Source organism: Hippopotamus amphibius, chromosome 13, assembly GCF_030028045.1.
Source record: "Hippopotamus amphibius kiboko isolate mHipAmp2 chromosome 13, mHipAmp2.hap2, whole genome shotgun sequence".
NCBI lineage: Eukaryota > Metazoa > Chordata > Mammalia > Artiodactyla > Hippopotamidae > Hippopotamus > Hippopotamus amphibius.
The window spans coordinates 58,837,186-58,909,274 of NC_080198.1; positions in this window are offsets into that span (position 1 = coordinate 58,837,186).

The following is a 72,089-nucleotide window of genomic DNA, read 5'->3' on the forward strand; positions in this document are numbered from 1 at the left end:
TAGGTGTTGAAGCTGTGTTAATGAAATTAAGTAAAGTGTAAAAATACCTATTTACTTAACAGTCATGGTTACTTTTCTTAATTGAAGTCCAGAGACCATTAATAAGTCAACTGTTAGGTTTTAGGAATGAAAATTGTCCACTCACTTTTTTTATATTAAATTTTTTAAAATGAGGCAGGGTATAATTATATTGTACTGTTTGCTACAAGACTGTCCACGAGTGATTATAATCCCCGAAATTATGACTTAATACATCTGCCAATGTGTCAAATAAAACTACAGAACCTAGAGCATACGGAAAGCTTAATGATAATTCCCTGTTAATATAAGTAACGGTAAAATCATTCTACTTAGAACCACTTTACATATGATTAAAATAACTATTTCAAAGCCATAAAGTTTAAAACTAGATTCATTTTGTTCATGCCGAAAAGGTATTCACAGTTCCTCGCATGTGACCATATCGCAGTTTCATTTGATGGAAGCTATCTTTGCATATTAACTATGTCATTTTTCCTAACAAAGCCATGAGGGGAAGAAACAAAATAAAAAAACAAAAAACAAAAAACCTCTAGGTGTGAGAATCTTGGCAATCCAGCTGTTCTCAAAGGTAAGCCTATGCATTTGTTCCAAGAGTCTTCATCAACCTTTTCCCTGTATTATTTTCCAGACATTTCATAATATGGCAGTGGTATTCTTGACTTCATTATATGAGTAAAGATGATTAAAACTTTTGTTTTATGTTTCCTAATGTTACATGAGACAACTTTTCCAAAAATTTTTTTCATTTGAAAAAATGGCAAGAGAATGAATGAAAAGGGAAAAACAGAGGTTTTGAGCAGCGAAAGTAAGAGAATGCTTAGTCTTTTACCGAATGTGACTGGATTTCTTTGTACCAGAACAGAACTATAGCTTTAATTTTTTGATGCTCATTGTTTAATTTTGCATTCAACTTTTTTGTGTGTATATAATGCATTCACATGAGTGAATCATCCGGTGAAAATTCTCACTTCTCTCCCTGTGCTCCAACAATTCCAGAATTCCCACGGACAACTGTATTTGTTTCTTACCTTCACTCCAGAGTGTGTTTAGGAAAATTCTTGTACTTTGTGAATATATACTTCCCCTCCACTCACTATATATACTCCTCTGTTTATTGCTTTCTCATTTAATATATTTTGGAGTATACTTTCATATAAGTACACAGAGAGCTTCCTCATTGATTAGAGCAGCACATTATAGCATTATAACATTATTTGTTACACTGTAAATTATTTCAACACTCTCTTACTGAAAGACATTTAGATTATTTTATTTAATTATTGTTTTTGGCTTTACAAACAATGCTGGAATTAATGACCTTAATGAGAAAAGTGTATACATAAAATATTTCTCAGTTGAGTCAAAAAGTGAATCCATTTGTAATTTTAATATTGAAATAGTCATTAGAATGAAACTAATATATCCTCCTTACAGATGCAATAGTTTGCACTCCCACAAACATTATAAAAGAATGCCCATTTCCCAGCAGCCTCATCAGCATAGAACATTGTCATTTCTTTCAGGCAAAGACGATACACTTCCAAACAAAAGTCTTGTTCCAGCTTTCCTTTGGTTAGTGTTAGCATGAACTATAGTTTTCAGTCCATTCCCTTTAAACTTATGAGTCTTTACATTTACATTTGAAGTGAGTTTTTTTATAGGTAGAATGCAGTGAATATTGTGTCAGTTGTCCATTTTCCACCATCGACAAAAGCAGAGCTATTTCAAGTGCAGAGGAATTAGTGGTGATAGATATATCAGTGAGATGCCGCTTATACTGCAGTATTTGTTATGGCTTGAAGAATAATGTATAATGTATATACTGTCATAAAGTAAGTAGAATTGTAACTTATGGTTCACCATTTCCAAAACTATTTTAATATGCTATCTTCTACCTTGCTCTAGGACATTTCAAAGCAAACTAATTCTATTATTCCTTATACCTTATTCTCCCTTATATTTATTCTCCTTTTTACATTGTGACCTATGGATGCAATGTTAAAAAGAAATTGTGGGGCTCCCTGGGACTTCCCTGGGGGTCCAGTGGTTAAGACTCTGCGCTTCCAATGCAAGGGGCACAGGTTCCATTCCTCGTTGGGGACTAAGATGCCACATGCTGAGTGACGCGAATTAAAAAAAAATTGTGGGACTCCCTGATATATTTCCAAATGCTCTCTCCCCACTTCCTAATTTTAGTCTCATTACAACAGTGGACTTGGAGATGAAATGGCAGATTTGTTACATTCAGATATTTCTGATTTTCACACATGTAATATCTTAAGTAAAGTTGGCAGAGGACATGAAGTCCAATATAAAGTGTTTATAAAAACATTTTGTTTTTCAGAAGGGTGTTCATTTTTAATTCCTAGGTTCAGGCAAGTCAGATCCACCACTGGGGTGGGAAATATTTTCAACATAATTCATGAAGTTTGCAAATTTTAAACCTCTATACGCTTTCTTTCTTGAGTTAATCAAGGGAAACTTCTTAGTTGGAAGAGTAATATTCTTATTATAAAATAGCATTTTAGAAAAAAAGGCCACTATTTGAAAATTTCAGTATTTGAGCAAAATAACAAAGACAATAAAAAATTTCAGAGACTTCCCCGGTTGCTTAGTGGGTAAGACTCCACACTCCCAATGCAGGGGTCCTGGGTTCGATCCCTGGTGATGGAACTAGATCCCACATGCATGCCACAACTAAAGATTGCACATGCCAGAACTAATACCCAGAACATCCAAAATAAATAATAAAAATAAATAAATGGATAAATAAATAAATAAATAAATTTTTTTTTAAAAAGCATTTAAGTGTTTGCACAAGTATTTAATAGCATATTTCTGTCTTCCTCAGGACCATGTTATTAACATTGAACAGCGTTTAATCTCCAGGTATTAGAGAAATTTTTTTTAGAGAAATATGCTCAATTAACCTGATTGGAAGTATCTGACATATAATCTACAATTCGTTTAAGGTGAATATTAGACTTCAGCTTACACCAAAAGTGCTATAGAATGACAGATTTTTCACAAATATTCAAAACTGACAATGTATTATTGTTGTACCAGTATTCCAAGTTTTACTATTTACACATAATATATATTCCGTATTATATATAGTATTTATTAATATATTATTATAATATATCATATACTAGTTAACTCTCATTTAAATAATTTTATATCTTAAAAAACATTATGGTTGGGCTTCCCTGGTGGCGCAGTGGTTAAGAATCTGCCTGCCAGTGCAGGGAACATGGGTTTGATCCCTGGTCCAGGAAGATCCCACATGCCGCTGAGCAACTAGGTCCATGCACCACAACTACTGAGCCGCGCTGGAAAGCCACAGCTATTGAGCCCATGAGCCTCAGCTACTGAAGCCAACATGCTTAGAGCCTGTGCTCTGCAACAAGAGAAGCCACTGCAATAAGAAGCCTGCACACTTCAATGAAGAGTAGCCTCCACTCTCCACAAGTACAGAAAGCCCGTGCAGGGAACACGGGCAACGAAGACCCAATGCAGCCAATAAATAAAAAATAAAATAAATAAATAAATTTATATAAAAAAACAGTTAAAAAACACCATGGTTCTTCTTCTTTATGACAAAGAAGTATAGGATTTAAATTATACTAAGAAAGATTACTTAGCACTTTGTCTAGAATAGCTTTGGAGATACATTTATGAATTGATTGCTTGATTTTTATAGGCTTGATTTTGATGTCCATTGTAATTCTTTAGCCATTAGCATTTTTGAACCATATACATATTAAATAATGATACATTTTTGCTCACTGGTTTATAAGAAAAAAAAGTCAAAAATCAATTAAATTGATAACTATAATATTATATTACGGCCAGCCTGTGCCTAAACATAACTAGTTTTGAGGAACTGTTACTACCTAAAGAAACCCATCTAATTTTGTACCATCTGTCAGCAATGCCCACCGCATGCCCTCATGCACACTTTTCAAAAAAATGGAGATTATTTTAGTGTGCTGTAGCAAGCACCCCATGACCCTCCAAGTTTATTCCTAAGAACTGAGAAGGAAAGCCAGCATGTTTCTCCCATGTGAGCCAATTTTTTCACTTTTATCTTATTGTTGTTTGTTCTATTTAAATATATTAATTTACTTTAAGCATCTTTAATCAAATAACTAAAATTTTGCCACATATTTCAGTTGTGGCATGTATCAAACAGACTAGTATCATTGCATCAATTCTAAAACATTTATTGAATATATTAATATAATATTTGATTAAGTTATAAAATCTATAGTAATCCCCTTGGACTTTGAGAAATGAGTGTTTTTCTTAGTCATATTTTCACAAATATTTGAGATACAGAATATAAAAAATTTACCTATGTTATTATCAGTTCATCCCCTAAACTTCAAACTTTGCACTGAGAATGTTTATTTTACTTCCCATTGTCAGAGAGGGCTCAGTAGAGAAACGGAAGAAAACAAAAAGCACAGAAAATATAAATCTTAAATAAATTAAATGTATCAATGATTAATAAAATGACTCTTTTAGTCTGAATTGTAATCTTTTACACTATAAAAATAGCATTATTTATATGTTCATTCATGACATGAGATAACCTGAAGACATATTTAATCTTAAATACATTCTGAGTCAAATTATGTAGACATTTTAATCATAATACAGGTTGAGCGCACTATAGTAAAACCTAATTTAATTTTCTTCAGTATCCACACAAAACTTGTGTTGTATCCTGACAGCAATGAGGAATGGTTAACGTGTTTTCCGCATGGAGCGACACACTACATTGGATGAGGATAAATCATCAGATTGGTCAATTACAAAGTGTGAAAAAGTCGTCCCATTATATTTATTATTGCCATCAACTTATTATTAATGTTATGGTTGTCATTACAGAGTGAACCACGACTGAATCTACTGTTAGAATAAAATAGCAGAGATAATACGGAGTGCACCAGGCTAGGAACAATTACATCAATACAGAGACTTTTAATTCTTAGAGATTTTAAGACAAAGGTCATAACGAATACATTTGGAGGGGCCAGGTTGTTAATGCAAATAAATGAAAGAGATCAGGTGAAAGAGATAAGATAGAGGTGCTAGAGAGAAATGGAAAGCACATTTATGCTCTAAAGGACCTAACTGATGCTTAGCTGCATCCCATTATTTTGACTGAACCATGTGGGCCAATTACAGCCACATCTTATGATCTTATAAGGGATGTCAGAAACTTATTTTTTAACTTTATATAACCTCATTTTAATGTCCTGAATTATTAAAATAAGCAGACACACACTATATGGACCACAAAAATGTGTATTTGAAGTCGTCTACTTTGCCAGTTTCCTTGGTGTAAAACCTCCAATATGGCCAGTTTAAGTCTATCAAAGCTTTGTCACTGAACATGAAGTTGAGAAGAGTTTCATGCGTTCATTTCTCGCTAGCCTGTGCACTGCACCTTCAGCACACTGCTCGCAGAGGCACCGATTGCTGCCTTGGCTTTAAGGAGTTATATGAACATTCACAAGGGCCAAGAAGTCTACCAAAGGGTCTATCTGTATATCGTACCTTTGGAAACATTTTAGCTTTCTCTTGACTCTCTCCAGCCTCCTTGGTCTTACAATATATGCTTTAATTCATATTTGCTTTTTGCCTTTCTGTACGTGCCAGTCCACTCCTTCCCCCTCACTCCACATTTTGTATTTATGGTGATTAGTATGGCTTTGCTTCTCTAGGCCACTTTCACCCAATACACAGTTTTCTGTGTTGGTTTCCAAGACAGTCCCTCCTCCCTTCTAGTCCCAAGAAGTGCCAGGGTCTCCTGGACTTTGCTCAGGAGAGATCAATGGAAAAGATATATGATTTTCCACTGAAAAATAGCTTTGTCATTATCACCTGGAATTAGTACAATAAGAAAGGTATGCCTTAGTGTTATGAAACTGTGAAAAGGGACAGCTAAATGTGTCTGAGTGGTGGTTGATAAAAAAAGAAGACGTTCTAGGAAGAAATTGGGTGGTTAGCACCTTCAAGAAAAATAGTAACATTAGTCCACATGATGCATCCTTAAATGCACTCTCATTGTTTATAGACAGCAGCTATAATACATCTCAAATACTAATTCCATTATCGAAAAAATTTTAACACAAACATACATGCATGTGCTCACACACACACACCCCACTTGAGAGATGTTCAACTTGTTATTCTGTCCTAACTACAATTAAAAAACTGAACATAAGGAAAAAAAAAAACAAATTGTACACTCTAAATATATGCAGTTTACTGTATAACTATATCTCAATAAAAGTTCTTAAAAAGCCTGAACAAATGAAAAATCAGCTTAACTTAGATGATCTGTCAGAGAATTGAAGTCATAAAAAAAACTACAAGCTCCTTACATGCCTGAAGAGAAACCAGAAGTCTAGAAGTTTTAATAAAATCCGTGGAAAGCAAATGACTTTTATAAAAAGAATAATAATTATAAAGAAAACTTTGAAAAACAGCATACACTATGAACAAATTTAACATATAAGGCACTGCACTGATGTGAAAAATGATAATTACAAAACAATATTAAACAAAGCATAGTATTAGAGAAATATATACAATGTATACAAATAATTAAAAGGTAAACAAATAGCCAACAGAGGAAAAACTGAGTCAAGTAAATGAATAGGACTCTTACAGAAAATGAAACCTAAATGCTCAATAAACATACAAAAATTCTAAAGTAAGAAGTGGTCAGAGAAATAATAGACTTGAAAATAATATGTATTTCCAAATAATCAAAATGAGAAAAACAAACAGTGGAAGTACTTGGTACTGATGAAAATATATAGAATCAGGAATTCTCTAACAATGATGACGCAAATTCAAATTGCATATGACACTATAAGCGTAAATCTGTCATTACTATATAGTGTTAAGGATTTCCAACATACAATCCACCAGTTTTACTTCTAAGCATAATTTTTATATTAACTCACATATGTTCAAGGTGCTAGGTTCACCGAAGTTTACTGTAACCTTGATTTTTATTATCAAAAATTAATCTGAATTAATCTGAATGCCTATCAAGAGGAGAATAAATAACTAAACTGTGATACTGTCATTTTGCCAATTTGTTATTTCTTTGCCAATAAACTCACAAGACTCTTCAGTCAAAGACCACTAGGACCTCTCCTGCAGTTACACAAGACGGGTACAGTGCTCATCGCAGCTAGGCAAATCACACTATAAGGATTGTGGGGTGTCTCGTAAGAAGGTGTGAAAAGGAAATCCTATTTAATTTGATCTTTTGAATGATTGGGGGTGGGTGAGGTTCAAGGAAACTAAGCTTTGTTCTGTAATGAAAGCTGCTAGAAAGCAGGAGAAATTCTATGATTTGCCATCTTAGTGAACCTTATCTAGAAGAAGAAATGTTAGTATGAGACTGAAAATACAGGTAAAGCAGCAGGAGCCACTCCGATTAGCTGTGATGGGGTATATTTGGTGTTTGTGTAATTTGCACAGTATGTTTGCTGCTTTTTGCTGTGTGTGGACAAACTTCATCTCCCTTCATCACAGCCACTGTCCTTAACTGATGTTGATATTCTAGGAAGTTATTAACATTTAAAAGGAGAACTCCAGGCTTAGTTCTGACTGCTAGGCCAGCTCCTGGATGTCTGCTTTTATCTTTCTCACATGAAATAAAATATGGAAGCTGAAATAAAAGAGAAGTACACACACCAGCTTCTATTGATTGTAGCCCCTCCTCCTCTTCTAATTTCAACTCCTGTCGTTTTGAAAAGTCTATGTCCAGGTACACGATCACTCTGCTATACTAATTACCTGCTCCCAATCTTCCTGGTTTCAATTAATTTCCAATAACCTTGATTTTTAGTTTCTTTTCTCTCATGCTTGACAACAAAAAAAAAGTGCTTTAACGTTTAATGATTAAATCTAAGCGAGTTAATATCTAGCACGGACTTTGGGTGGCAAGTTAGTAATAACGGGACCATTGTTTTTATTTGAAATTAATTTAAGAGACACCATAGATCTATCTTGGGCCCTTTGATTTGGTTGTATAATGAATATCTTAGCAGATGGTAAGAAATTTTGACTTAATTAAACGTATTAAGAATAATTAAATGACTTTGACTTTGAAAATGATATTGCTCTTGTCTTCAGTAACTCTCATAAAGCATATAAACTAATTGATTAATAGGGAAGGAAGCAGGCCAACTGCACATACACAATTCAACAATCTATATATAGAATCTAGAAAAATGGTACTGATGAACCTAGTGGCAGGGCAGGAATAGAGATGCAGAGGAAGAGAATGGACTTGAGGACACAGCTGGGGTAGGGGAAGCTGGGACAAAGTGAGAGAGTAGCATTGACATATATAACACTACCAAATGTAAAATAGATGGCTAGTGAGAAGCTGCTATATAGCACAGGGAGGTCAGCTCGATGCTTTGTGAGGACCCTAGAGGGATGGGATAGGGATGGTGGGAGAGAGACTTAAGAGGGAGGGGATATGGGGATATACGTATACATATAGCTGATTCACTTTATTGTGCAGCAAAAACTAACACACCATTGTAAAGCAATTATACTCCAATAAAGATGAAAAAAAATCTATGAATGTCTATGTCTGTGTCGAATTTTTACACACACACACGCACATACACACACACAGTTTTTCCAAGTTTAAGAACATTGTTAAATATATTAAATCATTACCAGTATTAGAAAATAGCAAAGGAAGCAGAGACTTAGCAATGTCTAATCTAAAATTACTTATTACTGCTCATTTTATTTATTTACCTTCTAGCATCCAATTCGTAGATGCATAAAAATGTCACCTTAAGCAGGTGAAACCTGTGTAATGCACATAGCTGTGATTTACTAACACTGATATTGTGAAAATTATTAGTATAATGTTCTTTTTATATATATTTTTTCAAATGCATGACATTCTCCTTTATCTGCTCAAAGTATCAGTCTCTTTCAGAGTAAGTGTTTGCTATAGAAGGAAAGTTCATCAGAAGATCAAGGTAAAACACAATTTCAGAATTTAAAAAATTAATGTAAATTTCCATTCAAAACAAGGTAGTTTCTTCTCAAAAGATAGTAACAATGTCTTTTTAACCCCATTGTTATATCAAATACCTGACTCACTCTTGACTTTTGGGCAACTACACATGACTTTTACAAACTTGAAATATGGCTTGCACAAATTGATATGTGCTATGAGTCCAAAATATGAAATTTGAAATATCTAATATGAAAAAGCATATAAAAAGTAAACAATTTGGACCTCATTAGTGGTTTTATGTGTCAAAATGTTAATTTGGGGGATTGGGTTATATAAAATATATTATTAAAATAAATTTTACTGATTGTCAATGTGTCTATTAAACTTAAAATTACACATATTGATTCCATTATGTATTTATTTAACAGCACTTCTGTTCAGACTACAGAGAACTTTTATAAGGAAGGTACAGCTGGAGAAAGAAAAGTGAAAGAAACTTCAGAACTTGGAGTAACTGTAAAGCGTAGAAGTCAATGGTTTTTCGTATATTCCCAGATGTGAACAAGCAGAATTACAGTCAGTTTTAGAACATTCTCACCATGTCAGAAAGAAGTCGTGTACTCTTTAGTTATCACCCTTCTGTATGTTGCTGGATTCGATTGTTAGTATTTTGTTGAGGATTTTTAAAGCTATATTGATAAAATATATTGGTCTACAGTTTTCTTGTGATGTCTTTGATTTTGATGTCAGAGTAACAATGGCCTTGTAAAATGAGTTGGGAAGTGTTCCTTCCTCTTCAACTTTTTAAAAGATTTAGAGAAGAAAAGTATGTTTTGAATGGTGGTAAAATTCACTGGTAAAGACATCTGGGCCTGGGTAGTCTGGTTCACTACTTCAATCACTTCACTTGTTCTAAATTTATTGTGTGTCTTTTTCTTCCTGAGTTGGTTTTGGTAGTTTCAAGTATTTGTCTATTTTATTTAAATTATCTAATTGTATAAAATTGTTATACAATTGTTCACTGTACGCCTTTATAATTTTTCAAAAATTTCCAAAACTTCAGTGGTAGTGCAGCTCCATCTTTTATTTCTGTTTCTAGCAACTCAAACCTTCTTTCTTTTTCTGTTGGTGAGTGTGGCAAAAATTTTGTCAATTTTGTTGATGTTTTTCAAGGAACCAACTTTTGGTTTCGTGGATTTTTCTCAATTCTTTTTCTACTCTTTATTGCATTATTTTCTACTCTAGCCTTTATTACTTCCCTCTTTATTAACTTTAGTTTAGTCCCCTCTTCTTTTTCCAGTTTCTTAAGAGGTAGGTTTAAGTCTTCCAATTTGAATGCTATTTATTTAATTAATTAATTTATTTATTTATTTATTTATTTTCTTGTGCAGCGGCTCTGCTCTGAAATTCCAGTACAGTGTTGAAAGCAGTGGTAAAAAGGCCATCTTTGTCTTGCTGCTTATTTTAGGGGGAAAATTTTCATTCTTTCATCATCAAGTGTGTTAGCTGTGGGTTTTCCCTAAGTATTCTTTATCATATTGAGGAGTTCTCTCCCATTCATAGTTTACTGGGTGTTTTTATTATGAAAGTGTCAGACTTTGTCCAACTTTTTTTCTGTGTCAATTGAGATAAAGTGTTCTTAATTTTCTCTTCATTCTATTAATGTGGTGTATTATATTGATTGATTTTCCTGTGGAGAACCAGCCGCACACTCCTGTGATAAGTTCTTGTTTATCACAGTGAATAATCCTTTAATGTGCTGTTGGATTTAGTTTGCTAGTGTTTTGCGGAAGATGTGTGTCTCTGTATTCCTATGGGATATTGGTCAATTGTTTCTGTTCTTGGGGTATCTTTGTCTGGCTTTAGTATCAGGGTAATGCAGACCTCTTAGCGAAAGGAAGTGTTCTCTCATTCTCTCCCATTCAATTTTTTGAGGCGTTTCATAAGTATTGGTGTTAATTCTTTAAATGTTTGGTAAAATTCACTCATGAAGCCATTTGGTCTTGGACTTTTTTTAAGTTTCAAGGTTATAACAGCTATTTTAAAGTCTTTTATTTCTGTTAAATATGACACCTGGTCACTTAGACAAGCAATTTGTGTTGCCTCCTTTTTTTTTTTTTTTTTCCCTCCCTGGTGTATAGGGCATAATTTCTGGTTTCTTTGCAAACCTCAAATTTTTGTTGGAAACTGGCCATTTTATGTAGTATATTGTAGCCACTCTAGGTACTGCCCCTGTCTCCGCCCCACCCTGCCCCCAAGGTTTATTATTGTTGTTTGCTTATTTATTTTTCAGTGACTGCTTAGATTGTTTTAGTAAACTCTGCTTATTCCTTCCTCACAATGCTAAACCTTTGATGTTGCTCTTCAGGGTGACATATGCCTCTAGTCTCCTGGGATGTCACTGGTATGGAGAGGGCTTTCTTTCTCTCTTTCCCTGACCACACTGTGCTGTTAAACTCCACTAAGGGTGGGCAGACTACTCAATTGTTTTCAGCTATGCCCTGGGGCATAAATTGCTCTACAAGCTAATCCAATTAAATTTTAGCTCTCTTGAAGGATTAGTTTCTGAAGTCCATGGTTGGTATCTATTCTGACTCCAGGACTGCCCCCAGCAACTGTCCCATTACCTGATTCTATCCTGCAAACTAGTCAGCTTCCCATCTGGACTGTGCCTTCATTACCTCCATGAATCTCCTCCCTTACCTTTTACCACACTCCTAAGGTTTTTCAGAGAGTCTTTATGGCTGAATTTCTCCATATTCTTTGGGAAATAAAGGCAGTTGCTTTGGGAAAAGATTAGGAGCTATCTATTTTAAGTCATGACACTTCCCCTAGGCAAATCCTGAGATAGGGCTCTGAGCTTGGGGTGGAGACTGTGGCAAGCTACTTTTCAAGCGGCATGTGCACTGATGATTAGCAGCTGAGACCTACGTGGAGGGCAGGACTATTGTCCTAAGGTCCTCTCAGTTTTCCTCTCCTGGTTTGGAACTGCCACCACCTGATCTGGGACAAGGGCAGTTGAGGCTTTGTATTGGCAGTGCCCTAAGACTTCATTCCATGAATGTTGCTATGCGTAATAAAGGAAGCCTTACCTCAACTACACTAACCTAGGAACTCAGCCTCAGCAACATGTACCTGGAGAAGGATGAGAAATGCTGAAGTCCTGCACCCCCTAGGATAAAAGCATTTGACTGGAAACTGGGGGAAAGGGAGCCCTTTGTTCTTGGCTGAAGCAGTCTGGAGTGGAGTCTCTGATGCTCTGATGTGGGAGGGTGGAGAGAAGTGGTTTCGGTTCAAATACCATAGTCTCTTGCAGTTCTTACAAATTGCTATAGATTTTATTGAATAGATGTTTCTTTCTTTGCTCTTTTTCTTTAGAATCACTTCCAGAGGCTTTAAATGGTTGTGTTTCTTTTTACTTTTTGTTGTTTTTAGACTCTATTTTTTAGAGCATTTTAAGGTCATAGCTTAAAAAGTACAGAGCAAACGTTCGCATACATGCCCTGTCCCCCCACTCACAGGCACAGCCTCCTCCTCTATCAACACCCTACATCACAGTGGTATATTTGTTGAAATCAGTGAAACTACACTGATACATTATTATCACCCAAAGTCCTTAGTTTACATTAGAGTTTGCTCTACATTCTGTAAGTTTGAACAAATGTATGATGACATGTATCCTCTAATATAATATCTCACAGAGTTGTTTCACTGCCCTGAAAATCCTCTGTGTTCTGCTAATTTGCCCCTCCCTCCCCTCTAGTCCCTGACAACCAGTGGCATAATCTTTTTCTGTCTCCATAGTTTCACTTTTTACAAATTGTCAAAGAGTTGGAAATATACAGTATGTAGTATTTATTTATTTTTTGGCCATGCTGTGAGGCATGCGGGATCTTAGTTCCCTGACCAGAGATGGAACCTGTGCCCCGTATAGTGGAAGCTCAGAGTCTTAACCACTGGACTGCCAGGGAAGTCCTAGTGTGTTGTCTCTTAAGATTGGCTTCTTTAAGTTAATAACATGCATTTTAGTTTCCTCTATGTCTTTTCATGTTTACGCCTCACTTATTTTTAACAGTGAATAATATTCCACTGTTTGGGTTTACCACAGTTATTTATACATTCACTTACCGGAGAATATGTTGACTACATCCATGTTTGCCAATTACAAATACAACTCCTAAAAACATCTATGTACTGGTTTTGTGTGAACATAATTTTTGAACTCCTTTGGGTGAATATCAAGGCATGTGATGGCTGGATCATGAGGCAAGACTATAAGTTCTGCAAGAAACTTCCAATCTGTAAGGTGGCTGTACCATTTTGCTTTCCCCCCAGCAATGAATGAGAGTTCCTGGTGCTCCACATCCTCACCAAGAGTGTCATCAGTGTTCTGGATTTCGGCCATTCTAATAGATGTGTAGTGGTACTGAAAGGGAGCAGGACCTTATGGTCCTTGCCTCACATGTCCTCTGCCTGCCTTTTGTCTGTGGAGAAACTTTAGCCAAAGAATATATTTAATCAGAGAAGCGAGAAAATGCAGAAACAAAGGAAAACAGTCAAAGGAGACCAAATAATAGTTTAGTCCCTAAACATAGTCAAGGACCTTTAATTCCTTCTCAAGGGCTATAGATAACATTCTGAGCCCTATCCTGTGAACTGTTATAGATGCACAAACCCCCACCAGGTGGAAGAAGTTAACTACATGATGGCCAGACTGTAGCCATGACAAAAGCTGCCCCAATCGTGAGAACTGGACTCAAGGAAAGGGGAACAAACCGTCTCTGGAACTGAAGATTAATTGTGCCTAAAACAATCAAGATACGCTGGTCAGACCACCAATGACCAATTTCAAGATGACTGTCAGAGCTGACTGTGCTGTTTCTGCAGGCAGCCCCCTCCCTCTGTCTGTAAAAGCTCTTGCCCACTGATTGTTGGGGGGGGGGCAGTTTGTGGGAGGAGGTCAGCCTTTGGACAGGCATCTGCACCCCCCACCAACCCAGTTGCCAGCACCCCAAATGAAGCAAACTTTCCTTTCCATCAACCTTGCCTCCTTATTGCCTTTTAGGCAGCGAGCAGCCGGACCCCACTTTTGGTTACAGTATCTCACTGTTGTTTTCATTTCCAATTATCCAATGACATATGATGTTGACCATCTTTTCATATGCTTAGAATTTTCTATATTTTATACATTCTTTGGTGAGGTGTCTGTCCAGGTCCTTTCCCAGTTTTAATCAGGTTCTTTCTTTTATCCTTTTAAGAGTTTTTTGTAAATATTGAATAACAGTCCCCTACCAGGTATGTTCTGCAATTTTTTCTCTCAGTCTGTGCCTTGCCTTATCATTCTTACTGTTATTGTTGTAACATTCTTGACAATGTTTTTCTTACAGCATAATTTTTAAGGTTGATGAAATGGTTGTTTTTAACCATTTCAAATAATTTTAAACACTTTTGATAGAGTTCCTTAGGGGCTCAGTGGAGTTACTTAGGCTGTTATGCCAGAAGTCAATCTCTGGGATATTCTATTTCATAAAATTAATAATTATGGAAATAGTGGACTATAAACTGCTTTAAAGCAAAGAAAATCTATTAGTTGCATGTATGTAAATATTTTATTACATATCCACATACTTCAAGGCTTAGGAGCTACAAAATTATCTGTAAAAAAGTCAAGATCACATCCTTCTAGACTCCAAACTCTAATTTGTGTCTGGGGGAAGCAGTGAGATACTTAAATAGAGAGGATCGAGGCTTATTTGGCATGCAAAATTAATGAGAATTAAATGTACTGAAACATCGGGCAGTTGTCTGCACACTGCCCTTCACTGTGAACTAAGAATAAAAAGAATAGGCTAGGATAGGTAATAACAAAGGCTCTAGTACTTGTAACACATGTATAAATAGTTATTCAAGACTATATTTCTTTTTCTTCAAAATGTAGAGATTCCTTGAAAAGTGGTATCTTTCTAAAACATTAAGTATACCATAATCACAACTATTTTCAAACATGTGTCTAGATATAGGTCTTCCAGTTTGTGAAGTGGTGCCCATCTGCAGCAAGAAGGGAGTGTCTAAGACCATTTCTTTAACAGTAGACATAATCTTAAGTGGTTTTTAGCCTAAAGAGAAAGATTAAAAAGCTAACTATTTCCACTTTTCTTCTCCCCAACTGTAAACTTGGCACTAGTTCCATATATAAAACATAGAGAATGACATTGAAATTATCAATTTACTAAAAAAATAAAAGCATGTTCTATTTTTTTAGTTAACAATGTCACATAGCATCTAACTAATATATTTTAATGATTTCCATCTAAAAATTATTTTCAATAGTGGTTGGAACACACCAACCTTAAAGTTTTTTTCTGTTATATTTTCATATTTGGAATGGATGTTAGATTCAATTACTTTCTTGTCAATTTTTTTGCCATTGAATACAACTACAGTGACTAATATATGGTATGTGTGCATATATTTTAATGGGTTATATTCTTACTACTATGATTTGATATTTTTAAAACTCAATTTTTTGGTATTATTGGAATTTACATGCTTTATAATGCCTAGATTATATTTAATTACATTTATTCAAATTTTCCCATGTTGTTGGTCAATTAGGAAAATTCCAATTTATTGTTATTACAAACACTGTTGCAATAAATTTCTTGTAGATCTTTTCTTTCACATAATTGTTTCCTTAGGATATATTTCTGAAGTACTATTTCTTGTTCATTTTTAAGGCTTTTGCTATTCATTACCAAATTGCCTCCCAGAAAGGTCATACCAATTTATATTCTCATATTAATACAGTGTGAAGAAGACACTTTTTATGTTTTTAATTGAGAGGATAATTGGCAAATGCTTTCTATAGTTCAAAGGAAAGAAAGTAGCCTGTAATTCTAAGTTAAAGCAAAAATATTATGAATGAAGTTATAGTTTCTATATGATTACTATAGGATTTTTTTCCCTATACACTAGGACATTGAGATTGAGTAAGCCTAAAATTCATGTAGTCCCACTTCTTCATTTTTTCGTATGAAAATGGCAAATAAAGTGACTCACTCCAGAAAAGGAAGCTTTTATAATATTCTGTAGTCTAAACTGTGGTTCAAAGGATATAACATTTCAGTTATGTCAAATGAATAAATCCTGGAGACCCGCTGCATGACATACCGCCTGTAATTAACAACACTGTATTGTACACTCTGGAATTTGATAAGAGGGTATATCTCCTTTTATGCATTGTTACCACAGAAGAAGTCAGGGGAGAGGCAGGAGAAAAATTTTAGAAGTGACAGACACATTCATTAATGTGATTGTGATGATGGTTTCATAAGTTTATGCATATGTCCAAACTCATCAAGTTTCATTAAATATGTACAGTTTTTTTGTATATCAATTTCACCTCAATAAAGATGTTAAAAATAAAATCTATAAGTAGGAAACACCAAAGTTTGTATTTCTATGTCCAATTTATTGGACAGTAGCTATATATAATCTAACCCTCTTTCCTGCTCAAGAAAGTATATGAGAATACCAATGTATGCTCAGTGAAGCTTTTATATAGACATCATTGACTCAACTGAAATTATATTTACACACACACACACAAAGGTGTTAGTGAATCTTTACACATATTGTGATCTTTTACAATCTGCTGGGCTTCTCAAGGCAGGTCAGACAAATACATTCATCATGCCAAAAGGTCATCATAGGCGTTTTCACTACTGATGACACCAAAATATTATTTCTTCAAGATTATGCTAGTTTTTTTTAATGTATTTATTTATTTTATTTTTTATTTATTGGCTGAATTGGGTCTTCATTGCTGCATGCAGGCTTTCTGTAGTTGTGGTGAGTGGGGGCTACTCTTCACTACAGTGCATGGGCATCTTATTGTGGTGGCTTCTCTTGTTGCGGAGCATGGGCTCTAGGTGCACGGGCTTCAGTAGTTGCAGGGTGTGGGCTCAATAGATGTGGCTGGAGGCTCTAGATCGCAGGCTCAGGCATGGGCTTAGTTGCTCTGCTGCATGTGGGATCTTCCTGGACCAGGGCTCAAACCCGTGTCCCCTGCATTGGCAGGCAGATTCTTAACCACTGTGCCATCAGGGAAGCCCCAAGATTATGCTAGTTTTTAGCAACCGTTGTCTTGTCATATCTGGTTCTAGTTGATCTATTTAAATTTGGTCTCATACTCAATTTAGCAATTTGCATTTCTTCATCTCATTTTTATACATATTGTATATGTATTTGCATATTAATGTAAAATCAATATTACATAAAACATGAAATTAATGTATTAGAAATATATCAATTTTATATTAAACTGATTTTACTGTGTTCAGAACACTAAGAAGTGACACATTTTACTACATAAGGGGGGTGAGGAGTCTCAGCTTTGGAACTCTATCTTTGTGACTTATAGAAAGTCAATTTTATGTCCAGTAAACTGGAATATATGTGTATGTATGTACGTATGCATGGAATTGTAAAATTCTGGTATGTATGTTTATATAAATATACATATCTCAGTTTCTGTCAAGGCTTTATGAGACAATATTTGCAAACTATTTATCACCATGTCTGGTACAAAACAAGACCTCGGTAAGCGCTAGTTATTATTTTCATGTAATATTTTCACATTCTCGGGATATTCTTTATCATAAAATCATTTATCATTAACTGAAAAACACATTTTATATAATATTTTCTGATAAAAGTGTCATGTTCCTTATCACTGTGATGAGCAACACTAGAGACATCCAGTAATTCTTATTTGTATTTGCTATTATGAATATTCAATAAAACCAAAAGAAAATTTATTTAAACAAGGCACTTTTTACCTCTTTTTCTAAATTTAAGGCAAAACCTTTCATCAAATATTGCAACCTATAGTTTAAAACTTTTTTTTTTAATAACAAAGGGAGTTAAAGGGATTCAGTATATTTGAGAAAAGAAAATAAGGGCTGAGCAACTGTGGCACAGGACGGCTCTGACGTATATATTATCTTACCTGGAATCATTTCATTATGAGGTCTGAAAAAATAGCTGTTCTTTGGGGCTGAGTGAATATAGCTCTAATTTCTGCTTCTAATTTCAGGTTCTCATATATAATTACTGTATGAGTGTAGAGTGGAGGGTTTTCTGTTACCTTGGATATGAGCTTTAATTTAAATCCTCAGATTTCCAAAATTCTAATTTAAACTACAGAGCTGCACAGCTATGATCAGATTGTTCTCTTGCAAATGGGGTTGATAATTTGCGAATCCCAAATGAAACAAATCATTTAGCAGAACTCAAAGAAGCCAGTTAGTCTATGCTTTTTTCTTTTTTTTCTTTTCTTCCTTTTACAAAATGAAAGAAAAGAAAAGCTTAAATACTATTCTGAGAACCTAATCAAGAAGACCTACAGAGTTACTCTGGAATTATATGCCCAGTGGCATATAATTTAAATCCAATCCTTTGGAGAAATATTAATAAGTTAAAGAAATGGCAAAATGAGACAGTGAAAAATTTAGTATCATGTAGCTAATTTTTCATGGTTTATATTGAAGACAAAGGACTTTCCTCTGTACATTATATCACACGAGCTAGAATCCATTGCTTCTGAAAGCAGGGAAGAATCCTCTATCACTCAGATCCAATTCTCAAGGCTACCTAAAATGTCAGGTATCAAAAATTACTAACTTTTTGCAATTATCTTCTTTCTTCCTCTATTCTGCATCTCCAGAAGAGATACGGGCCCTAAAATTGATGAGAAGAAAAATCTAACCAGATACAGAAGCAGAAAGATATTCTTCCTTTAGGATAAAAATAACCAATATCTTTGTGAGAGAAAACAAACAAAAGAAATCACTTCACAAATAGAAAGAGAGTCCAGGAGTGTGAAGGAAGGAAGATCAAAACCAAATCAGGAAGCTGTTTGCAAGTCCTTTGAAGAGAAGCTAGGGAGGGCATTCTTACTCCTTATTCTACTTTGGTAGAAGTTAGCTGCATAAAGATAGCAAGATAGACATACCACCCTAATCTTAGCCCTCCTGGTGATATAGTTTAGGACTTTATTATTCACAATAGAAAGTTGTTGCACAAAGTGAATCTTTTCTGAAGATGAATAGCTATTCTCACAAATGTTAATCTGGTCCATATGAAGTCTACTACATTTTCAATTGCTTCAGTGCCAGAAATGGTTTAAGTGGTAGCCCGAATGTTGAAAATATGAGGAAATGTATCCATTTTGGTCATCTTGAAATTATAAAACAAGCTGCATAGCTATGAGTGTAGGAAGGAGAAAAGCAAGAGTGGACGTGCTAAGTAGCACATGATGATGGCTACACATGGACAGAAGAAGGGAGGATTTGTAACCAATAAGGTTCATCTTTATTATCTTCCTGTCAATAGGCTGAAGAAATAGCTCTCAAATTACAAATATAGTAGAAAAATAGGTTACGTTTTCAGTTTGGATATTTTCCTCTAAAGCCTGTAGCTCAATGAAATGCGATCTTGTTGTTCCTTTTGGTTTAGCCGTGACTCACTTTAATTGATAAAATGGAGTTATAGGTTTAAGATGTGCTTCAGAAAGCACAAATGGAAGAAACAGAAAGTGTTATGGCTTCAGTTCTATTCTCCGTAGGAACTGGGGTGATTCTGCCAGCTTATAGTTATTTGGTTGTTCCAGGTAAACAATCAAATTAGATAGTTTGGTAAATTTGGTAACCCAAAATGATGAAGGGAAACATATATCAAGCCCAGCCAGGCAGACCTTGAGGCCCAATTAATTATATAAAAGGGTGACATCTAAGTGGAGTAAGATCTCTGAGTGAGTGAGACAAAAGCGAGAAGCATAAAATGAGGGGTATGGTGGAAAATTTTTACCAAATCTGATATATGTCAATGGAGAATTTTAAACAGGTAAATATCTCTAAAAAAAGGATTAGCAAGAGTTTATGAAAGTGATATAGATTCTGTGGTTTCTCTGCCTCTATTAATGCACACTTTCACATCCCAGTGGGGATGTTATGGGTACTTACATAGCATTTCAAACATTATCTACATCTCATAAACCTATAAACCCCACATGGTTGAGGCTACAGGAAACATGAAAGGTGTTAAAAATTCAAAAAGTTTTAGGCCCTTATATTTGCACTATTAGACATAAAGTCATATAATTCCTACAACAAGTTCTAGCAAGTGAGAAAATGAAGAAACAAGAGGAGGAGGAGAAGGAAGAGTTATTTAAAAAAAGCTCTCCCCAAAATGACATTTCATCATTATTTATTTCAGACTAAATAAGAATGAAAAAAAGTTCATATTCCAACAAAATTTATCACACTAAAATGTGATGACAAAGAAAATTAAGTTAAAAAAAAAAAAAGCATGTTTTAGTTATTTTGCCATCAAACATAAATAATGACAAAAATGTTGGCAAAACTTTTATTTTCCTTAAATGACAAGGAATAATCAATCCTCTGTTACTATAAGCAATAAATACTATATCATGTCTTTGGCTATATAGGCTCAACGTTATTTTGACAAATGAATCAATTCCCTTTTAATTAAACAAGCTCAAAAAGTCTACACAATCTAAATATAGTCAATACTTTAGATATTGAATTTTAGGGATCTTTTTCTTGTGATGAAACTGAGTTACACTGTATTGTACATATTCACATTTTATGAGAAGTGCGAAATTGGGATTGAATTTTAAATTTTAAATTTTGTATAGCATGTTGTAAATTGAATGCTAAGAATTTGAGCATCTGCTATAATCCAGACCCTATACTAAGCCTCTCATGTACTTGTTTTGTTTTAATTTGAGACATATGTTCCATTAGACTACATAAAACATTTTTGTATAACTTAAAAAATAATTATAAGTCAAAGACCTATCTGTCTCACAAATAAAACATTTCTACTCCTTATTCTAAGTCTAGAATTAATAAAATCCTAAAAGTCTTAGAAACATTATTAGTAGTTTTATACCTAAATGCACAGTTCTAAGCAGTGGTTCTTGTTTTATTGTTATCTTCAACCCCTCTTTTTGGCTTAATAATATTTTCCAAGTTTCATTTTCCTGTTCTTTTGCCATCATCTGAATACCACTTCATTGTTGCATAAAGTACATGGAACTTATCTGTTTCATTGAAAAACTGCTTTTCAGTTTCTGTTGTGCCCTCAGTCTGCAGTGACTCAGATTAACAAATCTCTTTTGAATCATGATATCTGTCTCCAGTTATTTCCTTCCATTTGTACACACACATGTTGGTGATTTCAACTTTAATAATACCCTGTCTTGACTTCATATCTTAGTTGCCTCCCATTTCTTTGCTGTTAGTCACAGTAAAAATAGCAAAATATTTCTTTATAATCCAAATGCAAATTCTTCACTTCCTAATGTATCTTTAGCTTAATCAAAATCACCTCTTATCTGCATCCTTTCCATTAGAATTGCTGTGGTCATGGAAAATCCTACCTCAAAATCTTGAAGGCATCTCCTGTTATTTTGTAAAGGCTTTTTTGTATTTCTTCCTACCTTAAATCAGCAATTTGCACCCAATTAAGTTTTGTGAATAGTATGAAGGAAGTTTTCATTAAAAAAATATGAATTTCCAATAACTAAGTTTCATTTATTGAAATGACTATTTGTCCACTCCTCACACAGGTGCAAAACATTTTTAATGAAGTAAATGTTCATAAATATTTAAGACTATTTCACACATCTCTATTTTGTACTATTTTTCTATTGATCTATATTTATATTGATATGACTCGTAATAGCTAAAGGTCTTCATGTCATGCTATCTGAAACTGTAATTCTATTTTTTTGTTATTTTTGTTTTGATAGACATATTCTTTTTGTTTTTTCATATTAATGTTAGCATAAATTTGTCAACTTTACCACAATATGCTGTTAATTTAGATTGGGATTAAATTAAATTTATAGATCAATTTATGGAAAATCTATATAAGATTTTTTTTAATTTTTTTATTTATTATTTTTCGGGGGGTACACCAAGTTCAATCACCTATTTTTATACACATATCCCCGTATTCCCTCCCTTCCTTGACTCCCCCCCCCTCAAGTCCCCCCCACCCTCCCCGCCCCAGTTCTCTAAGGCATCTTCCATCCTTGAGTTGATTATGATAGATTATGATAGAGATTTCCAATTCAGGAATATGGCAAAACATGCCAGTTATTTATACCTTTTAGAATCAATTTTTGTAATGTATTGCAATTTTATCTATGGGGATCTTACACATATTTTTAGATTTATTTATTTTGTTAGATTTCAGAATTTGATATTTTGATGCTACATAAATACAATTTATAATTGCATGTGAAAAAATCATTGTTTTTGATATCTAGAAAAATATTTTTATATTGACTTTGTATCCATTCACTCAAAATAAATTCACTAATTCCAATGCAATTAATAAATGTTTTACATCTACTTCTGTAGTGTGATTTTATTTGTTTTACGTTTAGTATACTACCAGAGAACACTACTGAATTGCAGTAATAGTGAACACAAAATGTTTTGTTTCTTACTGAACTAAAAGAGAATCACAGTCAATACTTTACTATTTATTATATTTACTGTAGGTTGTGTTTTTAATACCGTGTATAAATATCCTTACACCAGATTAATGAACTTTTAATTCTGGTTCTGCAATTTTTTAGGTATAATTGGATAATGGGTTTGATTAAATGCTTACTTCTACTCTGAGATGATCATATGATTTATATGATCTTGAGGTGATCATGATTTATATCTCACATTGTGATATGTTGGTAATATTTTATTTGTTGGTTTTTACATAGGAAACAAACTTACAATTCCTGAAATTGGCCCACCTTCACTGTCACATACTGTGACATAAAAGCCATAGTGTTTTAATAGTCTACAAGGCCCTGCAGTATCTGCAGGTTTATTAGCTGCAGGACTTTATCTTTTCCTGTCTTTTCTCTGCTTCAACATGCTTCAGGCATTGAGCTTCCCCCTCGTTCCTCAAACACAACTCAGGGCTTTGCGAAGCATTGTTCCCTTTGTCTAAAATGATCTTCCCCTAAACAGCCACAGCCTCACCTCCATCAATTCTTTTCCTAAATGACACATTCCTGGTGAAGTCTACCCTGAATATCTTAACAAAAATTATAGCTCTGACATCCACCTTTCTGCTCCCAAGCTAAATATAACCACATAATTATACATTGTTTATTGTCTGTCTCAGCAATAAAAACACCCAGATAGCAGAAATTTAATATCTTCTTTGCTCATATTAATTTATTTAATCCACAAAATCATCCCCATTTTATTTGCGGAAAACTAAGGGGAAGGGAATTTAAGCCACTTATCTATGATCACTCAGCTATCAGTTTGAGAGGCAGGATTCAAACACAGACTTTCTGTCTGTTGCCTTAATTATTATTGTATATTGCCTCTCGACTGTAAGTTCCACATGTAAGTAAGCACAACAGGGTAAGGGGACTGTGACTCATTATTTAATGGTTCATCTCCACCACTCAATCAATAATAGCTGATACACTGTGGAAACTGAGTAAATATGTGTTTATGATATTAAAGATAAGTTTATTTAAAAATTTGATAATGGATTCTTTAAACAGAGTGTTTAACATAAAATACCTAGAAGCAAGTCAAGAGATATTTTTAGAATTCACTAAGAAAAGTCTTTAAAACCGTTGAAAGGGCAGACTTGAGGGAAAGCTACAGGATGCACATGTGGTTGAAACTTTTCTATAATGATCAGTTTGAGCAGTCTGTTTCTGATCATTACATTAAAAAATGATCAATGTATAAAAAAGTTAATAATTTTTCTCATAAAGCCTGAGTTAAAAATTAACACATACTACTAAGAAAACAGTACATGAATCAAATTATAAACTATTTGAGACCTTGCAAAACCGTCAGAAAGTTGTGGAATTTTTATAGTCCTTTTCACAGCCTCTGTCATTTTTTACTCATGTCAAATTTATTGTTTAAATAATGTCAAATCTATAGATTTTGAAAACTTTGAATTAATTTTGCTTCTGATCTTTATGTATAATTAACCCATAATCAGTCTAAACATGTGTCAAATATATTTATACAAAAAGAGAATCATATTCAAAATTGAGATATAATTCTTTTGGACAAATATTTATTTTAAAGAGAGTAAAATTCAAGATTTATTGTATAATATATTGTGCAGGGAACTTGATTTTAACTCATTTCAACTTCCCTAAGCAGCACTCACCACCCACTGAAGGGAAATAACTTTTACAGTAATATCTTCCAAATTACATATTTCAAAATAACATGTTATATATTACAAGCTACAGAGAGCAGAAATAAAAGTGGATAAGACAAGAGGACAAGGGAAAAGTTCCACCCCTATCATGAAAAAAAGCCTTTGTTGTAATCTTTCTATGCATTTACAAAGGTACCCTGTCACAAGTCAGAAAGCACAAAGATTACATGAGTCAAAGGCAATTTTAATGATGAAGAAGGTGAGAAGAGAAAGATAGAGAAGGGCCTATCAGCTAGTTTGAACTGCATAACTACCAAACCACAAGCTTTCCAGGGCATGGAACAATAGACATTTATTTCGAATGTGTGTGGCCGGACAGGGGCAGAACAATTTTGCTAAACCTGTCTTAGTTCTGGGCCCTGATCTGAAGGAACAGCAGCCACCCCCAGGAAGCTTTTCTCGTGGCAACAACAAAGATGCAAGAGTGCATGAGCATGTGCTCCACTGTGCTAACAGATTTTAAACTCCTGCGTTAAAATTTTTTTTAAATCATAAATGGTATCGACTTGCCTCAAATTATTTTTCTACAAAATTAAGGTGGTTAAATGATTTTTCTGCTAATTTATTTTCTAGTTATGGTATAAACTCAAATTCAACGTAATACAGTATCCTTTATTGTATATATTGCTACTTTCCATTTGCTAATACTATGTTTATAATTTTTGTGTCATATCACATAGTAGGTAAGATAGGCTTATAGAGTTCATTTTCTCTATCACTTTTTGTGGAGTTTGATGTCAAGGTTATGCAATCTTCATATAATGCATTGGGAGTATTTGAACAGCATAGCATTCTGATCTAGCAAAGGTAAGGGCACTATAGAGAATGTGTCAAAATGACCAATCTAAAGACATTTTTTGTTTTATTTACTTTAATTTTTATAACTTTTAATGGTTTGTTTATTTATTTATTTATTGACTGCGTTGGGTCTTCATTGCTGCGTGCAGGCTTTCTCTAGTTGCGGCAAGTGGGGCCTACTCTTTGTTGCAGTGGCTTCTCCTGTTGCAGAGCATGGGCTCTAGGCTCACAGCTTCAGTAGTTATGGTTCGTGGGCTCTAGAGCACAGGTGCAGTAGTTGTGGTGCTCAGGCTTAGTTGCTCCACAGAATGTTGGATCCTCCCTGCCCAGGGATTGAATCTATGTTCTCTGCATTGGCAGGTGGCTTCTCAACCACTGTGCCACCAGGGAAGTCCCAAAGACATTTTTATTTCAAGATTTGTTACATCTTCTAATTATACCCACTGGATTTGTACGGCGTGTACTAGGATTATAAACTTAAGAACACATTTTATCTGTAAGAATAGCTTACCTTTAACAGCAAAAAAGGCAACAAGCACACATTTATAATGTGGTGAAAGCCACAAGCAAGATAGACTGATTACATCATAACCTCTTCTCTTCCACATGCCCGCAGCCCTGGTCCCTGAAATGTAAACCTAACTTTAGATTCCGCCCGTCAGCATTTCTAACTGTTATTTTCATCATGATTCCATTTGATTTTATTGGTAATATCTCTATGTTGATAATAACTGACTTTCACAACAGAATTATAATCTGTCTTCTCCTTTCCTGATTTTCTATTTTTTTTCCTTGAGATTCAGGATTTGTAATATATATAACATATATATGTATATATGTATTTTATAATATATATACATATATTAATATAATATGCATTATGTTATATATTACATATGTATGTATATATGTGTATAATATATTTGTGTGTACATACATATATGTATATATACATATATATATATACGCACATATTTTATATATACATATATATGTATATATACACACACATATATATATGAACTTTAGTAAGGAATTCCCACATGGAAACCCGAGTAAAACCTATTCTACAATGATAAAAAAACCACTAGTCACTAGTCCCTTAGTTGCCTAGGAGAGGAGTGGAGAGATTAACTACAAAGGAGCAGAAGTTAACTTTTCTGGTGATAGAAATATTCTACATCTTGACTGAGGTTGTTATTACATGGGTATAGATATTTGTCAAAACTCATCAAACTCAAGAAAATACATGCATTTTATTGTTTCTAAGTTATACTGCAATAAAGTTGATTAAAAATGGGAAAGGTTTCCTTTTTGGAGTTTACTAGCCAGTAATTTAGTAGAAGTTATATTTAACCTAGTGACAGTGTTCTTTGAGCACATTGTCACATGTATAGCATGTGACAGAAGGAATGCAAGAAGGTGACATTGGTTAGAGATGTCCTTTTTCACTCTAATTATTATTACTTCTCTACTTGGCATCGACTAATAAATTTTATTTGGCCAAATTTATACTCAGGGCATTTGATAACCATTGAATTTAACAAGATTAATTTCCACAGTGTATCATGAAACTGTTGAAAATATCACTTTATGTTGGGAAGGTGACTTGTCTTCCATACAGTGTATTAGCATAATATAAAACTTGGTCATACTGAAACAGAAAGAAGTCTATAGAAAAAATAAGCATTTTTTAAACTACAATTTTTCTCCCTTTTCTGGTCCTCAGTAGCAATTGATTAACTTGCGAAGCTAGTTACCATCCACCAGATAATACAGCAGCTTTCTATGCAGTATAGGTAATATCATTGAAGACAAACTAGTGGTTTCAAAATATATATTCAAATTAAGATATGATTAAAATATAAAGACTGTATAAGCCCTATTATCTTTGAAATGGAAAGCATCCATTAATAACTGTTGTAAAATTGACGCTTTAGAGGTTCATCAATGAATCTACCATGAAAATTACCAAGAAAGAAGGAAGGTAAGAGAGGCTAAATGTCATGGAGGTAAACAGGACTTCTCACAAAAACTGAAAATCCCACACAGAAAACTTATTCTTCATGTCTTTAGGCTGTTCTTTGAAATCAGAGGTCAGCAAACTTTTTCAGTAAAGAAACAGATAGTAAATATTTTAGGCTCTGTGGGCCATATTGTCTCTGTCATCCTACTCAATTTTACCATTGTACTGTGAAAATGGTCAAAAAAATTAATTTATTTTCAGACTTTCCTCCCAGGACTTATTTTCTATCTCCCCTGTGTGTGTTTGTTTCAGCTGTATTGATTTTCTTTTCAAACAAGAGAGCTAGAAGTAAATGAATGGGTGTGTGTATGTTCCAATGACAGTAAGAAAGGCAGGAGGCTGGCTGGGATTGACCTACAGGTTGTATTGACTGCTGTTCTAAATTATCATTGGAAAACTAATGATACATATTTCATAAGGCTGATATACTTTTTGCTTGCCTCACGCAAATTTAGGAATATTTAGAAATTATACTCGTAGCAGAACTGTTATGTCAATGATGGTATAATTGTAAAAACTATTCTATATTCCCCATAGTAAAATAAGTTCAGAAGTGAGTTAGAATATAGTAAATTATATTTTATGAAACTTGTTGGAGTGTTATAGATTACAACACTAACTGAGCAGTGTTGAGATCTTTGAGGTGGACCTCAAAATATGGTACACCTCAATTTCACCAAGTTCTTCACATTTGAGAAACAAATCACTGAAGTAAAATAGAAACCAAAATGTCAAATATATTTCTGACAGAGATCAGGTCAAAGGACAGAACTTAGTGGGACAGCCAAACTGTCCTACTAAATAAGTCTCAGAATTAAGCATATTTGCCCACCCTATAAAGTGGTACTTTATGTTATGCACCTCTGCCCCTTAGAAGAAAGCAGAGCTGCTCTATATATGAACTTCAAGAGAAAGAAGGTCTGAGTTAATAAACCCACCCAATGATCCCTCCCAAATTTGACTGTCTGATCATTTACTTCACCTCCCACGATGAGTGACTACAGTGTAAAAGAAGACTGAAGCATTTTTCCACCAACAAATAGATCATGTCTGTTACAGAATTTACATTTTGTAGAGCTATTATACCAATAAGTCTAACTTGCTTCTTCTGACAAGTAAATATTATTTTCACTATCTTAACTTCAAAGACTACTGTTTGATACTTACTTCTTTTAGTCATTTTTCAGAAATCACTAATCTTTGGTGGATTCTAAATACTTTTTTTCAATTATTGCAATCACAGTCACTAAGCACACCAGTAACACTTTACTGATTATAATACCACTGATTGTAATGGACTCATTTGAGATTTATGCAGAATAATATTTATTTCCATAAAATACTCTACTATAATGTAGAATCAGTTGAGTTCTGCTGATTTCTGCAGTTCTGGAGGGCTGCCAATACTTAGTTTGTGTGTGCATGCTTGTTTTTTTTCCTCATTGTTAATTGTGTTAAATAATATTTCCCTTTTACACATTATGAAATTTTATTGCTAAACCAGGCATATTACAACTGTCAGAGATGATGAATGAAACCTCCTAATTTTATGCTGATATGAGGATTAGACAAATAAAATAAAATTGTCCCACACTGACTAACTGTAATTTTATAAACATAATGTGTGTACATCTTATATACAAAAGTATGTCATTGCTTTTATTACATTTTCCTCCAGCTTAAAAAGAACACAAATAAAGTTGAAATACACACAATAATAAGACAGAATAAGTTTCAGAAGGAAAACGCTTAGAAGTAAATGAAAGGAGTTTTTGTTTGCATGCATGCAGGTGTGTGTATATTTTTTGCCTAAATAAATTGACTAGGCATTAGTTGGATGAAAAATGTTAAAGTGCCATGAATAACATGCCATGAAAATGAAGGGATATTTTCTTTATGAATCTCAGTGTTTATATAAAAGGACTGATTTCAAAATTTGGATAACATTTTTATCAAAAATTTGTCTCTGACTTACTTTTATCTCTAGTCAAAACCTGCTTTTTCCCCCTGAGCACACATATTTAGTAAGCAATATTTAAAATATAGATAAATGATAGATAGATGATAGATAGATAGATAGATAGATAGATAGATAGATAGATAGATAGATATAGCCCTTTTTGTATTACTAACATCTTGGAAACAGAATGGTACTTATTTCTCAGGGATATTTTAAGTTCAAGGTAGTATGACTTTAAGAAGAGTGGGGTGTTGCTTCAGGCCTCTAAAATACACCTTAGCACAGCAGAATGCTCCTTCTGTGATTTCATTTGGATTTGTGATAAGTGTTTCTTGTACTTTTTTTTGGTCCTTGCATCATTTTCTATTTTGGATAATAATTTATATGTATAGATGCATATCTCATTTTTTTGGTGCTTTACTTTGTTACACTTAGCAGATACTATGTTTTTTACAAATTAAAGGATTATGTGTAAGCCTGCATCGAGCAAGCCTATTGGTGCCATTTTTCCAACAGTATTTACTCACTTTGTGTCACATTTTGGTCATTCTCACTGTATTTCAAACTTTTTCATTATTATTGTATTTGTTATGGTGCTCTGTGATCAGTGATCTTTGATGTCACTATTGCAAAAAGATTATGCCTCACTGAAGGCTCAGATGATGGTGAGCATTTTTTAACAATAAAGTATGTTCAAATTAAGGCTTGTACATTTGTTTAGACATAATGCCATTGCACACTTAAAAGGCTAAAGTATAATGTAAAGATAACTTTTATACACACTGGGAAACCAAAATATCAGCATGACTTTCTTGGTTGCAATATTCGCTGTATTGTCTGGAACATAACCTGCAATAGGTAGTAGTTTATTCAGATTATTATTTTTTTAATAATCTGTATAAACTATTACATACTGTGTGATCAACAAAGCTGAGTACAGACATTATTTCTAAAATATTCTTCACGACCCTTCGGCATTGTACCAAACCTCATTGACAGTTTTTTCCTTCCTCTAAGATTGCTATGGTGAATTCAGAGTTCATCATTTCCTGCATGTTTATAAACTTACTTATACACAAACATAATCTACTATTGTTATGCATGTTTAAATTTTTATGTAACAGATTCTTAATGAATGTGCCATTCTAAATGCCATTTTCTTTCATTCAAAGGCACCTTTCATAAATGCCAAGTTAATAGATGCAGCACTAATTAATTGGTTTTAATTTTCTTTAATAGAATTCCACTGGTTAGATATTAAACATGTATTTATCCAACAACCATTGATGGACATTTAATCTACTTAAAATTCTGTTATAAACTATGCTACACTGAAACATAAGTGTATGAAAATTCTAGTGTTCATTTGTGACATTTTCTAGAAAATACGTATAGAAATAAAATCCCCAGGTAGAAGAGCAAGGGTCTATTTGATTGTAATTAACCTTGCCAAATATCAAATTCATCAATTTCTATTATGATATTTGCTTTTGTGATTTGTCAAATAAAAATTTTCCTACTAATATGTTACATAGCTTGTCTCCTGTTTTTTCCTCTTCTATTTAAGTTTTACCTCAATATTGATTGTTGTAACCCATTGAAATTTATTTTATTTGTGGTACATTGAATAAATATAAATTTATTTTTCTTCATGTGTCACCAATTGTCTCAGAATATCTACTGATATTTAATATTTTACATCTGTCACATAATGTTTCCACACATATGTTTTTCTGATTCTGAGCTTGTTAATCTTACTTATTTGCCTGTCTTAAGCCTGTTAATAATAGTAATAATAATAATATAATAATTTAACCTAGTACTTTTTAAAGTGTCAGATACTGCCCTAAGCATTTTCTAAACAGTCATTTAATCTTACAACCGTCCTACCAGATAAGTACTTTACTACCTCGATTTATCAGAAGAAGAACAAAGAGTTTAAATAATTTGTCTAGATCACATATACATGGTAAAGTCAGGTTTGAACCCAGACATCTGGCTTCAAAGTTTGGACTTTTAACCTTCACCTCTCCTGCCTGTCTAATATACTGCCTGTGAGAAACACTGCTGTGTGTTACCAAGGCCCATTTTCATTTTCCTCTTGTGAATACTACTAATCTCTAATTTCCTAGCCTCCCTTTTAACAAGATATGGTTGTGTGATTGTGTTCTGATCAATGGACAGTGAAAACAGTGATATGTGTGGTTCTGATTGGCTCATGAAAGCGTTCATGTACAAACTTTTGTCTTCTCCTGTTTACTAACAAGATGCAAGTAGAGGATTATGAAATCCCAAAGGGCAGAGTAACCATAAGATGCATTGTGCCTGGTCTCTGAATCACCGTGTGGAATATAGATGTTGAGCAATTGTTTTAAAGTGTTAGGTGGTCAGGAAATAATATTCTAGAGGTGTACTGTCCCATACAGTAGCTGCTAGCCACACTGGGTATTACATTTAAATTTAAACACATTACAATTTTAGTGACACAGCCACATTAGCACCAGTTCAAGTGCACAGTAGGCACGTATGGTATCATCTAGTCTTCACAATGGACAGCACATGTACAAAATATTCTCATAAACAGAAAGTTCTGTTGAAGAGTACTGTTCCAAAGTGTTAACCTACTGAGATTTTGAAGACTACTACAGCATTCAAATTACTGTACTCTGACAACAAATGTATTATAAATACTAACATTTTTTCATTAATCTTGAAATCTTATAAGTGATACTTCGTAATTTTTGCTGTTCAAAATATTCTTAGATTTTATTTTCTCACTAAATTGTGATACTAATTTAAAATCCCAAGCAATGTTTTGTGTCCTCACTAGCACTTGTTCCTGTAAGTCATTTAAATTTTAGCCATTATGGTTATGTTATCAAAATGAGGGTTTCTTTCATATCGGTTGATATCTAAGGAGGTAGATGTTTTTACATGTGTTCATAAATCATTTTGATATCCTCTTTTGTGAAGTGCCTAATCAAACCTCCCATTCAATAGTCTTCATTGTTTCTTATTAATGTGTAGCATATCTTTATGTGTCTGCTATGAATCCTTTTCTTTTCTTTTTTTGGCGGGGGGTGGGGCATGCTGTTCTGCATACAGTAGCATCTTCACAACTCTCCATTGTGCTGGTAGTTACAGCTATTTTGTACAGCAAGTTCCGATTCCACTAAGGAAACTTCAGTGGGTAATGTTCTATAAATTAACTATATTTTCTGAACTCAACACATGTTATCTTTGTCAGTGGAAAAATATATATATATATATATATAAGTATATAACTGTATTATGCAATGCTTTATGAATTAAACCAAAAATGGTATTAGGTGATTATACATAAAGTTCCTTTCTATATTGCTAATTTTAAATGGCAAATGACTTCTTAATTTAAAAATAGTTTTCCAACTTTAGAAATCCATAGATATATCAGAGAGAATGAGTAAATAATTGATTATAAAACTTTGGAATTCTAGGGTTGAAGACACCACCTTCTGTCTTATATCCACTAGAAAAATTGTAACGATTCTCTTTATTCAACAGCAACATACTTCTACTACTGAGAATTGCCCTAATTGTTTCTTCAATAATTGAGAACATTACAATCACATAGAATTGTATTATCCTTACTTAACCAGGCTATCACCACGTTGGATAAGCTTAAGATAGTATCACAACTCTTTGGGAGGAGTCAAACTCTGATGTTACAAAATTTATTTCCCTGAGAACTCTAATGCAGGAAAAATGTATTTTAAATAATGTTTCCAAAATAATATGCACTACTATTTCTTTTTTACTTGAATTTATTTTGAGGGAACTAAGATCTGATAGATGAATCTGAGAGCTTCAGCCCTGCTAAGCAGTAATAACAGCAGTAGTAGTAATTGTAACATGAAATTTATTGACTTCTTCATGACCTGCCTTGTGATTTCCACATTACTTACACCCTTATAGGAATGCAGAAATAAAGACAAATTATTTTAGAACACAGTAGGGACTTTCCATATTTTATAAAGAGGATGTCCTTGACCTACATTGTCTAATGTAATAACTATTGATACCTGTGGCTATTGAAGATTGAAATATGACTAATCTGAATTGAAATCTTAAACTTCACATATTTTGAAATTAAATAATATATTTCTATATAGTCACCTTTTAACAAAATAAATCTCCAGGTAATTTAGAAATATTTTGAACTAAGTGACACTGAACAACAAAGTAACCAAATCTGTGGGACTTAGTTAAAACAGTACTTATAGAGACATGTATAGCTTTAAAGGTTTTTATTAGAAAAGAATATCTAAAGTCAATCACCTACCTTAGTAAACTAGGAAAGAAAGTACACACTAACCTCAAAGTCAGCAGAAAACAAAATGTTCTATTGCCTACCACTTACACTGAGGCAACCCACCTGTATTCTAGTTTGATACATCCTTTAAACTATTACACATTTCACAACAGATCTTATTTATATGTGACTAGAATACACAACAGCAGAAAAATGTCCAAGACATTTATTTTTCTTTTACTACCCTTTCAACAACAATAATTCTGCTGGGAATAAGCATTTAGACTTTTATGACACTGAAGTTGTTCAGTTTGGGAAACTTACACTAGCATGGAGAGAGCTAATTTGAACATACAAACAGACACTTTTAATACACAGAAAAGTGAACAAATAGTGGTTACATGAAGAAAGAAAATCTGGAAAATAATATCCCAAAAGAGTGTAAATACAGAGGTTTCACTAATGTATAGCCCCCCAAAATTATTAGATACCATCATGTGTCTCATTACCATGAGTCAAAATGTAAGAGATGAAAATTAAAATTAGAATAGTATTTTTCAATTAAAATGTCCTATTTAGTAGTATTGAAGTGACCTATGATGAAATCTGAAGTCTTCACTTCCCACTAACCTACTATCTTGTTCAAGGTAGAAACACACAGAATTTGCATTTAGTAAAAAAAAAAAAATTCTGCACATTAATAAACTCTGGAGTCACAATATACATAGGAAAAAAATACTTCTTTTGGAAAAGCACAATTTGAGCCAAACTGAGCAGAGCAGGCACTGCAAAATCTGTTTATCTGATACATTCAAATGAAGGAACCCTAGAGATAGGAAGTTTTATTTAGAAATGGACTTTCTGCTAGCAGTTGGGAGTAAATAGAATAGGAGATGTATACAAAATAAAGACAGTGAGGATGAGGGGGAGAGATTCCAGAAAGGTTTAGAACATAGAGGCAATAAGACTTAGAGATTAATGTCACGTTAAGGATGAGTGATAAGAAAGAATGTTTAAACCATTCAGCAAGAGACACAAAGTAAAGAACAAGGGTTAGGGAAGAAGATGATGATTTCTTCCCTATGATTCTGGAGTGAAACCAAGAAGGGCTGTGTTGGAATTAATAGCAATTGTTTGTTCCATTTGAAGAATTTAATTAAACATAAATCAAGCCTCTTTTTATCTTACTAATACTATAAAGAATTATATTTAACATTGCTCTAGCTCATATTTTAGTTTCCCTCAGAGCCCTTACCTTAAATGGATAAAATGTATTATTTAGTACTCCCCTAAATTCAATGCATTTTCTTGTCTCACTGTCTTTGTTCAATTTTTAATAAACTGCTGGACATCTTCTTAGGTACCGAGCTCCAATCAGCTTTTTAAATCTGTAAGACTGTCATGTTTATAAACCTACAAATAAACTCTTCATCTGTGAATTCTCAATTTGTAACATAAGTAATGAGAGCAAAATTTATTTGGAGTTTTTCTTGTGCCAGATGATGTGCTGAGATATACGTATATGTCTCAGGATATATGTTTGTGTATGTCTCTATGTCTATCAATCTGTATATCTGTCTAACTTTATCTTCTGCATATTCTTTCTTATGGCACTTCTCTTCCTATATTCAGTTCCGTGTGTGTGTCTGTGTATGTGTGTGTGTTTGTATATCTTAACCTGCATTCAGGATTATAAGACTTCCAAGGGATAGTTCTATATCTAGCTTAATATTTATGCCACTTACAATGCTTTCTCAGTGGCTTTCAATACATTCCGCTTGACTAAATGGCTGAGTGAATGAATAATAAATCTTCTCTGTATCAGTGGAATATAGAGGGGAAAAAGGAACCTCATATGTTTCACTCAACAGATATTTGAACAGGAAATTGTGAAGAAAATATCATACAATAGATATAGCTTTGATTCCACAGAAGCTCTGTGTACTTTTAAAACAGCTACAAAATCACTTTCAGGTAAATTACCCAATGTCATCTCTTAATTATCAAAAATAAACTTAGATAAAATCATTTTGTACATTTAGGCATACATCCTTTCCAAGAGGATAAAATTTCTAAAATGTGGGTATGTGTGCCTATGCTAAAGAAACGCATTCCCTCAAAATCTGAGACTTAAAAAATGTATATGAGGAAGTCAGTTTCCCAGTTCTGAACAATTGCTTTTTAAAATAATTAATTAATTAACTAATTTATTTGTTGGCTGCGTTGGGTCTTTGTTGCTGTGTGTGGGCTTTCTCTAGTTGCGGACAGCAGGGGCGACTCTTCATTGCAGGGCGCAGGCTTCTCATTGCAGTTGCTTCTCTTGTTGAGGAGCTTGGGCTCTAGGGCCTGTGGTCTTCAGTAGTTGTGGCTCAAAGGCTCTAGAGCACAGGCTCAGTAGTTGTGGCACACAGGCTTAGTCGCTCTGCAGCATGTGGGATCTTCTCAGACCAGGGATCGAACCCACACTCCCTTCATTGGCAGGCAGATTCTTAACCACTGAGCCACCAGGGAAGTCCTGAACAATTACTTTTAAAGAAAATATTTTTCAGAACAAAAATTAGCAGGAGTGATTTTGCTGCTTTTTTTGGAGATTTATAAGTATATTCTTTATCTAGAAGATGGTCAAACAAAGAGGGAAAGAGCAGGCAAATTATATTTTGTATAAAGCTGTCATGTAAAGCCATAATTTTAAACAGAAAACTTCCAACAGAAATTATATAGAGTTGTGTGCTATCCAATATAACTTTCTCTTATGGTAAAAATATTCCATATGTGTGTTATTCTATGTAATAACAGCCAGCTCCAACTTGTTCCTGAGCACTTGAAATGTAGCTAGTAACACAGAACTGAATTTTTAATTTATTTCATCTTAATTGAGTTTAATCTAAATATCCACATGTGGCTAATGGCTAAAATATAAGAAAGCAAAACAAAGATTGATAAATTCTATTCAGTAAAGATGCACAAGCTCTCATCTTCTAAAATATATTACACATAACTTCTGTGAAAATGAATCATCACTTTCAGCCTTTTATAATAGGAAATTGCCACAGGGATCCACAAAAGCCTAATATTGAAAAGAACAAACAAGTGTAGATATATTGCCACATTAATTAGTGTTTAAGGGTGTTAAGAAACAACAAACAAATGAAAAGATAATAAGGATATGAAAGCTACTTGTTGGAACTACTCAGGGAAAAAGAAAACACTCTACTTTGACGGCCAAATTTGACAACATTTCTATAAGTCTGCCAAGAAAGATAATTTTCTTAAATGTAGAAGTGTCCAATTAAAATATACTATATGGAATTTTGTTAATATCATTAATTTAAAAACAGAGATAATCTTCACTTATTTTAAGTCTAGGTGATAGGAAAAAACATATAAATTACATTTATCATCTTTCTGTTTCTAGTTATTTTGCATTGCTTTTTACATTTATTTGTAAAAAGTAAATAAAAACTTACAATTATTTTGCCCCTGGTTATTTAGATAATTTGGAAAATTTTTCCAAGTTAGTTTGTCTTTGAAATACTCTGATTTATATTTTTATAACGAGCATTTCTGTTGAAAGTTTGCATTATGTAATACAATCCAATACTAATTTATTTAGTATAATTTTTGAGAGACTAGAGATACACATTTTCTGGTTCTAGGTAACCAATGTTAAATTGTTTTAAAATGCTCTCATACAGGTCCATAAAGTAAATAAAAATACAATCACACATTATAATATCAGGGTTGGAGCAAATACTTTGAAAATAAAGACTAAAGAGCAAAGCACAAATAATAAAGAGAAATATAGCTAAATTTACTAAAAATCATTAGTTTCCCTAAGCATAAACTCTGAAACCTAAATATCAGTTTAGTGTCTTGTACCAGTCTGTGAAAAATGGAATCAAAGTGAATTTTGCAGATCTTACTTTCTAGTAAAAAGGCTTGCATAATACCAACAGAAGAAACAAAGGATTTTCTTTGTCTAAACTCTGATGAGAATTAATCTGGTACTTTATGTCTTCAATATAGATGTCTTTAATACACTCAGATTTTGATCCTGTACAAAGATACAAAAGCTAAGTGCATATTCATCAAAATAGTAACTTAAAAATTTGCTTCTGAAGCTAATCAGATCACAAGAAAACTTTATCCTTGAATATATATTAACATTGTTAGTTGGGACTTTATGAATGTAAACAAGAACTACACCAAATAAGTACCATAGGTAGAAATTAAAAGCATTTCTCAGAGGAAAAAAAAATAAAGTATGTGTATGCATATACATACATATGTATATAGAGAGATATAGATATATTCTTTTACATTATTTAATTATCTGTTTGTCTATTTAGAGGCATTAGACATCAGCCAGAGCAAACAGGTTTTGAAAGGACAGGATCACAAACAAGGTGCCAACAGTGAAACACAAAGAAGTAAGACGACTCCTTGTCCAATGGCAGCTGCATTTTTCCTAAGACATCTGTCAAGTCTCCATGCTGTACAAGAGGCTGAGGAACAGAGTTCCCTTAGCTCAGGGCCAATATGAAGATACAGGGAAACAAGCAAAAACTTGAGAGCTTTTATGAAACAGTATGGGAAGCTACAAGAATGAGGATCCTGGTCAGAAAAGCAGGATAAGAAATCAGTCACTAGCTCCGTTTTCCCCCCGAGACATAGGCTGCAATCAGAAGCCATACAAGGGAGAAAGCTAAGAAATTAAGTAGAAAGCTTCTTAAAAGCAGAGCAGAAAGTTTGGAACTCCTCCAATCCTGAGGCTTTCAGGTATACAGCTCAGCAGGAACCCCAGGGACCATGAGGAACGCGCAGTTAGAACTCCTGAAGCACCTTAACAGCTGAGGTAAACCAGTGGAAGGTGGTATCCCTTTCCCTCCTCAGCTTATTCACTAAGGAATTAAGGCAATGAATTTACTCTCCCTGCCTAGCAGACAGTGTAAACTCAAAGGATAGCTATCACATCATCTAGAAAGAAAATGAAAAACTAAAATATAAGTAAATAAATAGATATGATATATACAGAGGTAAAAACATGACATATCCTAGAGACAAAATATACAGAATATTATAAAATTCTTTATAAACTTGACAATCTAGTTGAAATGGACAGAGTCCCTGAAATTCACAAATTACCAAAATTGACACAAGATGAAACAGAAAAACTACATAGCTCTGTATCAATAAAATTTAACTTGGTATTAAAAATCCCTCCAAAAATAAATATCTAGGCCCAGATGGCTTTGCCTTCAAATTCTACCAAATGTATAATGATGGGATAATAGTCATACAAAAACTGTTTTCACAAAATACTGAAAGAAAACAAATTCCAATATTTCTGATGCCAAACTAGATTAGGACATTATAAGGAGAGAAAAATAGAGATCGGTGTCCATTATGAAAATAGAGGCAAGAACCTTTTAAAAATATAGCAAATGGAATTCACAAGAACAGAAAAGTAAGGTTTATCTCAGGAATGCAAGGTTGTTTTAACACTGAAAATTAGTCACTATGCTTTACCATGCTAACATACCAAAAGGAAAAACCATTTGATCATCTTCATAGATGCAAAAAATTATGCACAAAACTCACCACCTACCTATGAGAGGAAAGCAGCAAACTAGTAACATGAGGGAACTTTCTCAACTTGGTAATGTAGCTATGTAGAAAAATGTACAGCCTATGGCTTTTCATGGCTGAGTTCTTGCCAGAAAAGGAGTCTTTCTTCTTCCTGTTGGGCTCTGCTGACTTAACAGGGTGTGAGAGCTTTCCCTACTGGTCTTCCTCCTCTATTGACCTGAAGTTTTTGTTTATTCCTTTTTTACATTTTCCCATTTTGTTCAATATTTTTCTCTGAAAGCATCAAGAGTCTGGTGTTCCAATTTCAGCAGCTTTTTGTCTGTCGATGCTAAGAAGGAAATTTTCTGCATGCACTGTTTTATATCAGTGGGAAAGTGCACAGATTGGAAACCTATTAAGGTCACATTTGAGTAACTAAGAGGGGTAGGAGGGAGAATTCTCAGGCACTTTTTACCTAAGGTCCATAAGTTATTAAGCTCATAGACATTGGAGATGATCTGAAGCATTATGGCATCATCAAAGGTTTGGCAACAAAGCTCTAAGAGATCTGGTCCAGATATCTTGGGAAAGCTGTGTAAACAGATGTCATCTGCTTTAATTCTGGTGAAATCTTTACTTTCAAATCACCAAATGACATGCAGCTTCAGTCAGGGTTCAGTGCTTTCTTTAGGTGTGTCATGTGAATCCAGGAGTCTATTCCTTGGAGTATGGTGGTACAAAGATTGATTAGCAATGCTTAAAGTGGACTTTCCAGCAAGGGTGAAGAGAGTTCTACTTTTTCAATAGACAAAATCTCCAGGTTGCAAACTGTGATGCTTAAGATATTTTCTCACAAGGGCACAGTGTGAAAAAAATTGCTCTACCAAAACATGGTTATTTTTAATAGGAGCATTTAGGTATTTGCTATGTTGGAGTATCTCTCCTAGCATCACTTGTGGGTCAACAGAAGCAGAAGCCAATGCATTGAACATTTTCTGACTGTCTCAAATGGTGAAAGTTTAATTCCAAAAGGGGTGAATCTGAGACTTAGAAGGACCAATGGCAGTGCTTTTGACCAAGGTATTTGGAGGGCCTGTACAAATTTTGCCAAGTGGGCCTCAATGGGTTTAGTTCATTGGACTAAATCAGAGGATGGAGGAGAGTAGGCACAATACAAGTGTTATAAAATCAGGCAATAGACTTCTTAAAGCACGTGGTCAATAAAACAGGTGCAAAACAGATCAAGATGATCACTGTGAGATTTGAGAGGAGTTCCCCAGGTAGGGATAATCTTTTTCCAAAAGGATTTTAGCTACAGAGAAGGCAGTAGCGTGTCTGTAAGGAAAGGCTTCAGTCCAGTGTGAAAACGTACAGACTATGACTAAAATATATTTGTATCTATTAGAGGGAGGAAGTTGTATAAAATCCATTTGCCAGACTCTGAATGGTCCATTAGGCAGTTCAAAATGTCCAGGAGCAGTATGAACAGTCTTCCCTGGGTTGTACTTTGAGTAAGTGGGACAAGGAGGTAGGCATTTTTTGCAGCCTTGTTAATGTTTCCCCATCAATAGTGACTCATGAATGCTGTCATTTTGTCAGTTGACCAATGGTTTAACACATTTACAGTGGTGAGAATTGGGAATTTGAGAGTCTCTGGTAGGATTGGGTTGTTACTTGATCCACACCAGAGCTTTCTCTTTTTATCAAACCAACAATTGTTGAATTTCCTATTTCATTTTTCCTTCTCTGAGGCCAAATGTCAGGCTTCTCCATCCAGATTTTCTAAATTATCATTTGGGGAAATATCTGTTTGGACCATGACAGAGGTTTGGCTGCTATTGGTTCCTTTAAGGGCAACATTTCTTGCAAAAATATCAGCAAGGTGATTTCTCTTAGCTTCCAGGGAGTCAAGTTTAGAATACTCCAGAATTTCAATAATAGCTAAAGCAGCAGGTATTGCATTCAATAACTTCTGAACAGATGGGGCTATTTTTATTCCCACTGCAAGGAGGGAAGCCATGTTGCTTCCACAACACCCAAAATCATGAGCGACTCTCAAAGCATATCTACTATCAATATAAATATTGGTAGTTTTGTCCTTGGCTAAAGTAAAGCCCCTGTGAAAGGGTATAATTCAGCTTATTGGGCCAACATAGCCATAAGTAAAGATGCTACCTCAACAACATGAAAAAGATTCACAATAGCACACCCAGCACAGTATTTGTCATTGTCGCCTTTTAAATAAGAACCATTAGTGAACCATGAGAGTTCAATGTTACTCAACGGAATTTCGTGTAGATCATTAAGAGGAGCCAGAAAGTGGTCCATTAGCGTTACACAGTCATGAGATCCTCTGTCTGTGAGGGAGGGGTGAAAAGTAACCTGGTTAACATTATTATGACATAAGAGTTATATGAGGGGCACTTAACAAAAGGACTTTATAGGAGGTGAGGTGGCCAGCAGAGCAATGTTGAGTGTGATGAGAATTCAGGAGAGCTTCTACTGCATGAGATACAGAAATGTTTAAAGGGGATCCCACAATGATTGTCTCAGTGGTATTAACCAAAAAGGCAATGACCTTAATGGCTCTAAGGCAAGGAGGGTAGCCCCATGTTTCAGGGTCCAATTGCTGGCTATAATACCCAATGGGTCAATGGTGGCCCAATGTCTTAGGGTGAGTACCCCCAGGACATTCCCTTCCTTTTCTTATACAACAAGGAAAAACAGGAATCTGATAATTGAGGTGCTCAAGGCAGGTGGGTTCACCAGATTCTCCCTTAAGTCCTTGAAGAGTATGTGGCCCACTTCTTTCAAATGTAACCTTAATAGGTTTCCAATCTGTACACTTTCCCTCCGATGTGAGACACAACACCCAGGAAAGTTTCTTCCTAACTGAGGAAAAAAATGCCACTGAAACTAGAAAACCTGGCTCTTGATCAGTGATGCTTTCAGAGGAAAATACTGACCAATAAACATCTGAAAAGGTACTCAGCATCATTGGTAATCAGGGAAATACAAATCAAATTGCAATATTATGTCACTACATGTAGACCCACAAGGGTAAAATGAAAAATGCAATGTCAGTTTTTGACAAAGTTGTGAAGAAATTGGTGAATACAGTAATAGTGACGTTTTCATTTCTTATACTAACTTCGAAAAGCTATCAGTGTCTGCTTAAGTTTACCACAGACACACCTGTGATTCAGCAATTGTTTTCCTAGCAATATAAGTCAGAAATTCATATTCCTGTTCACTGAATACATGTTTACTTTTATAAGCAACTCACAAAATGTTTTCCAGAGTGACTGTACAGGTTTACATCCCCACCAGGGATGTGGGAGTCATCCTGCGACCACGCACACTCACCAGCATTTCATGTGATCACTACTTTTACTTTGGCTATTCTGATACACCTATTTCTTTGTAGCTTATTTTTCGTTTCTCTAGTGGCTAGTGACATTTAATATATTTTTATGTTCTTATTTGTTCTCTGTATATTCCGTTCAGTTAAGTGTCTATACATCTTGTCAATTTCTTAATTGACTAGTTTATTTTTTTAATGTTGAGTTTTTTGTTATTTACACATTGTTAATACGAGTCCTCTGCCAGATATGTTATTTGCAAACATTTTCTCCTCGTCTGTAATTTGTGTTTTCACCCTAACAGGTTCCTGTTGCAGAGCAAATTTTTTAATTTTCATGAGGTTTAACCTTATCAGTTTTTCTTTTATGTTTCATGCTTTGCATGTCAAATCTAAGCAGTCTTTGCCTAGACACAGGTCCTAAAGATCTTCTCACTTTCTTTTTTTCTAGAAGTTTTATAGTTTTATGTGTTAAGACCATGATCTGTTTTTGTTAATTTCTGTATAAACGGTGCACTTTACATAAAGGTTCATTATGTGACTGTTGATGTCTAATTGTTCTACCACCATTTATTGAAAAGGCTATTCCTCCTTCATTGAATCGCTTTTCCTGCTTTGTCAAAAATACATTGGGCATGTTTGTGTGTGTCTATATATCTTCATTCTCTAATACAATTTCATTTTTAATAACCACGAGCTAAAATCAATTCAAATTTCCCTGAACTTTGTCAGTCAAATAAAGGGTGGTATATTCATAGAGGGGAATATCAGAAAGTTATAATAATATCAGATTACTACTGCACAAGCACAAGCAAGCGTGCACACACACACACAATGGTTGCATTTCAAACATAATATTGAGCAAAAGAATCCAGGTAGAAAACAAATCATAATCTGTGTTGCTGTTTATATAAGATTCAAATGGTCAAACTAATTTATGGTATTAGCATTCAGAATGACAGGTCACATTTGTCATGGAAAAGTGACTGGGAAGGGTCACAAGAGAGCTTCTGGAGGATGAACAATACTCTTTTTTTTTTGATGTGTGTGATGGTTAGCCTAGTGTTTTACTTTGTGAAAATTTGCCTAATTGTGCATTTATGATCTGTTCATTTTCTGTATGCTGGCTACGTTTCAATATTTCATTAAAATGAGTAAAAATATCTAATCTCTTTTATTCCCTGATCAGTTTGAGTGAAGAGAACATATACTTTTCATGTATGTAACATGTGCTGGAGGGACTTAGAATCCTGCTCACCTTGTGCATTACTCAATAAATTGTAGAAATGTCTCACTGACATCCTACAAATCCAGTTCTTCCATGTTTCCCAACACTGATACCAATTTCTTCATATGTTACTTAAATATTGGATGTGATACTATGAAAATCAGGAATTAACTTTATATACTCAAATTGTTTGGAATTAGCAAGATACTTTTTATTCAGTAGAATTAAATCTATATCTTAAAAAATTTAGAAGAGTTTTTTTTTCACATAATCAGTCCAATGTATGAGCAGAACATGTAAATACAATAAAAAGCAAAAATGCAAACATGCAAAGCTGAACTTGACCTTTTTTCAATATATATTTTAAGACATTTGATAAAATCAAATAATAATGGTGTAACAAAAGTCTTTGATGGGTTTCTCTCTTTTAGTGTCTTCTAATTTCTTAACATTGCAAAAACAAATGAATCAGAATAAGATGTCACAAAGAGAGGAGAATAATCTCTTATTTTGAAGAATTTAAGATGGGATCCTTATGGGGGAATCCATGACTCCCCCAAAGATTCTCCTTATTCTAACCTCCCTCCAACTATTGGGAAACATTATCCATACCTACAGGGGTTAATGCAAGATATATTTCCCTGATCTTTAGAATTTCATTGCACAAGTGTAACACACCTCATCTGAAATAATGTGTCAATACATGTCTCTCTCTATAATATAATTTATATGTATGGTTTATTAGCTGGTAATACTTTTTTCCATTTCACATTATTACACAGAACATTTTTAATTTCCTTTGTACTCTTTCTCTTTTAGCCTTTTCTTTTTTGTTGCTGGGGGTTTTTGTTTTTGTTTTTGCTTTTTTGAGAAAAAAGCTGTAAACTTCTCATGGCTAATGGCTACTCTATTATACAAAGACCCTGTCAAAACTTTGAAATAGCCATAGTGATCTTTCATTAACCTCTTGGACAAATCTCAATTTCCTGCAGTTTGGGTATGTTTGAGACTATTGTGTTTCATTCAGTGACAGAAGAAAAAAATTAAATTGGCAAAGAAAGATGAAGGGTTTTTTCCTATATAAATAATTAAAGGACGTTGTGATGGAAGATGTATGGTCAACAGGGATATAGGGAATTAGTAGCCAGTGGAGTTGAAGTGATAGATCTTTACACAAACTGTAAAGGTCTGATAAGCAATTCTAGCTTAAATGAGAGAATTAGAAATGAAATAAACAGTGCACTAAGTAAAATACACAATACAGTAAGTAATTTGACAACACCACTCAAGATTTTAAAGAATGATGTAAAGACTAGATTTTGAAATTTCTTAGGGTGTATTGCATTTGACAAAAAAAGAAAAAGTAAAGTTGAAGAGAGTAAATCCACAGTGAATGTGGAAAACATTTCATCTTTATGAATGATTTAAAGAGTATCGAAAACAATTTGCAAATGATATAGCAGACAATGGCTAGGGTTATGATGGACTTGTAAACCTAGGTCACTGGAATACGGTCACGCACTGGTAAAATTTTTAATCAAATTAAGGAATTTAGGAGGAAAACCTGGATTTGGGACAGGAAATGATAGTTTTTATAGTGGATATTTACACACATTTTTAAAAGGCTATATCTATTTGTAATATTGAATCATTAATTGTATTTTAATTGTATCCTTCAATTGTATCATTGTATCATTATCGGTCCTAGAGAGGGAATGAAACTTTACCTGGCACCTCAACACACACCCTGATGCAGAGGCAGGGGATAGTTTTGCAGTGTTTGTCAAACTTCAGGTCAAGATTTGTTAGTGGATCAACATTATCACTTCTTAAAATGTAGGGAATGGAATGCAATAGAATATGATAGGTAATAAAGTATTAGAATGTAGCCCAAGTAGTAAGGGATATGTGTGTGTGTGTGTGTGTGTGTGTGTGTGCACGCGCTCGTCTATCTGTCTGTCTGTCTGTCTGCTGGATCATTATGTAAAAGGAATTTATTTTTTACTCTGGATTGTTTAAAAAAGTTTGAAAGCCACAGTATAGGGAATAAATAAAGCATCTTGTGGAAACAGATGTCCTGGGTTTGAATCCTAGATCCATCAATGTCAAGTATGTTGCATTGACATGTTACCTGAAATCTGTGAAACAACTGAAAAATCATACAATACTATAATTTATAACATCTTTATAAATTTGCTGGAATGGTTAAATGAGAGGATTTACGTGTCAGGCTTATAATGGTGCAAAAATCCTCTTAAGTACAAGTCAGATGTATCCTCTCTCTGTGCAACATGCAGTGAAGAACACTGACCATTCAACAGTCATTAGTAAGTCACATGTTTTATTGCAGATGCCAGGGAAGTCCCCACCTTTAATACCATGGCTGCTAAAGGAGTACCAGACCCTGAAAGTAAATCTTTAGACAGTTGTATGATCCACAGGACTACAGTCAGAGAGGGGCTGCAACTAAACTGGCCAGAGCCCTTGGATTTAAAGGCCTTTCAATTCCTTTCATATTTCTTACTCTCAGAGGAGCCAGGCTTCTAAGCCAACTGGTCAGAGTCAGTTGTATTAAAGTATTTGAAAAATCCTCTTTGGCATCAGTAAGTTTTTATTGGAGATCAATTGAAAGTTGAAGTGATTAACATGGGACCAGCAGTACACTGTAGTCTTTAATTAATTGATTTTTAGGACTTTGTAATATACAGTTGACTCACCTTTGGGAAAGTTATGAAACCACAATAATTTCTGTTTAAAAAAGTAATCAGAAAAAAATGTGATTCTTTCTAAAATGTATGCTTTTTAAGGCTTAATTTAATAAAACATAAAATAAAATTTAAGAAGTAATGACTATTATAGTTTTGCTATTTTACGCAGATTTTTTTATAACTATTCCCATTTTTCTCCACAATAATGTTGATTAAATTAAATTTTTTCATTGTTCTCTTTTCCTCGCCCTTTGGACTTTGTAGTTGATGCCTAATTTGTCTATTAATGTCTTCTAACCTTCCTCAGATATAATTCAAACATTATCTTTTTCCTTCACCATATCACCTTTAACTTTTCTGTTGCCAGTTTTACTAAAGGTTCAGTCTCCAATCCAAATTTAAAACATTACATTCAAAGTACAAAGTAAATACATGAATACTTTAAATAATACTGTTGCATCGATTAAGTTAATATCATTGGAGGGAGGGTAAGAAAATAACTTTAGGTATTATATATTTTTCTAATACTTTTTATACGCATTATTTCCTACAAAGTAGGTACAGCTAAAAGATAATAAAATAACAATTTTATTATCACAAAGTAATTATACTCATACTGTTTTCAGACAATTCTTTCCTTTTTATTCATGTTTTATTTACATATAATTTAACCACCAGTGTGAGTAACATTCCAAAAACCTAGATAGCAATGACATCGTGATCATCTTTGTAAATATTAGTATATCTTAACCAGTAACTGTCTGTGAAAATAGATTCCTTAAAATTTCAAACAAATACCTTCACCTGTGCAATCCATTAAAATTAACTTTCTCATATGTCGACCTTATGTAGAGACCTATCTTTGTACTTCTGTTGCAACTGGAAAATTTCTCAAACGTTCTGTACTTCAGTTTTCTTACTGACAAAACAGGTAAGGCAAGTACCAAGCTCAAGAGGAGTAGTGAAGACTAAGCAATTGACTTGTTCACTTAGAACAAGACCAGATACATAAGTCACAAATGCTACCTATTTGTTTATTAATTATTCAAAGATTAATGTTACAAAACACTGAAAACTCAGGATCTATGACATTTTCATAACTTGATGTCATTTAATAAAACTCCCTTTCCCGTAGAAACATATTTAACAATTCTGGCTCATTTCATTTCAAAATTGTATCTTTAATGCATTATTTTTTTTGATAGCAATATTTTATAGCACATTTAAATGATTCCTTTCAAACTCAAGATCTTAAGAACATCTACATATATCCACTTGATATCTGCTTATGCAACTGACATTATTTTATTTTGTGTAACAGTCATAGTAACACATTTTCAAATAAGAATTCACACTGATTTTTGTGTATCATCATCAGAGAAGTCAGATGCTTACCCATTCCAAATGAGTACTAAAATGTAAACAGATTTCTTACAGAAAGGTGAAGAAAAGTGACTTGTAACCCACAGAAAAATTTATTCTCTGGAAAATTAAACTGCCATTAAAATCTCCTTGGATTAATAATTTTAACAGTTTTCACATTGTTTACACAGAGGTCAGCAATTTCTTTAAGTAATACAATCATACAAATGTATTGTTTATGTATTTAATGTATTGTTAACAGTTTTATTATTAAGGAATAGTCTTTCAAATGGGCAATGTTTCCATACTATATATCTGAATTTGAAATATGGAAAAATATTAAGACAAATTCTCAAACTTTACTATGCAAAAGTATTATTGAAACACATGCAGATTTCTACCCACATAATCTCTGAATTCAAACTCTGGGTGAATGTATGTATAAACCAAGGGTACAGGAAATTTTAATGCAGGTTGATCTAGAAAAATGCAACACAATAAAAAAAGCTACATCCTTCAAAGGCTGTCCCCAAATTTCTTATCTATGATGAAAGGTATATACATTGATTTAATTTCATATGTAACCTCAAATAGTGAACATGAAGGCCATTCTTCAATATTAAAAATATGGCTACTAAAACTAACTACTTAAGAAAAATTTATATGAGATAAAATATTTGAAAGTCTTTTTTCCTGCCAGTAGATGTTTCCAGTTGCAAGATTAAAGAGAGAAAAATGATAAAATGAGAAGAGTATGTGCAGAATGATTACATCATTAAAAATGGTAACTACTTACATATTTTCAGTTGAACAAATAACAAAAAACGGAAAAGATTAAAATTAATGTAGTGGAATGCAAAAAGGAGAAAGTTTACAGGTGGACTGTCAGGATAGTTTTGTAATATTTTATATAGTGAAATATTAAGCTGGGGAAAAATAATTTGTATTAAAATCTTAACTGATATTTAATTAAGATTCCTAATGCTGAAAGCTGGCTGTCTTGTCATGGATTACAGAACTTAACATTTTAAATAAATAATACAGATTAACAAAGATCTGAGGCAGCACATACAAATATTGGGTAGTTGCATACTAAGAAAAGAAAAAAATGTCCCAAAACTAAGAAATGAAAAACTGTGTGTTTTGCCTCATTGTTGCATCTTGAAAAAAAAAAAAATCACTGGTGATAGAGACTCTTAGAAAATAGAACCTATTTCTTGGTACTATGCTTACAATCTCTGTGTGACACCGTTTCCTGCCTTCATGCTTGTTGGCCCTATTGGATCCTACTGACAAGAGATGAAATGCTGTTACTCCAATTTTAGACACAGATGTGACCTTCCCATTTGCTCCTTCAATGTGCTGATTTTGCCTCCAGACTGGTTTTCCACACACCTGGCATCTCTCCCCACCAAACCCCAGACCTCCTATGTAAAATCCAATATTGACATGAGACTTGTAAGAGCTTGTGAACTGAAAATGCAAACCTTTTTTTTAATTAGCTGCTTATTAAGAATCCTTGAACCTCTTTTTTCTCCCTTGAACCTATTTATTTCTCTCACCTTCCTGCTTTATGATCTAGCAACTAAAAAGCTTTAGTACATGGATTAATAAAATTTTGTTTTTAACAAAAATATTTTTAACAAAACAATACCATAGGGGCTTCCCTGGTGGCACAGTGATTAAGAATTCACCTGCCATTGCAGGGAACACGGGTTTGATCCCTGGGCTGGGAAGATCCCACATGCCATGGAGCAGCTAAGCCCATGTGCCACAGCTACTGAGCCTGAACTCTAAAGCCTACAAGCCACAACTACTGAGCCCATGCACCACAACTACTGAGGCCCAAGTGCCTAGAGCCCGTGCACCACAACAAAAGAAGCCACTGCAATTAGAAACCTGTGCACCTCAATGAAGAGTATTCCCCACTTGCCACAACTAGAGAAAACCCACGTGCAGCAACGAAGCCCCAACACGGCGAAAAATAAATAACTAAATAACTAAATAAATCTTTACCAAAAAAAAAAAAAAACAGCAAAAAACAAAAACAACAATACTATATAAGAAAGGAAGAAGAAAAAGAGGAAAGGAAGGGAAACAAGAGTAAATTTCATAGGATGATTAAAATGGGCAATTGCCAGAGTAATATTTGAGTGATGGAAAATATACATTAGAGAAAAGAATCATATGCATGAGTAGCATAGCATTCTAATTCATGAATTCTATTTTCTTTTTTGTTTGTCTCATATGGAGAGAACATGGTAAAGAACTTTTTCCCTTTTTAACTTTTCTGTTTTGACACAAGAAAACAGGAAGATTATGCTACACAGTGTCCAGAGATAATTAGGAATTAAGAAAGTAAAATTATGCATTTTGTGTTTCCTTGAAAAGGACAAGTAGCTAGATATTCCCACCTGCAAATGCATTTCAGGCAACCCATGTCAAGAACAGAATGACAAGACAGAGTCCCAAAAACTTCAGAGTTGATGGAGATGGGATAAAATTTACCTTTATTTTCAAATTAGTCCCAGGTTAGATTAGTTTGTGATTATGTCCATTGATACAAGATATATGTGAGTTGAAATTGTTTTAAGTTTTCTGTATATTATATTTGGATAAATATTACATTCTTAATTATTAAGTAACTAATTTTTATAATGATTGATTTTTGTGTGGGAGGATAGTTTAGTGGATCATATACTAAAAATACTAAGTTTATCTAACAAGAAAACTTGATTTCTGCTTTCACAAAAATTTGACTATTATAAGAAATATACAAATATAAACAACCAAAAACAAAGAGGTAAGAATATGAAAATTAATGCTACTAATACATTAGTATAGATTCTAAAGAGAGGCATAAGTAATGTACCCTAAACTTCAAGAGGTAATATCAACTAATTTTGTTGGGTTATGGGTGAGAGATCCAGGAACAATTTACAGGGAAATGTGATGATTGAGATGAGAATGTCTGAGTAAAAATAAAATCCAGAATTTTGTACTATTATAAGGAAACCCACTATGGAAAAAAAAATCCATATTTTAAAACTGTTTCTAGAAAACTCTTTAAAATTGACTAAGCAAATAAACAGCTATTTTACAATCTACTCTAGAGTCCATCTACAACAGGTTATGATACCCTCTACTGTATGAACTGGATTCAGAAAACCACTCATAAAACTCAGGGTATGCCTTCCCTGGATTAGAAAAATCGTTGTCTTGCTGCCACTTTACAACCCTCCCATCCCCCAACTGTGTCATTCTTTTACAAACTCTTCTCAGAAGGAAGCCTGCTCAGGAAAATACCTATTCAGATATTGCTAAAAGTGGAATGCCACTGAATATTTAATTTCATATATGAGAATGAAAGTAAAATGACTGATAAAAAACTCCTTGTTTTGCATGGCAAGGAGTTCACTGGAAATCTGTAAGTAAATAATGTAAGTAGAAAGATAATCATTGAAAGTTTGCAAAGTGAAATAAATGAAAGAAAGAAAGAAAGATAAGGACAAAAAATGATTACATAAAGCTAATACCTTCAAGTAAGAGAAGCTGTGAAGGTCAACACATGGAGAAACCTGGTTGTGAGAGATGGCATTGAGTTTCTATTTTATTGGTAGGGAGCATATCTCTAAGCAAATCAATTCAATAATTATGTATATTAAATCAATCATCTTAAAAGCGCTACCCTAGGTACTATGGGAGTAATACAGGCATCTTTTTTTAAAAAATAACAATACTACCTAGTCTAGGAAGTATGATTCTAAAGAGAGGCATAAGTAATGTACCCTCTAGAAAGTATGATTCAATATGCAAATGATTGAAGTAAATTATAGTAGAGATGGAGAATAATCCAGAATAAATTGGGTCAGCTTTATTTAATGTATATCCATTGAGTAAGCAGAGTCTACCAAAACTAGGATCAGGCTAGGAAGAAATGAATGTCAGTCACTAAAGTATTAGTTCATAAGTTGATATGCTGTAACTCTTTATTTCTAAGCAAAAAATTAATAAATTAAACAACAAAAATTACTATTAAGTTATAAACTCTATTAATGAGATCGAGAAGAAAATGATTTAGCAGTTATTAGTAGATGATCAAAATGCTAGAATCAAGGTTACAATTATATGCCTTATAAAATAGTAGATTGCTTGTTCACCAGAAATGGTAGTTTTTTAAAAAAAAGGAAAACATGCAAAAGAAGAGAGTTACTTGTTGAAATTACCTCAGAATAATACATGTGTGGCTTGGCCGTGAAACATCATATGTAAATACATTTTTCCTAAAGAAAGTCTTTTTATTCTAGGATCTTAATAAAAAAATCTTTCATTGCCTATATAAAGTACATTTGGTTCAGAATATATATGTAACAAACATACATTTTTAAGACTGTGTTTTTTACTTAAATTAGTGATATAGCACTTAAACATGAGAAAAAAGAAATCACAAAATTTTTTATAACTCTACCAGTTCATATTTTACAGTACTTTTGAGGACATTTTAGAACACTGTGAAGTTGCAATTGTAAGAAGAAAATCAATCATATTCCCCTTCTGATCTTTCTGTAATACAGATGTAAAGTATTAGAAATCCACTTATATGTTACTGTGAGGTATTTGGCGAAAATATAAAAACCCTTTAACTTTGTGTGTGTGTGTGTGTGTATGTATGTATATCCACGAATTGAATATATACATTCAAGAGTCAATTGCCTACTGGAACTCACCAAAAAAGATGCCCCACATCCAGAGACAAAGGAGAAGCCACAATGAGACAGTAGGAGGGGCACAATCGTGTTAAAATCAAATCCCATAAATGCTGGGTGGGTGACTCACAAACTGGAGAACAGTTATACTGCAGAAGACCACCCACTAAAGTGAGGGTTCTGAGCCCCATGTCAGGCTTCCCAACCTGGGAGTCCAGCAATGGGAGGAGAAATCGCCAGAGAATCAGACTTTGAAAGCCAGCGGGATTTAATTGCAGGACCTCCACAGGACTGGGGCAAACAGAGACTCCACTCTTGGAGGGCACACAAAAATTGTGCTCACCAGGACCCAGGGGGAAGGAGCAGTGACCCCATAGGAGACTGAACCAGACCTACCTGCTGGTGTTGGAGGGTTGCCTGCAGAGGTGGGGGGCAGCCGTGGCTCACCGAGGAGACAGGGGCACTGGCAGCAGGGGTTCTGGGAAGTGCTCAGTGGTGTGAACCCTCCCAGAGTCCACCATTAGCCCCACCAAAGAGCCTGTAAACTCCAGTGCTAAGTAGCCTCAGCCAAACAACCAACAAGGTGTGAACACAGCCCCATGCATTAGCAGACAAGGAGATTAAAGTGTCACTGAGCTCTGCCCACCAAATCAGATTAAAGTCTTGCTGAGCTCTGCCCACCCAGCCTTACCCACTATCAGTCCCACCCATCAGGAACACCCACAAGCCTCCTAGACAGCTTCCTCCACAAGAGGGCAAACAGCAGTATCAGCAGTATTCCATCTTGTGGAACTGAAAACCACAGCCACAGAATGACAGAGAAAATGAAAAAGCAGAGGACTTTGTATCAGATGAAGGGACAGGATAAGACCCCAGAAAAACAACTAAATGAAGAGGAGATAGGCACCCTTACAGAAAAAGAATTCACAATAATGATGGTGAAGATGATCCAGGACTTTGAAAAAAGACTGAATGCAAAGATCGAAAAGTTTACCAAAGACCTGGAAGAATTAAAGAGCAAACAAACAGAGATATGCAACACAATAACTGAAATGAAAAATACACTACAAGGAACCAACAGCAGATTAACTGAGGTAGAAGGGTAGATAAGCGACCTGGAAGACAGAATGGTGAAAATCACTGATGCAGAAAAGAATAAGGAAAAAAGAATGAAAAGAACTGAAGACAGCCTAAGATACCTCTGGGACAATGTTAAACACACCAACATTCGCATTATAGGGGTCCCAGAAGGAGAAGAGAGAGAGAAAGGACCCGAGAAAATATTGGAAGAGATTATAGTGGAAAACTTCCCTAACATGGGGAAGGAAATCACTACCCAAGTCCAGGAAGCTCAGAGAGTCCCAGGCAGGATAAACCCAAGGAGAAACATGCCAAGACATATAGTAGTCAAATTGACAAAAATAAAAGACAGAGAAAAGTTATTAAAAGCAACAAGGGAAAAACAACAAATAACATAGAAGGGAACTTCCATCAGGGTAACAGCTGATTTCTCAACAGAAACTCTGCAAGCCAGAAGAGAGTGGCATGATATATGTAAAGTAATGAAAGGGAATAACCTACAACCAAGAATACTCTACCCAGCAAGGATCTCATTCAGATTCGACGGAGAAATCAAAAGCTTTACAGACAAGCCACAGCTAAGAGAATTCAGCACCACCAAACCAGCCCTACAACGAATGCTAAAGGGACTTCTCTAAGTGGGAAACATAAGAGAAGAAAAGGACCTACAAAAACAAACACAGAACAATTAAGAAAATGATAATAGGAACATACATATCAATAATTACCTTGAATGTAAATGGACTAAATGCGGCAACCAAAAGACACAGACTGGCTGAATGGATACAAAAGCAAGACCCATATATATGCTGTCTACAAGAGACCCACTTCAGTCCTAGGGACACATACAGACTGAAAGTGAGGGGATGGAAAAAGATATTCCATGCAAATGGAAATCAAAAGAAAGCTGGAGTAGCAATAGTCACATCAGATAAAATAGACTTTAAAATAAAAAATGTTACAAGAGACAAGAAAGGACATTACATAAAGACCAAGGGATCCATCCAAGAAGAGGAGATAACAATTATAAATATATATGCACCCAATATAGGAGCACCTCAATACATAAGGCACATGCTAACAACTATGAAAGAGGAAATGCAAGGCAGAAACAGATACACAGATGTAGAGAAGAAACACATGGACACCAAGTGGGGAAAGTGGGGAGGGTTGGGGGGGGATGAATTAGGAGATTGGTATATCAAATTGTACACTCTAAATATATGCTATTTATTGTCTGTTAACTGTATCTCAATAAAAGTTCTAAAAAAATAAAGAAATGAAATAAATTTTAAAAAAAAGTCAATTGCCATGAATCTGATTAACATGATTAGGTTATGAAGTCTTGTTGGAGAGGGTGAGATTACATCTGAATATTGAAATTATAAGGAAAAATCTACTTTGCTTTAAATTGCATATTAAAACACGAGGGAATGCATACTGAACAAATAGAACACATATCTGTTGGTGCAATTAAAATTTAAGTTGGCATCTTAGAGATGACAGAATGAAATCATTTAAAGAAATCGAATTAACTAATACAATACCCACACAAACCTAGGAAAGGGAGAATTTTCTTAGCTAAGCTGTTTATAAAGCAAACATTAAACACACTTTCCTAATGTGTGCAAATATTTAAAATTGCCTATTCTATGGGGGTAAGTAAGCCATTCTGTCTTCTGTAACACCAGATTCCAGCTTTACTGGTGTATAGTTAAGTGACTTTGATCCACATCCTTTCAACATATTAAAAGTTGACAAACCAAGCAATTTTATCCTCAGGGCTGAGACCCCACCTCTAAGGAGGTGTGTTCCTATTAGTTGGCACTGATGTCTCTAAATGAGACAATGAAGCTTTTTTTTTTTTCTAATGTTGGAAAAACTGCAAACTGCTGCTGCTTCAGGAAGGAAGTGCTTCTACCAAGGTGAACAAATGAGGCTGCAGTAATGCTCACAGAAACTGCAAGCAGACAGGAAGCTACTAGGTAGGAAGGAGTCTCCTCTCCTCTCTTCCAGCCTCAAGGTCTCCATCCACTGCCCCCTATTGAAAGATGCTCACAGGGAGGAGCTGGCAAAGGAGAACACAGAAGAGCAGTTTGAGAGCTGAGAGAAGATAACATAAGAACCTGCCTAACGTTGATCTTATGTCAGAGGAGGAAAAAGTTATCGAGTTATTGAGGTAAACGTAAATACATGTAACTTAAAAAATGTACATGAGGAAATGTATTTCTTCATTGGAATCAAGCCTAGATTTAAACTAATTCAGTAACAATTTGACCAATTAGTATAAATAGTGATGACCAAAAAGAAAAAAAAAATTAAAACATACATAATATCAAGAATCTTAGGGAGCACTTTTTAAGGATGAAAAAATTTTTGAAGGATCATTATATAACTTGCTGTAAGCCATAACAGAGATTAATGATGGGAAGAAAATTAAAACTCGGCCTCTTGACTCCTGTTTTCTATTTGTTAGACTACAAAGCGCCTTTCCTCATTTACTGATAGGTGATATTTGTAGCAGAGAACATTTTTTAATATCTTTATTTTTGATATAAAGAAACTGACTGAGGCCCTAAGCAGTGGGCCGGAGCGAGCCTGTGATCCTTCCTTCCAACCGTAGCCTTCCATCTCAGACCACTAAATTTTCCCTCTGCTTCACTGTCTCTTTAACACTGTTGTGAATCTGATTCAATTATGGGAGAATTCCAGCTACTGTTGACTATTTGTTAATATCTACTGACTGAATGTTTAAACATAATACAAGGGTGGGTCAAAAATTATTCGCACTCAGGTTATATTAAAACTTCTGCTGGCCTCACTGTCTTATCAGCACTTTCTGTTCAAGGCTACTGTTTCCCCAGTCACTGCTGTGCAGGTGTGAACGTGTTACATCAGTTCATGTGCAACTGCTGCGCGAGCAAAAATGGATGCCCCATGTGTGATTTGCATGAAGGAAGAGCAGCCGGCAGTGATTTGTTTTTGTGGTCTGAGGGTGTATCTGGTGCCATTATTTATCGAAGACTTTGTGTGCAGTATGGAGAAAGTGTTTTGTTGCGAAGAAGTGTGTATGAACGGTTAGAGAAGTTCAAGGAAGGTGGCACAAGTGTTAGCCATCAAGAAGGAGCCTGATTCAATTCTGATGAAGAAGTGAAGGTAGTGGTGCATTTGTGGCTTGCAGCTCAGCTTAAAATGTTTTTTAATGAGGGAATACGAAAGCCTGTTGACAGATGGACAAAGTATATTGAAAAGTAAGGAGATTATGTTGAAAAATGATGTATTTGTCTTTTCTAAAAGTTAATTGAAATAAATCCTACAACCAGAGTGTGGATAATTTTTGATTCACCCTCATATTTAGATATTAAATGTATTAAGAGAATTATAAACGTGCCATATGCCTTCAGAATATATTACTGAGATATAGTAAAACCCAGTGAATTGTTCCCCAAGTCTAGATATAGAATTTATAGAAGAAACTGTCAATATAGAAAATCAACAATCTATCAACATATCTGTATCAGTTACCTATTGCTGCACTACAAATTCCTTCCAAACTAAATGTCTGAAAACAACAAAAATTTATAATTCATGGTTTTTGTGGTTCAGGAATCAGATCTATCTTCACTGGGTCCTCTAGCTCAGGGTCTGAAACAAAGACTGTAATCAAGGTGTTGACTGGGCTGCAAACATCGCAAGGCTTGGCTGTAGGGAATCCATCCCCCATTTTATGTGGCTCTTAGGAGGCTGCCTGTTTTCCATGGCTGCTAATTTGCCTGAAAAAATCCACTTCCAACTCATTCACATGATTGCCAGCAAACCTCGGGTTCTTGCTGATTGTTGGTCAAATATCTCAGTCCCTTGCTATGTGGGGGTCCCCAAAGGGATACTCACACTAGATAGCTTTCTTCTACCAGAAGAATACTATCCAAGAGAAAGTCAGAGATGGCAGAGGTCACATTCTTTTTGTAACTCAATCTTGGATGTGATATCCAACCCCTTTTGCTGTATTCTGTTCATTAAAAGGCAGTCACTAAATCTAGCCCATACTAAGGGTAGGGGTTACGCAAAGGCAGGAATACCAAGAGGTAGGGATCATGTGGAGCCATTTTAGAGACTTGCTTCCACAAGGTCCATCTCCAGTCCCCCAAAGGAAACAAAGTGCATATGCAGTAAAAGTCACTTCTTTCAATATCTAGTCATTCCAAGTCCCTCTTCTAGCAAGTCCTAGCTAAACATCCTAATTAACTTTTACAATAGAGCAAATAAAGAAAAATGTTTTGAAATATGACAGAACTATCAAAAGCACATCAAATAGATAACATAATTTGTGAAATTGGAGTGGTATTTTTAAGAAAAGAAGCATTATGTAACAGTTCCAAGAATCTCTCATTAATATAAAACTGTTATCTGTGAAATTGAGATTTAAAAACAAAAATTCTGTTTTCAGCATATGATTTGCTTTGTCCTAACTACAATAGCTTCAGATTTCAGGCTAAAATAAAGTCAGGTTTTAAAATAGACACATGAAAGATTTTAGTCCACCATGGATTCTACACCTAATTTCTGAACTCCAATACCATTATTATTTAAAATTCTGATGGAATGATTTTACTGCATGCTCAATGCAATGTTAATTTAACTGTTGATTCAAAATCAGTGTTACTAGTATGGTGTGATTGGCATTTATATTTTTATCTTCCAGCATTGAGAGTTGCTTTTCTTCAGGTAAGAGATTCCAAATTACAGAAGACCCTTTTTATTCACTCTCAATCCAGTACTCAGTAAATTTCTTACCCCTGGCCACAGCAATTATCTTTGAGACAGGTAATTGACCTGGATTAGGGTTACAATGCTCAGGTCTGGACTTTCCTTGTGATCTGTTGAGACACGAAAAGCCCTCTCCTCTCTGCTGATTTTACCAAGAGAAACCTAGCCTGAAGTTTCTGTCCTAAATCGAGACCACCTGAGATTGTCACCAACGCTGAGCAGATTTAGAGCTTAGTGAAGTAGACATAGTAAATCAATGCAATCATTCTTGAGTCACTTGACTGTGCCTGAAATAAGCCTTGTAAGTAACCCAATCCAAGAAACTAATATTCTGTTTGCTGTGATTTTACTAAGCATGTTTACATAGGTTTTGTGGCATTTGCAACCTAGTAAGTTCCAACTTATGTAACCATTAAGTAAAAGGGTGTTGATGACAACCTAAAATCACACCTCCCCAGTGTAATTCAATAATGGAAGTAAAGCCACTGTCCACCATATATAGAATTCAGAATATTTTGATCTAAATTAAATTATTATAGAAGCAGAAATGACATTCTTTGAATTTAAAATCTTCAGTACTTACTTGATCAGTCATATTTGTATGCAGAACTTAATTATCTACTAAAGAAATGATGTACTTTCACTTCAAGATCAAACTTTTTAGCAAATGTAGGGGTTGTTTAAATTGTCACTTGATATATCAAGTCACAACTGTATAAAGAGGGAACAAATTATTTATGAGCAATTGAAGTGACATAAAAATGTGCAATTAAAAGAAATTCAAAATCTATTTTTATATAAAACTATCACCTTGTTATTAAACTGTTTTTAGTTATTAGTTTGACACAGCAAAGATGCTAATGTACGTAGGTGGAAGAAAAATGTTCTAATGTAATTAATTGTAATACTTAAGTAGGAATAATGAAGTCTTATCGCATTCCTACAGTTAAGAAACTGTGTGTCTTCATAATGTTTTCTGACCTCTCTGATATTTCAAAGTCAAGTTACTTTCTCTATAATTATTGTACATCTTTTTCCATGGACTTTTCCAAATAAAAAAATCAAATGATCCAATAAAATATTTTTGGGAAAAATAATCAATGGTATATTGAAGATCAGAAGTATTGTATATCATGCCATTATCCTACTTATAAATTTCCAAGGTTATATGCCCTTGAAGTGATGTTTACCAGTTTTAACTGGGAATCTTAAGCCTTGAATATCTGTTCTTTGCCTTCCTTTCCAGCCCCCACCTCCATTCTTTACATACACTCCACCTACTCTAACTTTCCATCATTTCTTCTTCTAACTTGTTTCTAGTCTCATACACTTTGAAAGTGTTATTTTTTCTCTCTCCACAGTGGTAGCTTCTATATTTTGGCTTGCCTAACTTCCCCTCCTTTTTTTTGTATTACTTTAAATGCCATACACTCAATATTCCTTCTTTAGCCCATCACCACCAATCCAAATTTAGTTCCTTTCTCATTCTTTCTCATAGTATTTTGCTATTTTCCTAAAGATAACTTACTAAAACCTGTAATTTTACGTATATACCTAGACATAATTTACTCCCTATGTATACATATATGTGTGTATACTTTAAAAAATGGTATCATGCTTTGTGTATTCATTTTAACATGGCTGCTTTGGGCCAGTATAATAATTTTGAGACCTCCCCTCCATATTGTTTCATAGAGATGGAGTATATTTTCATCACTGCATAGTATTCTATTTTATGAATACATTGAAGGGATTTTTTAAATAAATTTATTTATTTATTTATTTATTTATTTATATTTACTTATTGGCTGAGTTGGGTCTTTGTTGCTGCACACGGGCTTTCTCTAGTTGCTACAAGTGGGGGCTACTCTTCATTGTGGTGTATTCACAAAAACACATTGGGATATTGGCTTAGAATGTATCGAACTATAACAAATTTGTGAAAAATTTCTACCCTTAGAATAGCAAGTTTTCTAATAAGTGAACATGACATGCTGATCCATATGTTTAGTTTCACTTATTTTGGGGGAACTATATTCTAGAGTTTTCTGTATAGAGGTCTTGCACTTCCTTTAAAATTTGGCATCTTTTCTTTCTTATCGTCTAAAATTTTTGTGGTGTATAATAATTCAAGTGATTTTTTTATTCACCTTACATTCAGTGGCTTTGCCAAATTTACTTATTAATTCAAACAATTCATTGCTAGATTCTTCTAGATTTCTACCTACTCAAATACATTATGTGTACTTAATGTCATTTTTTCCCAGTTTACAGGTTTTGTTCACTTTTCTGACCATATTGAACTAGCAAGCACTTGTAACATAATGCTGACCAAGGAGCTGCCCTGCTCCCCATCGGTCACAGAGAAAACCTGTAAATTGTTGTGGATTTTTGTTGTGGCTATTATCCTTATACAGATTTTTTAAAAAATCTTCTTGTTAACCAATCGAGGCTTTATATTATAATTAGACATAGAAATTTATTGAATGATTTTTCTGTGTCTATTGATATCCCCATATAATTTTTCTTTTATTCTGTTAATCTGGTAAATTACATTGATTGATTCTTGAATGTTAAATTAACAATACATTTCTGAAATGAACCTAATTTGATCAGGATATATTTTTCTTTACAATTAAATATCTGAACTTGGTTTAATAATATTTAAGATTTCTAAGTCTATGTTTATGGAACAATGTGCCAGTAACTAACTGTTATTGTAATATCTTTGTCAGGTTTTGTTACATGGTTAGTTCAGCCTCCAAAACAAGTTTAGATATGATTTTCTCCTTTTCTATTTCATGAAATTGTTTTGAATATCTGAAGTTATTTTTCCCTTAAAGATTTGATCAATTTTATCAGGGGTGACTTCTTGACCTTTGGATACTTTTTGTGGGAAGGATTTTAATAAATATTCAATTTTAATAGGCATAGAATAATTCAGATATTAAAACTTTCTTATGTCAATTTGTATACACTATATTTTCTTGGACATTCTCCTATTTCATCTATATTATCAGATGTACATTTCTAAAGGTGTTTATAGTATGCTTTTGCAACCACTTTCATATTGGTAAAATCTCTATTAACCCCTTTATCAATCCTATTATCAATTATTGGGACTTTAATATCTTGATGTGTCTCATCAGGGGTTTATTATTTTTAGTAATATATTATATATTTCTTATATGATTAATTTTATTATCTTGATCATTTTTATGTTATTTATTTCTTAATTTTAAAATGAAAGGAAGGCTTAGAACATTCACTTCCTTGCCTTTATTTTCTTGAATATGCAGTAGGTATATAACTTTATTCTAACCACAACTAGAATATTTTGGCACTTAATTTTAAAAGATTTTCTAATTGTATTGTGATTTTTTTTTCATTCCAGTAGTTGGGTATTTAGGATTCTGCTTTTCTAATTTCCTAATTTAATTGAAGTTTGATAGTTATGTGTTTTAATATTGATTTTTAAGTTAATTCACAATAATTAGATAATATACTATTTATATTAAGCCTTTGATATTTCTTGTGACTTTCTATGGGGCTTAGCATTTGGTAAATTTTAGTTAATCTTCTATCATGTGTACTTACAAAGAATGTATGTCTTGAAGTTGTTGGGCTCAGGTCAAATTTATCAATAAGATGGTCCATATATTGTAAAAGCTTACTGTTTTTATGGGTTGTATTTCCTTTTCAGCATGTTTTATCAGCTACTGAAAAAGTTGCTTAAATACCTCAAAACATGTTTTTTATTTTATATTGAAAAAAAATACATATGTGTATAAGTGGACCTGCACAGTTCAAACTCGTGTTCTTCAAGAGTCAACTGTGCTTTATTTGTGATGGGAAACTTACCACAGAAAGAATTTACATTTTACCATAGTTTACAATGTTTAGTATGTTGAAACAATAGGTTAGATAGGAATGTATGTGGAATATATTTTCTTTAATATTTCTGATTCACATATCTGTTTTTAAGTTTGCATAGGTCTTTCTGAAATAATCACCACATACAATTAGCAAATACACACACACACTTCTGATAAATGAACATTTGCTACTGACAACTAGAAAAGAAAACTTGAGATAACACACCCAGAAGCTAACAGTCTATTTATGATGTGATGCAATTTTTCTTGAGAATTTTCACAATCTGGAGAGTGTCTTATGAACTAAAAAAAATTTCCTGAGTCGTAAAATGAAAGTTCCTTTAGAAATCATAGAACAATATTTTTAGAAGCAATGAACAATCATGCATTATAATTAATATTCTCAATTTTATGTCAGCATCCACCTTATCCCAGGTATCCACAAATACAATTTTAATAAATATATGTAAATTTTTGAGTTTAGCATTCACCCACATCTCAGTTAACCATAAAGTAATGTGAAGTTGTAAGAAATACAATGACTTTCCTACAGACTTCTATACTAACATTAATCCATATAGGAAACCTCTTTTAATAATTTCTTTTTCTTCTTAGCTATATTTTTAAATGCATGTGTATACACAAACATACACATATACACATCTTCCTATACAGACACAAGCTTAATAAAACTCAGAAGCATTATTATTAAATGTATATTTTTTAGCTATACAGCTGACCCTTGAAAAACATGAGTAGGAACTACGCAGGTCCACTTATATGCATTTTTTTCCAATAAATACTATAGTATTACATAATCTATGGTGATTGAATTCACAGATGCAGAACCACAGATACAGAGGACAGACTCTAAAGTTATACCTGGAGTTTTGACTGCACAGGGAGTGGGGGGCAGTGTCCCTAACCCTACGTTGCTCAAGGGTCAGCTGCATATACAGAAATTTTTCTAGCAAAAAAGGGTATTTTAAAACACTGTGTTTCTTTAAATCAAATAAAGCCACAGTAACTGACCATAATAACGAAATTTCCAAATTTTTAATCACGTTTAACTCCTCTAAAGCATATCTAAAACACAATACAGGAATTATTTAATATCATAATATTAAGTTACCTTATTACTGATATAAGAATTAATAGACAAGAAAATACTGGACTTCATATTTGTTTCTTTAAACCTTAAGGAAAAAAATGTTTGAAACGAAGAATGTCTTTCCTTTCTTACCATTCTTAACTCTTGCTTGACATGAAAGCCATGAAAGAAGTATTTTCCCAGAGTCAATGAGCTAAAAATAATCCGTGCCTCCAAACACCAATTCTGTACATTATGCCTCTTTAGATTACATGCAAATCGCAGCACAGTGCTGTATATGCATGGAAGATAGTACAGAAGTATTTTTTAAAATTAGAGTTGAGTAGACTGCGTATATATACTATGTATTGCCTCTCTGCTTCAAAGAAGCAAACACAGAAGATGTGGAAAAATCATAGTTTCTTCTACTGCCAAGCTACAGGACAGAAAATAAGTATGTTACAAGGAAAGGCACAAATTTTTACAGGAAAAAAAAATTTTTTTAAAGCACAGTTGAGAAAGAGAGATCCAAATTATGCCACTTTCCTTCTTTCAATACTTTCTGTCTCCTGATAGGTGAAGAAGGCCATTGGACGTGTGATGTATCCACATGCAACACTGAGTAACTTTTCCATTTTTAACATCTGACCTCCTGAATGTGCTTCACTATCAGTTGTCTCTTCAACTGGATAAATTAGAAGTTGCTCCTTGTAAAGAAAGGTTGGAGACTACCAATTTGGACCAAGTTCCTCATTTTACAAAGGGAAAATTGAGGTTGAAAAGGTTAAATGGCTTTTTCATGGTCATGCATATATTCAGCAGGAAGTCAGAGCAGGGACTCTTGTTTCTTTACTACCCTTCAGAGATCAGAATATGATCAGAATATGAGATACGAAAAACCTGAGATTGTCTCACATTTTAAAATAAAATAGTGTGTGCATGTATTCACAGATATACATTTAGTTATATATATATATATATATTATATACACTCACTATAAAGAAATACCCTCTATAAATGTTATCTACAGTTAAAAAATCAGAGACATTGTGAAAAATGAGACACATACCAGTACTGATTTACAGACCATAAGTGTATATGAAATCTGAATACATTGAATTTAATTATATATCACACATTTATTTGTATTAATGAAAGCACTGCTATATGAAGACATAAATTAGAATAATTTTCTCTATGTTAAAACAATTTATTATTGGGTTATATTAAATTTCAAATAGTAAAAAAGAAAATAAATTTCTTAGCCTACTTCAACAATGTCATTTCCTTTCTATGAATGAAACATGTATTTAGCATTGTTTTATACAGACACTTTTTTGAGATTTGGGGAAGTATTTGAAGATAATAGGAAGATCATCATTCTATACATTCCATTAAGTTTATAATTTGACTGGAAATTTAATAGACTTAAATAGTATTTTTATCCAGAATAATATTCCCTATCTATTCTTCTCTTTGGAACGCTTTCAAAAGTATACTTCAAAGTAAAATGCATGTAACTTTGTTTGGGGACTAGTTTACGAAGGCACTTCCTCAATTTCGTTGTGATAAACTTATTTTTTCCCCAGGATATGATTAAAATAATTGTTTCTGTTTAAAATATTACATGAAAATATAGTAGATATTTTCTCCACATATTATTGTCATATACTCTCTGATGGAGGAACAATCGTTGATTTAAACTGAAAAGACTGAAAAGATGTAAGATACACTTCCCCAAACAGCGAAAACCAACCAAGAAAACAAACAAGAAACAATGAATAAATGAACTCTACTCTTTTCACATAAGGTCAAGATTAACTATGAAATCTAAAGAAGTGGTGCAAGCTCTAGTTGTTTTCACTGAACTATTCTTTTAAGTATTATATCACTGAGTTGGATTGTAGTAGAAGATTATATCCATCTATAATGTGGATCAATGTGTCAACTGATGCTAACAACTGTATTCTCACATGAATGTTTCATGCCTATTAGTGAATTTACTTAACATATTTTGGAAGCAAGCACTTACCATTCTATGATATATTGACAGCTAGTGCTATTAAAAGAATATGTGGCTTGAGACATTAGATTTTCAGTCAGATATTAAGACCCTGTTTCTGCTGGAAATCACAATAGAAACAAAAATATCATTGCCTTCTGAGGTCTTTGCAGACTTGGGTCTGTGAAGATCTAAGAGAATTTAGCGTTTTAAAAATCCTACAAAAGTTGATATTGCATTATTCAGTTCATTGAGAACAGCCACTGTTGTGGATTTTGTTGTAAGTTTTCCAAAAATATGGCATTAAATTGTAATTTGAACAGTGCATACTGGAGTATAATGTCGATGCCTATATCTGTGTTGAAATTACACTGTGAAATGTCGAGTAAATTTAGGGAATAGTCTTAAAGAGCTAAAATTGTTTCTCAATACTAATCTTCAGGTGTCTTGCACAAATTCACCTAAAGGTTTTTAGGTCTTTCCCAATACACACTAAATCAGAATCTCTGGGTTTGCAATTGAATCATCTATAATTTTAAAACTATGAAGTACATACAAACATTCATTTTTGAGTTGTTGATGTAAATTATATCATGCTACTTATATCCTGACTCCATCTGGGTTACCCTAGAAGCAGACACATGTATGCTGGCACATCATTTGATAAGATAATGTCAATAAACAAAAGTGAGGGAGATGGGAAAATGGGACTTGAAATTGGATAGGCAGAGTCATTTATCAAGGTTACAGCTCTGGGTAAAAGATGCTCATGTACATCTATAAGAAACACAAAGAAGACCTCTCAAATAGTCCTCAAAGAATGGGTGGTTGGGGCATTTTATACACTGCCATTCCATCCTCCACTAGCTGAAGGTTGCCTGCTAGGAGAGCTAAGTCTCCCACACTTCTGGGAGACATTTTTGTGCAGGCCAAGTAGTTCCACATTTCCAGAGCAGGCATAGGGGAAAAGCACAAAAAGATATCTGGCACAGACCTGAGGGTGATACTGTTAGCATGAGTCTGAGCTTGCAAAACAAACAAACAACTAACCATTCCAGCTGTTCTGAGCTAGAAATTTAAGTAAGATACCAAATATTCTGCCTAAAAGTGTGTCTCGCCACTTTTGAGCTCCATTCATGCCATGCGTGAAGTCCTCTCTGTCACAAGGTTCCAAAATGGTTTCTGTCTGACAATTTCTATAAAAGCCAACACAAAGGAGTATGATGGGAAAGCTAGAGTCTTTGCTGCTATGAGGCAGTGTCATTATTTCCTTGGTAAGAGAGAGGCCTTAATGATAGGTCCATGCAAAGTACCACTCCTATCACCAATGCTACTCCATTCACGGGCACATCATGCAAGTCTGAGATGGTCAAGTACAGAGGATGGCTGACATATGAAGGACATATCATCTTGTTCTACATGTTTGTTGAGTATCTTGTCTGTAGTAGACAATCTTCTGTTTTGAGAACTTTCAGATGAACCTCAAAAAAAAAAAAAAAAACAAGGCATCTACTCCTCTAGTTCTGGCCACAGTTTCTTCCCCAAATCTCCTTTATGCCAACCTTTCAATATTGCTCCTTCACGATCCTGGAAAAACCAGGTGAACTACTTATCACTGTGTGGTAATTCTTATGTACGCTTACCATACTCTATACAGATCTGAATACCATATATAACATGCTTCCCAACCAAGAGAATTTCCTCTCAATAATATTATTTAGCTTGAACAAAATTATAGCATAGCAGGAATCCATTTTCAGATACGTTAAAAAATATTGAGATATCCCTTTGTAAACCAGGCCTGAGCATTTTTCTTCTCCATTGGCTAATCACGAAGAATGCCCATGAGGCCATAAGTGAGACATAAGTAAAATACGAAGATTCAGAATAATAGCTATTATAGGAATCTGAGCCACCAGTATGTATAACATACTTGTATTATCTGGACCAGCTCACTTTGAATCCTAAAGGTAGTATTTCCACTACACAATGGATAGTTGCTGTGCTTGCTTAAACTTGTGATGTGGTAGATCTTATACTACCCAGCTTTTGATGGGGAGCAGTCTGTGTCACGTAGCCATTTAATGTCTTATATTTACCCTCTTAGCTTTTCCTACAGCCCAGTAGTGTGTGAGGAATAGTTTTTCAAAAAGTGAGTAATTCTCTTTGACAGGAGGAATGCCCTAGGGGTCTGGCTATGACTCTCCTTTTAGGACATACTGCACATACTAAAGATGTACCACATCTTTCTTATCTATCTCAAATACCTCTAGTACTTTTGGATCTAGATCAAATGGCTAGAATGGTAGAATATCTCATAGTATTACCTTGATTTGATGTTAAATCCCCTCTCTGGGTTTCATTTCAAACTGACCATCATGCATCACTTGATAAATTATCTTTCCTGAATGTTGTTTATGTTGTCTTCAAAATCCAGAGACCTCTTGGTACCCAAGAAAGCCCCCCTGTTCTCATGTCCAAGGTTTCTTAGCCATTACTACAGGAATCAAAACACACTCATTGTCCCAGGATAATTAAGTCTACTTGTCCCTGTTGCTTAAATTTAGCAATCTTATCTCTACTAACCTAGAATCCTGTCATTACCATTGATGCTAGGATGCCTCACCTAGTTCTTTGAAGCATCTCGTACTATCAACCCTAGCCTCTCCTGACTTCTCACATTTTGCTGGTGCACATTCACCACTGCTTTTGTTATTATCTTGCTGAAAAGTACGTCCACCCAGTCCTCGTGGAGAGTATAGTCAAGTAACATTTTTTTCTCACTTAAAATAATAAATTTGAACATTTTTATCTCCTTAAGTCTGTTGACACTTCCCCCAGTACTCTTTCAAAGTATTCCTAGGATCTCAGTCTTATTTATTGTGGACCATTATAGTGTCTATATTTCAAGGACAGAGCCACCCCTGCAGTATATTAAGATCGATGAATCCCAAGTAATGGGCGTGTGCTCCCCTGACAATAAACTTACCTTATCCTGCCTTAAATCTCACCCCTTCTGTTTCAACATGCTTGAGATCCCCTCCCGTTTCTTTCAGCTTTATTTTAACTGGGTCTTGAAATTCTTTCACTGAGTAAGCTTGTTCCTCTCGAAGCATAAACTATATTTTCCTGTTTGGCCCACGTGAGACTTTATCACAGTCATTGTTCTAAAGCAGAGATATGGGTAAATCTTGAGGAGTATAAGCATCATCTTATGAAAGATCCAGCTCATTGGAGTCCCCAGCTAAGGTATCTGAGTCCCTTTCTTGTAAGAGCCCTTACTGCAGCATAGGATAACCGTCAAACCTAAACAGTGTGTCCCAGTGGAGCTATTAAATGCTTATAATTACACCTGTGTTGAATATACAGGCTTTTTATAAAAAACATGTAAATAAATATAAAATGAATAGCATAATATACACACATACACATGTACATACAGAAATGCACAATCCCAATTCTAGTTAACATTTTTTAAGCTCTTTATTGGAATATAATTGCTTTACACTGTTGTGCTAGTTTCTGCTGTATAACAAAGTGAATCAGTTGTATTAATACATATATCCCCATATTCTCTCCCTCCCATGACTCCTTCCCACCCTCCCTATCCTACCCCTCTAAGTCATCACCAATCATCGAGTTGATCTCCCTGTGTTATGCAGCAGCTTCCCACTAGCTATCTATTTTATATTTGGTAGTGTATATATGTCAATGCTACTCTCTCACTTCGTCCCAGCTTCCCCTTTTCCCCCCACCCCATGTCCTCCAGTCCGTTCTCTACATCTGCATCTTTATTCTCACCATGTCACTTGGTTCATCAGTACCATTTATTTAGATTCCATATATATGAGTTAGCATACGGTATTTGTTTTTCTCTTTCTGGCTTACTTCACTCTATGACAGACTCTAGGTCCATCTACCTCACTACAAATAACTCAGTTTCATCCCCCCCCCTTTTTTTTTGGCTGAGTAATATTCCATTGCATACATGTACCATTTCTTCTTCATCCATTCACCTGTTGATGGGCATTTGGGTTGCTTCCACGTCCTGGCTGTTGTAAATAGTGCTTCAATGAATATTGTGGTACATGTTTCTTTTCGAATTATGGTTTTCTCTGGGTATATGCCCAGTAGTGGGATTGCTGGGTCATACATATGGTAGTTCTATTTTTAGTTTTTTAAGAAACCTCCATACTGTTTTCCATAGTGGCTGTACCAATTTCCATTCCACCAACAGTGCAGGAGAGTACCCTTTTCTCCACACCCTCTCCAGCATTTATTGTTTCGATATTTTTCGATGATGGCCATTCTTACTGGTGTGAGGGAATATCTCATTGTGGGTTTGACTTGCATTTCTCTAATGATTAGTGATGTTGAGCATCTTTTCATGTGTTTGTTGGCCATCTGCATGTCTTCTTTGGAGAAATGTCTTTTTAGGTCTTCCACCCATTTGTGGATTGGGTTATTTGCTTTTTTGATATTGAGCTGCATGAGCTGCTTGTATATTTTGGAGATTAATCCTTTGTCCTTTGCTTCATTGGCAAATATTTTCTCCCATTCTGAGGGTTGTTTTCTTGTCTTGTTTATGGTTTCTTTTGCTGTGCAAAAGCTTTTAAGTTTCATTAGGTCCCATTTGTTTATTCTTGATTTTATTTCCATGATTCTAAGAGGTGGGTCCAAAAGGATGTTGCTTTGGTTTATGTCATAGAGTGTCCTGCCTATGTTTTCCTCTAAGAGTTTTATAGTGTCTGGCCTTACATGTAGGTCTTTAATCCATTTTGAGTTTATGTTTGTGTATGGTGTTAAGAAGTGTTCTAATTTCATTCTTTTACGTGTAGCTGTCCAGTTTTCCCAGCTCCACTTATTGACAAGGCTGTCTTTTTTCCATTGTATATTCGTGCCTTCTTTGTCAGAGATAAGGTGCCTGTTTGTGTGTGGATTTATCTCTGGGCTCTCTATTCTAGTTAACTTTTGAATCAGCTAATCATTGATAGGAGTAACAGTGGTAGAAATTGTCAGAAATTGTGCTACATTTTATATATGTTTTTTTACCCACTTACAATGTTCAAGAATATGATTTTTCTTTTCAGTTTTAAAAATTATGATTTAGATCTTTAGGAACACAAATGGTTCATCCCAACTCACCCAGATATAAAGTACCAACCTTGGTTTCATATTGAGGTTCTTAGGAAATTAGAGTGCTTGCTTCTTCTTCTATATTGTGGTCAACATTTTTTTGAATAAAATTAATATTTTTATTTTAACAGCTCAGTTATCAGAAACAATATAAAAATCATACAGTATAAATCTTGTTGCAGAGCACAGGCTCTAGGCGTGCGGGCTTCAGTAGTTGCAGCACACAGCCTCAGTAATTATGGCTCGTGGGCTCTGGAGCACAGGCTCAGTAGTTGTGGTGCACAGGCTTAGTTGCTCTGCAGCATGTGGGATCTTCCCAGACCAGGGCTGGAACTCGTGTCCCCTGCACTGGCAGGCAGATTCTTAACCACTACCACGTAACCACCAGGGAAGTCCGTCAACTGTAACTTCTAATGCATTCTCTTAGTGGGGTGGTGATGAAAAGCTACCCCTGAGATCTTGTGCTTTGGGTAGTATAATTGACTGATGGCCTGAGCTATTGCATTTATGAGCCTACCATCCCATTTGTGCTGAGGTCATGCTTTTCACAGAGTTCTCCCGGGTAATGATTGAATGCAACTGTTCAAATATAGGCCTGTGAGATGCAGGAGTCCTCAACATAGTGATTTTGGCTTAAGGTCTCTGTCAGCCTGCATGAAACTTTCTTCGAACTGTGCTTCAGTTTGAGACTCTCTCTTTTCCCCACCCCACCCCACCCCCCAATAACTTCACAGGGATCCTATCATCTTTGGATCTGAAGACTCTGCCCATTTTCCCTAGTTACCAACTGCTTTTCCTTTATAGGCACTTCCCTGTCTACTCCTGTCTCAGTGTCTGCTTCTTTAAACTTACACAAGAGGTACAAGAAAACAGGATGTAAGATAGGGTTTGGGGATGGGCTCACTCACTGCCTGAGAAGCAAAGAGAATGCTATTTTCCGTGGTATGTGGAATACAGGTAGTCCCTGGGACAAGGTGGCGATCCAATTCCTGGTGATTTCACCAATGCTTACCTGGGAAAATATCCTAGGAATTTATCCTTGCAGTTGAAATGATCTGGATCTTTGAAACATATGGGGACAGCAAGGTCTTTTATCAAGGTGTCAGAGTTAGCTGTTTACTGCTAAGTTATACTGATAGTCTAGAGAGGGATGATTAAAAACTTAAGGCAAATAAAGGGCAAGTGTAAGAACCAGAGCGTCTGTTTCATAGCTAACAAAGGATCTTTTATTGCCTACAGTGGAAGAGTATAAACAGCTGAACAGCAGACCAAAGATCTAATACTTACAGTTACAGAGCTTCAGAGATGTATAAAATCTCAATCAATTCATGTCTTTTATTCTAAGAGGGGAGCGCTGGTTGAGAAAATCTGTAATTAAAACATGCATTCAGGTCATTGAGAAGGATTTTCTAAAGCTGTTTGCTCTGCAGAGCCCTGTGAATTCTCAGAGAATTCTGTTTTTCCTTCCCTATTAAGAGGTAGAACTTCCTCTCTACTAGCAGATACTGCGGTAGTCAAAGGATTACACTGGGTATAGATTTTGAAGATGTTTTATCAACAAAGTAAAAAATACGTCTGGATAAGCAAGATTCTTTTTTTCACTTGGGTGCACATTTTGGAGACATGGCATTAGCACTTTGAGAAAGATTCCAGGAGGCTGGGGCAAACTGACTGTGATGGTGACTCTTAGAAGCCTAGAGAAAGTGTTGGCTAATCACTGCTTCATCTCATATTAGAAAACTCCGTAATCTACTTTTAGTTCA